The sequence below is a fragment of the Zingiber officinale genome, chromosome 5B (assembly GCF_018446385.1).
Source record: "Zingiber officinale cultivar Zhangliang chromosome 5B, Zo_v1.1, whole genome shotgun sequence".
In the NCBI taxonomy this organism is placed as follows: Eukaryota; Viridiplantae; Streptophyta; class Magnoliopsida; order Zingiberales; family Zingiberaceae; genus Zingiber; species Zingiber officinale.
In genome coordinates, this window is record NC_055995.1 from 133126922 (window position 1) to 133199010 (window position 72089).

Here is a 72089-nt window from a genome sequence, read left to right on the forward strand (position 1 = left end):
ATCAATAGACATTTATTGTGTTTGGTTGAAATTGTCTGATTTCAGTCTTTTATGTCATAGTTAGGTCATTTAACTATCTCTAACCTCTGAAGTGCTTGGGTAAGCATTTAAGGATAATTTTCTTGATGAAAATGAGAAAAAATGGTTAAAGGGACTAATTTGTAGTGAAGGAAGATGTTTAGATTCAACGTTGAATTTTTAACTTCATAACTTCAATGTTGGGATTTCCTAAAGTTTTAGGAACTCCAAATTATTTTTAGTATAATGATAGAAGTTGAAGCATGCTTTGATGAGGGGGAGTTTCAACTTAAAGGCATGATTTGAATAACAAAGGAGAAATTTTGAAAAATGCTCAAGGTTGAACATTTAAAAATAATAAAAAGTTGGGAATCTTCATTGTGTTAAGAGGAATGAATCTTGGGGAAAAAATTTTGATGTGCATCAAAGGGGAAGAATGTAAGTTTAAGTTAGGAAATCCTGATTTATGCTTTGGCATGGGATGAAGAAAGAAGTTGAGCTAATATAGGTTAGCCAAACTTAATTATATTTATGATCGGCGGACTAGCTAGAGGTGGGTGAATAGATGACCTGAAATTTAAAATTATGACTTCTCTTACTAACGAACTTAGCAAGGACACACACTAATAAAATAATAAAAATAACATACAAAAGACAGTAAGGAGATAGAAGATTTTACTTGGTTTACAACCTAGGTGGTTAATAATCTAAGACAAAATAAAGTGCAGTATCAAGCTCATTCTTCGACAATGTCAGAGGCGGAGTAGCTTCTTACAATGGTTGAGTACAAGAACAATAGATGCAGAATTTGGAAATTAAGAATGAGTGTGTAATCATAATTGAGAGGACAAGACCTCTATTTATAGAAGTCTGATAGAAATGACCATTTTGTTGACATGGCACATCGAAGGCGTCTCAGTTTCATCGGAGGAGCCTCAGTTGTGCTGAGGTAGATCCATGTGCAATGACTTGCTGCTAATCTGTCGGCATTGGATGCACCTCGATTCATCAAAGGCTCCTTAGTTCGATTGACGTGAAATCTACTACTTATCTCCGCGGCAACAACTCCAAGTCTTCGGAGGCACCTCAAACAATCTGAGGTGCCTCAAGTCCCATATGTGGAAACAACTTCTCTGGGCTTTTGAGGTGCCTTATATTGGGACCTTTAACACCGGCTAGAGGTGGGTGAATAAACGGTCACCCACTTGTATCACTTTCCTACATTTGTTAGCATAACAGAAATACAAACAATAAGTATAAATGAAAGTTAAACCTAAAGACTAAGAAGACACGAAGGAAAATAAAACCTAACACGTTTGTTTAACGTGGTTTAGAGATGATGCTCCTACTCCATGACGTGTCTGTAAGATGGATGATCCCTTAATCCGTCGATGGATCAATTCCCAGCAAACTCTGACTAGTGAACTACTCATCGGTGGAGAAATCTCATCACAATCTTAATCACAAGCCATCCATCCCAAGCTCCATTATATAGAACTTTAGGGAAAACATCCAAGCTGTTTTTTCGCTACTAGTCAACTTATAAAGTCATCAGTCGATTGGCCTCTGTGGAAATCAACCGTTACACCCCAACAATTGGATACCAGTCGACTGTTCCACTTCCATTGAGAGAACAGAAACATTCTATTTTCTCTCAGTCGACCAGTCGATTGATCACCTTGGCTAAGCAAACAAAAGCTCGATTGCTGAACTTGTTGTTTCTCAACCACCAGTCGACTAGGACATACACCAGTCAACTGGTAAATCTTAAACTTAGGGTTTTACCCTGAGTATAATCTCTCATCACTTGTCCTCGCCCGTACAATTTTGACCTTGTCTTCTAGCCTCCTCCATCAACTTTACGTCCCTTAGATATTTCCCCATCCTTCATGCTTTGCCTTCAAGAGATTCCTTTGGCCTTGTCTTTTATTGTCGAGTTTTTCATTGCCAAAGAGGCTCCTCACCTCTGGGACTTCAATCTTGCCAAGAGCTTCTCGCTCTGGGACTTCATCCTTGCCAAGAGCTTCTCGCTCCAGGACTTCATCCTTGTCAAGTCATACTTAGACTTACATTACCAAGACTACACACTTGGACTTACACTATCAAGACTCCCACTTGGACTTCTCTTTTGCCAAGATCACAGTTGAACTTTCCTTTGCCAAGATCACACTTGGACTTTTCCCTTGTACCTGCACACTCACAAGTGCATATCAAATACAACAACAACCTAACTTAAAGCTTTGTCCAAACATCAAAACCTAGGGTCACACTGATTACTCCAACACCTTAAGCCATTTGAGGCTCCTTGAGTCTTTAGATCATCAAGGTGCCTTCGTTCAATTAGAGGTTCCTTGAATGGTCAACTTTTAAGTTGGCCATTCTTTGAGTCTGCTCACTTGGGTGATGGTCCGACTATCTATAGTTGAGCTCATCCAAATCCAACTTCGGTCTTCTCCTCGAACAAACTTCCTCTCAACTTCTTGTCTCTCGGATGCACTGCACGCGTCCTTCTCACTCTACCAGTATACTCTTTCATAGCTCAACGTCCCTTGAATGTATTAAGCTTGTCAGCTCCCTTCTCATGCCATCCTTCTCACTACCGTCTCTTTCGCTTGACTTCTTGTGTTCCTAAGCCCCTGCACACTCAAGCATAAGGCATCAAACACAGAAGGTCCAACTTAACTAGGTTGATCAATATCAAAACTAACCTGGGGTACTTATAATCTCCCTTCTTTTGATATGCATCAACCCGAGTTAAGATTAGAGATTACAAACAATAAATTTTATTGAAAAACAATTATATAATAAAGAACAATCATAGTATCAAAATTTGCATTTAGGTCCCCCTTAATTTAACACCTATTAAATCTCCCCCTTAGATCACATCAAAATATGGGTAGAGAAAACAAAAATATTAGATAAAAAATTCAAAAAAATTTCTAGGGATGTATATATGTGATGCAAGTTTGTGTATTTTTACTATAATTATTTTATAAATAAAATAATGTTTAATAACTAAACCTCAGATTGGCTAAAAATAATTTAAAATTTATTTTTAATTGTCAGAAATTACTTTTTTTCAATATTAAACATAATCAATCTTATTATAGAAAAAGATTTCACAAGAAAACTATTGTTCTTATAATGAGAAAATATTTTTCATTATAAAAATAGGTATTTCTGAAAGATAATACTTAAAAATAAATTCCAATGTCAAATCAACTTGCTAATTTTTCTAAATATTCAAAACATAATGGTTATTTTTAGAAAATTCAAGTTTTTAATCTCTAAAAATTTATAATTTTAAAAATTCAATTTTTTAAAAAATCATAAAATATTATTTAAAAATAAAAAATTCTGAAGTTTTTTCTGCTAACCGATAACATTTTTTTTACCACAAACAATTTAATCCAAAAGAAAATCGAACAGAAACTTTATGAAAGAATAATTTTCATATAATATTAATAATTCAAATAGATTATTTTCTAGTATGCAAATAAAGATAATTTAATATGTTAGAACAGATTTTGAAATCCAAAATAAATTTCTACCTACTTGATTTATCAAGTATTCTCATGAAATATCATATTTCAACACTTTTGTAATTTGATCCCTATGACTTTGAACATACTAATTACGCCCTCCATAATATTTAGAGTTTCTTTCTAGAGCATATTAATTTGAACATACAGATTTATTTTCAAATTTTAATGTTTCTATTTATTTTTTTAATTTTGTATTTTCAATTTTAAGTTTATTAAATTCTGTTAGTGGACATGCATTTGCTAACTGAATTTTCAAATCAATGTTCATCTTTTTCAATATGTACTTGGTTTTCAATTTGTATAATGACCTTGACAACATTTTAATACTATCATACAATTGGTCAGAAGATAGAAGACGTACCTCACTTATCATGTTGGGCTCGTAGTTTGATGCTCCCCCTTAATTGATACTTTCATCTGAAGTGACTCTCCCTTCATCGATGCTCTCTTCCAAGAACTTTCGTCGTCTTTAGGTTGGTAGTTGGATGTTAGTGTAGTCCGATGTATTCTTCCATCTCAGATTCTTCTAATGATGATTCACTCCAAGTCCCTTGAGATTCTTGTGTTTGGACCTTTTGTCCTTATCTTTTTCCTTGTATTTAATTTTGGATAGTTGTCTTTGATATGCATGCTCTTCTTCATTGCAGTTATAACACCTTACTTGTCTTCTTCTCTATAAAAGCTTCTCAGCATGTGTCTTATCAAAATTGTTAGAATTATTTTTTTTTTAAAAAAAATTCTTACCATAAAGGTCTCCTCATCACTATTTGGTGAAGGGTCATATTTTGCTTCTAGTTCACTTTTCTTGGCTTTTAGTGCTAGGTTCTGAGCTGATTTCTCTTCATTTCTTGAGCCTGTATATCTTGACTTGTGTAATTCTAAAGTAGAAAATAATTATTCTAAATTACTTACCTTGAGGTCTTTGGAGATATAGGAGTCTACTATTGAAATTCACTCTTGAGTTCTTGGAAATGCATTTAGAGCATATCTAATTGAGTCTTGATTCATTACTAATTCATCAAAGTTGTTAAGTCCTGTGATTAACTCATTTAGCTTGGCATGTAGCTGAGCAACCGTTTCTCCCTTTTTAAGCTAGATGTTGCTGAGTTGACTTCTGATTAAATCTCTTATGACTAGTTTTGCTTTAGAGGCACCTTCATGTAATTCTAGAAATTTCTCCCAACGATCCTTGCAATTGGCAAAGTTGTTGGCACCAATTCTATTGAGTTCTTGAGTCAGCAGTATGCTCAGAAGATGGTATTTAGCTTTACTTTTGGCAATGAAGTCGATCTACTGCTTCTTGTTCCATTGGTACTCTGCCTTTTTTTCTCCGTTCTAATCCTTAGACACTTCAAAATCATATTTTGTAATTAACAATATATCAAAATCTATTTTGAAAAATATTTTTATTCAACATTTCCAAAGTGTGAACTCCCTTTCGAACTTTGGTGGATGGATGCTTGATCTGACCATCTTCTTTGTTGCTTTAGTCTGTGATTAGTCCTTCTAAGGAGGTTGGGCTATAATACCACTTGTTAGGATTGGTGGACTGGCTAGAGGAGGTGAATAGATGACCTTAAATTTAAAATTATGACTTCTCTTGCTAACAAACTTAGCAAAGACACACACTAATTAAATAATAATAATAATATACAAAAGAAAGTAAGAGCACAGAAGATTTTACTTGATTTACAACCTAGGTGAATGCTAATCCAAGATAAAATAAAGTGCAGTATCAAGCTCCTTCTTCGATAATGTCAGAGGCGGCGTAGCCCTTTGCAATGGTTGAATACAAGAATAACAAATGCAGAATTAGGAAATTAAAAATGAGTGTGTTATCATAATTAAGTGAAGGGCGCTGGAATTCCATTCTGTTTAAATTTCCCTGTACAAAAATTGTACAAATATAGAACTATTCCTAGCAAAGCAACCCGCATGTTCAATCAGTCATGTGTTTGATCAATCAAGCAAGTTCTTGACGGATCAAAACACACCTTGATCGAAGTACAAGTTCGCTAGCCTCTTGTGTTGGTATTCAAAATCGATACAAAGAAAACTCGACTAATTACGCAGCGGAATTAAAGAACTAGTTGTACCTTTTCTTTGTAGCTAGAGACCTCTTGATCTTTTGCCGTATTCCTCTCCTCTTCTTGGACGTCATGTGGGCGATGATCTACCAAGACAACACCATCCTCCTTCTCTTCTCGATTTCCAAACCGTCGGTTACAAAAAGAGGCTCTAGGATGGGGCACCTTCTAATCTTCTTCCTTCTCTTCTCTTCTTCCTCTTCTTCAAGCCGCCGCCCACAAGAAGGAAGGGGGGTGTCGGCCCTAGGCAAGGAGGAGAAAGGGGTGTCGACCCCTAAGCAAGGAGGAGGAGGAGGGGGATTGTGCCGCCGACCCTAAGCAAGGGAGAGAAGGGGCGTCGGCCACAAGGAGAGAAGGGGCTTGTGGAAAATTAGAAAATTAGATTTTAGGAGCCACCACTTACTCCTTTTTATAGGTGTGTCGTTGGTTATAAAGAAGGAAAAAATAACAGAATTCTGTTTAGAAAAAATCTCTCTTTCTATAATCGAATTCTGTTTAAAAAAAATCTCTCTTTCTATAACCAAGTTAAACCAAGTTAAGTTAAACCAAGTTAAGTTAAACCAAATCAAGTTAAGTTAAACTAAACCCAGTTAAACCAAACCAAGTTATGGATGAGTAGATGCGAGGCTTTATATAGAGGCTACAACATGGACCTAGAGGAGGAATTGGTTTAGGCCTCCTGATGGGCTTGGGCTTCCTGTGTTCGGCCCGAACACCCAACCCAAGTCCATCAATAATAATCCATACCACTAAAGGGTTATTATTGAACTACCACACCAATCCCATATTACAATATGTGCTCCTTTTTATCATGAGTGCGTTAATCTCCCCGTGTTTAAGATATCGTATGCCCGTTAATTAATTGAGTTACTGACAACCCAATTAATTAACATATAATTCCAAGAGTAGTACCACTTAACTTTATTATCATGCCGGACTAAATCCACCTGCAGGAGTTACATGATAATCCTTATGAGCTCCTCAAAGGGACATCACCAGCCTAAATAATTAGGACACAGATTCCTTCTATAATCAACAACACATCATATTAATAATGCTATCTCTCAACTCATCGGGCCTATTGATTTAACGAATAAATCTCACCCATTGATAAGTTAAAGAAAATAAATACTAAGTATACGTGCTTGTTATTATATAGGGATTAAGATGACGCACATCCATAATAACAGAGATTCTGTTCTTTTATGTAGTCAGTATAAATCAAACAATCTCATACGGTCCTGCCTAATACACACAAAGTGTACTAGTGTAATTTTATAGTCAAGATAGACTAATACCAAATTATACTACAACCGTTCCAATAGTTTGCCCCAATCCATCTTGGTTGTAAGCTACTATTTATAATTTATAAGGAACCGATAACATGATCTTCTGTGTGGCACCATATACCATGTTATCTATAATATAATTAAATGGACAACTGCATTAACATATATATAAATATAAAATGCAGATATTTGACCAAAATGATTCTCATTTCAAAATAGATGTTCATACAAAAACTAGGCTTATAGTATACATCCCAACACTAAGAGGAAAAATCCTCTATCTATAGCATTTTGGTTGAAATGATCATTTTACTGACGTGCCACATCAGAGATGCTTTAGTTCATCGGAGACATCTCAGTTCTATCGGAGGTACCTCAGTTGTGCTGAGGTTGATCCACGTGCAACAACTTTCTGTTGATCTGTCGATATTAGAGGCACCTCGGTTCATCGGAGGCACCTCAGTTTATCGGAGGTGCCTCAGTTCAGCTAACATGGAATCCACTAGTTATCTTTGCGGCAATGGCTCCAAGTCTTCGGAGGTGCCTTGAACAATCTAAAGAGCCTTAAGTCCCATATGTGGCAAAAACTTCTGGTCATCAGGGCACCTCGAACAATCTGAGGCGCCTCAAACAAGCCATCTTCCTTGAGTCTTCAAGTCATCAGGGCGCCTCTATTCAATCGAAGGCATCTTGAATGGTCAACTTTGGAGTTGATCATTTTGACTATGCTCGCTTGGGTGATGGTCCAACCATCTAGAGTTGAACTGACCCAAACTCAACTCTGACATTCTATTCGAGCAGACTTTCAACTTTTCATCCCTCGGATGCACTGCGCATCCTTCTTACTCCACTAGTGTACTTTGCCGCAGCTTAATGTCTCATGAATGTACCGAGCCTATCAACTCCCTTCCCGTGTTATTCTTCTCGCTTACTGAGTCTTCCTCTCAACTTCTTATGCTCTAAGTCCCTGCACACTCAGAATAAGACATCAAACACAGAACCTAACTTAATTCGATTGATCAACATCAAACTAATCTGAGATACTTACAATATTGTCAAACATAAAAAAAAGAAGATTATTAGTGCAATCATCTTCGGTCAATGTTAACTAGTTTGACTAAGCTTGAGTTTCGATGCTTAAAAATGTGCGAAAGAAAAGTCAAATAGATTAAGAGAGGATCATATACTTGACTGGGAAAGCCCTAATTGAAGGTTAGGTAATGGAAAGCTCTAATTGGAGTCCGTGCAATGGAAAATGCTAACGGGGCTAAGTAGTGGAAGTCCTAGTTGAAAACTAGGCAATGAAAGTTCTAGCGGGGCTGGATAGTGGAAGACATAGTTGGGAACTAGGCAATAAAAGTCCTAGCAGGGCTAGACAATGGAAGACCTAGTTAGAAAATATGCAATGGAAGTCCTAGCTGGGCTAGACAAGGGAAAAGTTAAAGTGAGTCACGGAAGATTGGATATTTGGAATGAGATCATAAGTCTAAGTGGGTCATGGAGGACTGAACATTTGGCATGAGACGGTAAGTCCAAATGGGTCATAGAGGATTAGACACTTGACACCAGATGAAAAGTGTAAGTGGATCAAAGGTTGATCAAACACTTGGTGAAAAGGACTTAACAGGTCAAGGTTGGCATGATGCTAGGTAACGGGAAGTCCCAATGAGTCATAGATGACTTTAGAATTGAGTAAAGAAACCTTAAACTCAGATTCAGAGTTTAAGGTTGGGCAATCGATTAGTGTAATTAATTAGCCCAAAACAATCGATTAGTGTAATCGATTGAGAGCTTTTTCATGGAGCGCAAAAGGTGCCAGAATCAATTTCGACACAACCAACTGATTAGGGCAATCGATTAGACGGTTTTTGTGAAGAAACAGAAAGATCTTGAATCGATTAGGGCAGTCGATTCAGCATAATCAATCAATTAGGAGGAGTGTTTTCTAGTGAAAATAGAAGGCTTCAAAATTAATTCACTCAATCAATTGGGAAGCTGCCAATCGATTGGTATGACTCATCAATCAATTGATTGGATAAAAAAAAGCTATTTTACAAGTTTGAATGGTTGGATCCTAAGTGGCAATTGATTGGGGTAAGGCCAATCGATTTAGAGGCATTGTCTAGCCCGAGAGAAACCTTAGAAAAGGGGGTTTCGTGATGTTTTAAAGTAGTCAGTTCTTGAGAAATTAGAAGCGAAGTACTGTTGCATTTCCAACTAATCAAGAGGTATTTTCAAACAACAAGATAGCAAGCTAAGCAAGATTCCATTAATTGTAAAATTATTTTTGACTTTCTTTGTATTTGTTTTTGCTTTTCTTGTTGTATCTTTGAGCTCAAGATTGGATGAGGTTTCTCCACCTCAGTAAGAATTTTGAGAAGGAGGTTTTCACCCTCAGGGCGTAGCACAGATGGCGGGCGTATGACAACTTTGGCGTAATGGCCAGGGGTCGATCCCCCGGGGTGATGGCCGACATGGTTGATCCCACCATGCGCTCAACGCCTGTGTACCTGCATGAACCTCGCTTCATATCCATGGGGTCGACTTTAGGGGGGCCATTAAAGTAGCGGATCTACCTTTGAGAAGGAGGTTTTCATAGTGGATACTGTGAGAGGGTCGGACTCTTGCATTAGTTATACCAAGTAAATCAAGGTGTTATCATTGTAAAGTGTTCGTTTCAAGTTTTCTGCTGCAACATCAAATTTGAAGAAGCAAAGCGAGCTATTCATCCCCTCTAGCTCATATGTATTCCAACAGACTGTATATCCAAAGATTAGTTGAGTTGTAAATCTGAATACTTAGTATAAAAAAATCAATAAATAAAATATTCACCTAACTTAAACTCTTTCTTCAAATATCAAAATCACTTGGTCGAACTCAACAACTTATGGTATGATTATAATAACAATCTCCACAATACTACCAACAAAATCTTCAGATATTTGACAATTCATTTAATTTACATTAACAAAAGTTCATTTTCTAAATGTGAAAAAATAGAAATCTTAACTTAAACTCTTTAATCTTTCCTACTTCATTCTTTCTAAGTTGTTTAGAAGAAAATAAAATATTTCTAATTTAAATCCTTAATTTCTCCCCTTTCCCTTTCCCTTTCCCTTTCCCTTTCGATGCACATAGAAAGAAACCATAAAAAAAAAATACAAATAGATAAGCAATTAGTATATCCCTTTCCCTTTCCCTTTCCCTTTCCCTTTCGATGCACATAGAAAGAAACCATAAAAAAAAAATACAAATAGATAAGCAATTGATTATACTAACTGTATATATCATTTTGAATGATACTAACCTCTCTAGGTGGGTTACCTCTTTGCCTTAGTTCATGCTTCTCCCTAAAATATTTTTCTTCCCCTTGATCATAGTTCTCCCCCTTAAAAGTCTTTTAAGCTCTAGCCTTAAAATTATAGTAGTTATTTTACACCAAAGATGTTCTAGAAGTAATGATTTTGGAATCTTGTGCAAGTGTTATAGAGGTAAACCAATCAAAAAATCTTTGACAAAATATTTCTAGAGTTTTTGACTAGACATTGGATTTAAATGTCAAATCAAATCAACTATAAGGAATTTAATCAATCGAGGGAGTTAGTTAAATTTAGAAGTTCACTGTAAACTTGACAAGTGTTTAAAAATGTGCATTTGGTCAAACATCATAAATGAAAATTTTATTTTTAAAATATGAATTTATGTTTGAAAACATGTTTTCAAAACTAGGACTTGCAAGATGATACTTGTGAAAGTTTTGGTTAGTTTTCATGCTGGTACCAAATTTAAAAATCATGATTAATTTTTATAAAAATTGTTTTTATGTGGTAGAAGTGTTTGATAAAATAATTTGTTATTGGAGATTTTTGAAGATTTAGTTGAATTTAAAATTATAGAATTTAAATTCAATTTACAATCGAGATGACCTGAGCGGATAATTTCAAGCTGCTAGTAGGGGTTGGTTTCTGCTATGTGCCGAAGAGCAGTTGATCGGACAATCGCCGAGTGGGCAGATATGCTGAGCAACAGGTCTGTATTTCCGAGCTGAGCAGTCAAGAGACAGGCAGACCGATCGAACAGATCAACAGTCCAACCAGAACGATCGAACAGTACGGTCGGACGGACAGAAAGGTCTGGTGAGAAGTAGGTCGGGCGAGCTGACAGGCAAACAAGCCGATCAGGCGGAGCAGTCAGGCCAAGCACGGACAAACCGGTCTAAGCAGACAGGTCGGGCGTTAGTCAAGCCGGTCGAAGCAGTCAGATCGATCGGGCGACGCAGATAGGCCGGGTGTAGCGGTAGGTCGAGTGTAGACTGGTCGACCGGGCGGATGAAGAGACTGACTCGGAAAATTGATCGAGGCCTGCGACTAAACAGATTCGTTCACTGTTTTACTCATTATCACTCAACCATTTTTTATTGTTCCCCTTGGATAAATTTTATCCCGATCAGTTAAGTCTTGCATATATCTTTATTATATTAATAAGTTGTGTAGGAATTCGGCAGGACAAGCATGGAGCGTGTGGAGCTCGTGATTTGACATAGGTGAGAGATTGTTGGATCATGAGAGACTAAAGAAGAGTTGAATAGCCTATCACAAGAAAAAACATTATAAATTGATATAGATATTTAGGTGATTCAGAACTCCACTTTTTACTTTACGGCTTGTGGCTCATCGTCGTTATAAAAATCTCTCTATTATTTCTCCTTTCAAATACTTTTCAAAGATGAAAAAACTATAAAAAAATGATTAAAAGACTAGAGCTTCTCTTAATAGGAGACAAGTGAATATATCTTAAGATCATGAAGATTTTTAAAATTTACATCTCTCAATTTAAGTCGTAAAATCTAGATATTAAGATATGGTTATACTTAAGAAGCTTCCAAGAGTGTAATGGTCCTAATTTGAAGTAATTCTAAGATTTCTAAGATTATTAATAAATTTTGATCAAAACTCATTAATGGTCCTACAGTGTTTAGAATTTCAAAATCTTCACATAGTCTAAGCCAAGAGAGTTTTAGAAATCCTTTAGTGGTGTTGGTGAATAAGAATGACAAACCTAGATCCTTTAATGAGTTTATGTCAAATTATCTTAAGATTGTGAAAATTTTAAAAATTTACATCTCTTAATTTAAACTGTTGAATCGAAGTCTGAAGTATGATTACACTTAGTAGGCTTCCAAGAGTGCAATAGTTATAGCTTGAAGTAATTATGAGATTTTTTATCAATATTATTCACTAATGACTTTACACATAGAAATACTTCAAACTAAATTTATTGTATTTTTTTTAACATCATCCTGAGTGTAATCATGCTTTCATATATGAATTTCATAGTCTAAATAGAAAATAATGTGTTTTTAAAATTAATACAATGAATTATGTAATGATCCTACTAGAGCACAGAAAATTTAATAATCATGAATTATGAGTAGTCGACTATTAATGACAAATTAACATAGCAGTTAAGAAATCGATTGATGCACTTTCTATCTAGAGTAGTTGATGAATGAGTAGTCAACTCAACTGCTCATAAAGGAAAGAACATAATGAGAATATGTTATATATTTTTAGAATTATGAAACTTAGCACGCGAAATGAATCCATGGATAATAAAGGAAAGAACATAGTAAGAATATGTTGTGTATTTTGAAATTATGAAAGTTAGATACACGAAATACATAATATAAAAATCTATCGATATAATAAAATGTCGAGACAAGTATGATACATAATGCCCAATTTTTTTAAAAAATAATTCAAGTGTCCCGTTCATACAATCCAACTAATTTTAGAGGTAACTTATAAGGTTTTACAAAAATTTCTTATTAGTTTCAAAGATAAATCATGAAAACACATCATCAAATCATCAAGTCATTGACAGTCGACCCCCATGATCTTCGCCGTCTCTATAAGATCATCCAACACCTATAAGAATATAAGATCATCCAACGATGAATCAAAACTTTGCTCTTGAAAATAAACTCATGGATTTTTTTTTCATGGATATTTCGGTCCAAATATAATTAATTAACAGTGATACCGCGTTCGTAGTCATTGATTCCGATCGATGAGTCAACTCATCAGCCCAGACAAGATGTTTCGATTTTCCAAATTTCTGACAAGGAGCCAGTCAATTTAATTAGTCCGCCCCTTGATTTTAATTTTATACGGATGCTTGACATTAACGAAACCAAATTAATGTCCTATTTAATACTTGTTGGGAATATTAAAATCAACAAGCCAACTACAATTACTAAGCGTATAAAGCAAGTATCCAGAAATTAAAAGCGTATAACGCCAATCTTAATAATACCTTCTCTCAACGTCAAGCAAGAAGCACTTTCTCATATATCAAAAAGCAACAGCCATTACTGACCGAACCCAATCATTCACAATGTCTGCAAAACTCCACTTTCTTCTCAACTTTACTTTATTTTTATTATTATTATTATTATTATTATTTATTTATTTTTATTTCAAGGCAAATGAGCATACTCAACCGCTTGATTATTTATTTATATATAATAATTGTTTTAGTTAGAGTAGTACCTGCTAGTACACTGGAATAGGAAAAGACTAAAACACCCTTGAGGTCTTTAAAATAAGGCCAAAGAATCACCTTACCGTCGTCCCTTCCTTCCTTCCTTCCTCCTTTGTCGTTTTCTTCGACGGATTCCGTTCCATGCCGCAAGTAAACGACCTCGAAGCCCTCGTCTTCGGTGGCGGCGACACCAAGGTCGCCTGCGAACCCCACATGGAGTCGGAGTCGGATGCCGTGCCGCCGCCGGCGCAAGACCCCGACCTGCCGCCTGAGTCCCACCTCGTGCGCATCGGGAGCGCCCGCGACCCCTTCTGGGCCGACGTGGCCGGAGCCTCCGTCTACGAGCGCGACGACTCCACCAAGGGGAGCACGAACCCTAAGGCCCAGGCCCAAGCGCACGCAAACTCTAACTCCAAGTACCGATCTAACTCGCAGAGGTTCTCCGCGCCCGCCGGCGGAGGCCTACAGGTAAAGCCCCCCATCATGGTGATCCCCGGTCAGATTCAGCATCACTCCGGCTATCTTGGCCGCAGCGGCCGCCGCCACGCTAGTACCCGGATCTTCCCCAAAAAGCTTCCTGCCGGGGGTGGCGGCGGGGGGCGCAAGTCCGCAGTGCCCGACGAAGAGCCGGGTTCCCCTAAGGTCTCCTGCATCGGGAAGGTCCTGTCCCAGAGGGAGCGGAACCGGTGCCGGCGACAGGCTCCCCGATCGCAGGGGGAAGGGGAGGCGGCCGTGGAGAAGTCCGCCGGGTGCTGGGCGAGCCTATCGGCGGTGCTCTGCTGTGGGGCCCGGTCGACTGGGAGCACAGAGGCGGAGGCGAGCGTGGCTGCTGCTGCTCATCCGGCTAAGGCGACAGCGGATAGGATGAGAGCCTTGAATCCAGCGATGGAGTCGTCAGGGTTGGGGGCGATGACACGGTTCGCGTCGGGACGGCGATCGGCATCCTGGTGCGGGAACGGTGACGACGAAGAGGTGGACTTCGACCTTGGCATGGTGGATCAGGGGTCGGCGGCGTGTAGCGGGCGGCGATCTGTGGGGTCGCTGGATGAGGCGGAGAGAGAGCGGGAAACCGACGGCTCCGCCTCGGTTTGATGCGAGAAACAGAAGATAGCCGGCCACCGCCAGTTTGTCCATAGTGGTATTGAATTAGTGGTAGAGTATACGGTACAGATACGTTCGTGTTTTATATGTTTCCTTTTGTCGTTTTCAATTGTATTGTGTGGTTTTGGCTTGCTTTTATTTTTATCATTATTATTATGTTCAGGATTAGGGTTGGAACTTGGAAGTTTCTAAATGAGTGTAAACTAGAGAATGTATGCTTTTTTTTAGGTTGGTAAGTAGAGTATTTGATAAGATAATCACATCGACTTTAATATGAATCAAAATCATTGAAATGGTTGTTAAGCAATTGAAATGGTCATTAAGTTTGACTTGATTTTTGTTTTTAAAAGTTTGAGTTTGATTAAGTTTGATACGAGTTTTTAAACTTGTTTGATTAGTTATTAAGTTTGATAATATAAGTTTATAGGTTCATTTTAAAAATTTATTTATCTATTATGTTGATAATAATTGATCATGTCCGAAAGTTTGGGGAGTGGATGTTGGGGACGTGGTGCCCCTGTTGACGTCTGAGGGACTTCGCTTCTGCCTGCAACACAAACAACGTCAGTGTTGAGCTAGGGAAGGGGTTCCCGGCGATGGTCATCCGACGCTCAAGTCAGTCTCCGGCCGGGCAAGAAGAAGCAACAAAAATTGTAGCGCAACGGTAGAGATCGCGAGAAAAGCATACCTCCGCCGATGCCTGGACCTCTCTTTATATAGGGCTCCTGTAGCGTGTGTGCACGCTTTTTAAAGTGGGCACACAATCTCAAAATTTTCCTGAAGAGACATGTCGGTAAAGTGTTCCTAACATAGTACCTTAATGGGTCGAACATATCTCTGAAGTGACAGTGGAAGCTTCCGCCGTACGATCTTCTGTTTGACCATGTCGTCTGTTGGCGGTATTAACTCCCAAAAGGATGTCAAAGGATATCCTAGAGTGTCTGTCGCTCAGCCGAACGGGATGGCCTCTCGCTTAAGAGTTCCCTGTCCCAATGTCGTCCGTTGTCGGGCCGAGCGGGATGGCCGCTTCTACGTTGTCTGGCTGATGAATCTACTACTTGACCGAGCAGGGTAGTCGCTCGACCGATACTTCCACTGTCCGATTGTTGTATGTGTACCTTGGCCGAGCGGGATAGCCGCTCGGCTGTATTAGCGTTGTTCGTATGTGGTCTGCTCGACTATGACGACTCTACTCTGCTGACATTCTGAGTGTTGATGTAAGACCGTGCGAGGTAGCCGCTCGGCCTGCTTCGGTAGACACTTGGCGTTCATTTATGTTTTGAGCATCTTAACTCAGCTGGTGGCCGAACTAGTGATGATGTTGGATCAGACCTTTCATATCTCGGTCGGGTGAATCACTCGCCCGCTCGACTAGTGATCGTGAGACGTTGACCATCTTGACTTTGACCTCCATTGCGGTGAAGGCCTTCTCAAGGTGGGCCCCTCCTTATCACCGCATCAATAATGTTATTAATGAATATGATTGTTCGTAAATATTATTCATAAATATTATTTATTTACCATCTTTGTTTATTATTATTATTATTTTTTATAATCTATGTATCTAGTTTTTTGAATTACTTATTCTGGATACGATCGACTCGATCTTACGAAAATTTTTCATCGGTCACTAGCATAAATAGAGAAATACTCATGGAGACTCATCAAAGCGGCTAACGAACACAAATGTATTCAATATTGTTCATTTAATTTAACGAATTATTTAAGTTTATTTATTTAATTATCTTGTATACGTTAACTAAAAAATCAAGTTAATTTTTTTCTTCTCCAATGAAAAATGTCACAATCTTGGTTGAGTGCTTGTGTCAAATGTGTTCCGTAATCACGATGACATCCTTTGGATAGTGAGGAGATCAATTATCAAGATATTCTTCATGGTTTACTACTTTTTCAAGTAGTTGTTGGCAAGTTCTTATCGGCTATTTATTTAATTTCTCTTTTCCGTTTTTCTATCTTAATTCTTGGTGACCTACCTCATGTTATTTTTCGTGGATATGTTGACAATTAGATCTTAGCTTCTCATTTCATATGCAATTGAGTTTACTTCGTTGTAAAATTCAGTTCGAGTAAACTAGAAGTGATCATAATTTATCATAATAAATTTTTTTTCTTCTTATTGATGCTTGTATGTCTAAAATGTAAAAACCACCCTACTAATTTGATTTATCATTTATTATGGTAGAAATAAAAGACTAATCATCTAGTGCATAACAAAAATCACGTCCTCTAACACAATAGATAAATGTTGAATATAGGGAATCAATATTTAGAATTCTAAAAGATCAACAAGGCAAGTTCTTATAACGAGTGGGGTCTATTGAAATCTCTATTGAAATCCTCAAAGTTGAAGAAATATATTGGCACAGTAGAAGTGCTTAATTAGACCAAATGGAACTATAGTGAGCCTCAAAGCACCTCGGTGTGTAACCCTCAACTAGAAACACCCTAATTAAGAAAACTATTGATCTAATCTTGCTACTAGATTAGAGAAATTACCCTGACGATGGATGCCCTAAGTGATTGCGTTTGATTATGAATTTTGATGTTTGCATAAAGGTTATAACTATAAGTTAGACCTTGCATCCATATTTGATAATTGTGTTAAGTTGTACACAAACTTTGCATGACACTCATGAAACTCACAAACCTCGTGACTCAATGAGCACTAGTGTATATGATGATTTGGCATGATCAGGCAACACTGTAACAAAAAGTGACTATATTTATCCCAGACGTCTTTCACAGTCCGTCTCCAGATTATATGAAGGAAGATAAATCATAAGATAAACTTATAGCCGACCGCCAAGTGATTATATGTCCGTTGGAAATTGACCCCTTGCCCTATTATAGTAAAGTTGTTACCCTTTAGTCAACTGTACACCCCTATGAGAACAAACATTTGGACTATTTCTCGATTTATGCATGTCATCCTTATGCAGGGACATGCTAATCTTTTCTCTATCATTTCAATTTTATTGGATGTCTCTAGAGACAAAAGTAATTAATTAGAAGAAGCTTGTAAGAGATATCTAAGGGATGAAAAAAATATATTAAAGTGGTGTTGCATTCTTATTTTCACAGTGTAATTAATATTATTCTCAAATTTAAAGATGGTTTAATTTTAGATTATACTATTTATTATAGTAAAAGAGGATTATGCTCATTTTACAAGGCCAACTTATAGTTACCGTCAAGTGACTAAGGGATAGGAAGAATTTTTTCTTGAGATCATGCGGTTATCGGATCGTTATTCTATTCTAACAAATCTACCCTTTTAATCAATGGAATACCATGTGTATTCACACCCACACAACTGTCACAAAGGTCCAACATTAATAATTCTCTTCAATGGTTTAGGTACACAAGGTTGACCTCTAGGAAGGCATCAGTTCTATCCACCATTTTAGAACTGGTTTCCACAAAGCCTTCCAGCAGTATAGTTCCTATGCAATATAGACATCTTATCATCTTTCTCAAAAGTGTAGTGCCTATTTTAATTAGGCACCTCCAAGAATTAATCCTTTAGCTCGTGCATGACACACTTGAGAATCTTTCTCTAAAGTTTTATTGCCGACTAGTCACACCGACTATCCGATATAAGCTCCCACTTATACCATGAGTGATAAGTACTTTGTTAATTATTATCTTATCTCTATCAGATTAGCAACATTCCGACACAAACATACATCCGACCCTTTTAGGGGATGAATTCACAAGCATCAAAGTATGTTAAAATGTTTGTATGAGATAAGTAATGATTCCAAAGTCTAAAGACTAGTTGCACACACTTGCGTAAGATCCCATAGACACTAGCTAGATAATATGCCAAATAGGTGTTGGAAATTGAATGGAAAAAGGTGGATGGAAGGAGGAGATCAGATTGTAGTTTTATATTGGGAATTTTATAGTTAGATGGTTGATTTATATTGTTACATAAGTATACATGTGGTGAATAAATACATGGGAAGAGACTTTTTCTTATGCGTGAGTGTGTAAGGGATATAAATCTAGGACCTAGATTGTACTAAACCAAGTTGATTTGTGTGCGAGCACGATCTGCGCATGTCAAATGCTTGTTAGGATAAATTTTATCCAAGTGGAACAACTAATATTTTGCCACATAAATACATTTTTGCAAAGAGAAGAAGCGAAAAGCAATAACAAAATCTCTGTCCACTTGTGTTCGCCCTTAAATATTTTTCCTCTACCGTGCAATTTTCATTCGGCATATTTCCCGTGTTAGCATTTGGGTATACATTCAGTTTGTAGTGACCACAAGTACTTGGTGGAGATTCGTGGTTTGCCATTGTATTTTGGGAAACAACCCACAACGACCTTGAAGCACGCGCGTTGGAGGAGGGGCGAATTTGTTTTAAGGATACTACATCAAACATAGACCTCGACTTCTGGTTCTCCGATTCGCTACTCAAGCAACCCATTTGGTGGTTTTGTTCCCGACTCAGCTTCCCTATTCTTGAGCACTCGGAAATCCCCTCGGGATTACTTTTCCGAGCACCTGATCCCACACTCAAGTACTTGGCACTCGAGCGATACTCGACAGTTTGGCAACTTCTCTCCTGACTCGGCGTTCGACGATCTACTCGACCATCGAGTTACTTTTCTCCTAACTCAGCGTTTGACGATCTACTCGATAGTCATACGATGTTTCTCCCAACTCGACACTCAAAGTATTTGGCGACTTAGCACTCAGAATACTCGATGACTCTTCACTTGAAGTACTCGACACTCAGAGTACTGGATTCACACGGTACTCGGGAAAACTCGACTACAACCAAAGGAGTCCCACTTGTACGAGGATAACCCAGTTGCTCAACCTAACATTTAAGATTGACAACTTGAGATTATTAGCTCAGACCACTCAATAGATAAGTTGAAATTGAATTTATGATTTCAATTCAGCACATTTTCTTCTATCTCCGGCAACAAAACTATCCAACAATAGGTTCATACGAGCCACACCTAGTGAGAGTTTTCTATCTACCACTTATATACTTGTTTAGACATCTTTATAACAAAGAAGTGTGAGATCGTCTACAACCTAAAAGAAACAAAGCTTATATTAGTCAGTATCCTTTTTCTTGAGATAACTCGGGCTAAGGATTGTTTGTTTATTAACATTACCTTATTCTTTATGATTGTCTCACATATATCTTGAATCTTGAACTATCACTAAAGTAGCAATGCCACAAGGATCTTTTATTACAATTGTTAGTTGCACAAACTCAATAAGATCATGGTCAAATAACTACGTTTATTAATAATATATACTGCAATTGAAAAATTATACAATGATTCCCATACAAGACGATTAATGTATCTAGAGCACTATATATCACTAACAATGTTACTTGACCTAACTATTGTGATAAGCTCGCTCAACCCATCCAACGTGTTCAACCTAATCAACTTGTCTAAGTGATCACTCGACTCACCCAACTTACTCAACCTGTTGTACCTTTGACTTGAATGACCAATTTGTCTTGCTTGGCCTAGCTAGTGTTATCGGCCTACTCTGCCTAATCAATTCGCCTACTCCAATTGGCATGTCTAGCTTTTCCAACATAATTGATCCCTCCATCATCCCACAACCTACCTCATCCTATTTGATTGAATCAACTTAACTAAATGACTTACAAGTCTAGTTCACTTGCGCGGCTTGACTTGCCCAACTAGTTTAATTGCGTTGGTATGCTTATTTAATCCTTCTTTACTTGATGATTTGTTTGGTTGGCCTAGCTAGTGGATACATTAGTTGTTTGGTTGGCTAAAAATATTGGTTAGGACTACTCAACTACTCCATTCTAATCAAGGATCTAGTCAACCAAATCCATTCGAACTTATAGTGTTTTTAATTCCCACTTTTCATATAAATACTTGGGGCATGAATCTTCAATTCTCCAACAATCGAGCCAATATCATTATGCTTAAGTTCATCTACCCCTTCAAGCCTCTATTATTAGTGTTTCTCATTTGGTTCTCCATCAAAATCGATATATCTATCTCCATGAGGATCTTAAGCCATAAGACATCGACTTTCACCACCAATGGTGTCCAAACCATAACATTCCTAATGAATGACATATTGGGTAGTGGTCAGAGTTCCTCGAAGCTACATTCGGGGAGTAACGATCTACTTCAACCGCCAAAGCCGATGAACATTCCAATTGAGAGCAAACCTCTTCAAACCTATCTAACTAACGGTTGGTTGCCAATCCTTGCAAGGTCACAAGCGTTGGAGGTAGGAAAGATGGCGATAATCAATGAGAAACTCATGGGCGATCTCAAGCTCGAACAACCTCAATTGGGGCAGGTGCAAGGATTATATGTGACTAGAATGGAGGGTGGTAATAATAACTTTATGGTGACCCTACGAGTCTCATTCACAAATGTTGAATCGGAGGAAAGTTTGAATCTCTTTGGAGCTTATCAACCAGCTCTACCGGAGTCGCACATTGCTGTAGTCGGCGGCACCGGGAGGTTTGAAGATGCAAATGGTGTAGCAATACTGAAGGCCGTAGAATTGACGGATAATATCGACAATAAAAGAATGCACTTTAGAGTTCTCGCTGTGGATGTGTATTTCATGTAATGCAATGCAAACATGTTTTTGGTTTTGAACAATCAAGATAAATATTTGAATAGAAAAAAAAAATTGGTTGTAAAAACTTCCTAACAATCAAACACACTAATAGTTGCATTAAACAGAGGCACTGTTGGTGATTAAAGTATCATCACCATTAAAGATACAATATTTTTAGCACTACTTAGTGATAAAACTACCATCATCACTAATACTATTTTACTTAGCTCCAATAACTGATAAACCAAAATTTTAAAATTTTAAAAATTAAAATCAATTAGAAATAGTTAACAACTTAGTGGCTGTACTGAATTCGGGACTCGTATGTCTTTTATACTGAATTGATGCCTTCTCCAACTTGTTCTTTACCTAACTAGTTTGACAAATAAGAATGAGTTTATCAAAGCTCCAGATTGTGTGCTTTCAGATGAGAATGAGTCTATCAAAGTTCAGATTGTATACTGAATTGATGCATTTGCAACTCTTGCTAGACTTCTGGACTTTTGAAGATAATTTGTAATCAATTTTAGCATTCATGTTATGCAATCGGGCTATTGCTGGTCAGGATAGATTATGGATTTTGATGTTTGGATAAAAAAATTAAGATTTATTTTAGATCTGATATGTATGAAGCTGTGCAGGCCTTGATGAATATATATATGACGATTTGGCATGGCCAAAGTCGACGGTGACATGATAGCTCAAGGGTTGGAAGAGATAGGAGAATGATAAAATGAAACATCTAATGGATCGCAAGACGAGGAGTATTAGAATGTAGCTATGCTAGTTGGAGGAGACCAACTACAAATACAAAGCGTGAAGGATAGGACGTGGAATGAGTCAAGGTCTCTCTAAGGACGGAAAACCTGATGAGAGAAAACATTATGATGAAAAGTTGAAAGGTAAACCTCCTATGTAGGTCAAGGTAATGGTGGGATGGTTAGAGGTGGGACGTATTTTTTAGATAACGAGAGTTTAAATCTCACTCAGGGTATATTATACTTTAAAAATAATTCTTAATAAAAATAACTGAGATTTAAAGAAAATTCTAAGAAAAAAAATCTATGATTTTTTCACAATAATTTCTAAGTCAAAATCGATTTTTTTTTTAATTTTTTTTAAAAATATTTGAAAAACTTTCAAAACATTATTTAATTCTTGTTTAATATATGCTTTTTCAGAAAGTTAATTAAACATTTTTTTTCAATATTTTAGCTTTCAGGTCGTAGCGAGGCACTAGACCTTCTTGGTTATTGGAGCAACAACCACTTCCTTAGACAAAGCTTCCATAAAGAATTTCAATGTTTAATTTTCTCACTGTGAGTTTTTAACTAAAATAGAAATTTAAACTAGCAAAGATTTTGGAACCCAATAAAGGTAGAATTTGAAAAACTTAAACCATCTGCTAAGATTTATCTGTATTTCTAGATTTATTTTGGTGGTCGATGAAAAATTTTCATAAGACTAAATTGATAATCTCCCAGATTAATTGAATAGTAAAAATTAGATACCGAGATTTTTTTTTTTAAAAAAATGAGAGATTGTACTTGGAAGAGGGCAATTCTCAACTTAGGTGAAACTTTGATCATCAAGATGATTGTAGTTGATGGTTTAAACAATCAAAGATGATTTTTAGTCAACTGTTGATTGGTTGAGTCAAATAAATAGTCGAAATGAATGAATCAATATAATGAATCAAATATATCTATTTAGGGACTATTGAGGTATTCCAATTGACTAATGGTGGTTGATCATCCACCAAGTAGCCGACTCAAGTTAATCGACCAATTAAATTTTTTTTATATTCATGGATAAGTCGATTAGAAAGTTCATTTATTTGAGATTAATCGATTAATATCAACATATAATCAGTAAATATAGGACAAGGTATAGTATGGATCCGGAGGTCGAAGAGTTCGACAATATTCTCAGACGAGTCTGCATATTTGGAACTAATCTAGGAAGGAATGTGGTGTGGTATGTATGGAATGGTTAGAGTCAGTTGGAGTTGTTAGTCTCTCCTTGAAGTAAAAGTATAGCATGGCTAATATTTGGAGACAATATTAGGAAGAGTTTTTAAATGAATTAAGAAAGATTTACAAGAAAGATTAGAATCATAAATGAATTAAATATTTATGAGAAAATTTGATATTGGACTTGATAGATTAAACATGGAGTTAGAATACTTCACGGAATCAACACCATCATTAGATTAATAAGAGAAGCACGTTTCTCCTAAATACTGGTCAAGCATTTGAATTAATTTTATCACTTACGGGATAAGGAAGGAAGGAAGGAAGGAAGGAAGGAAGGATTATTCAGCCATACTGAAAATCTGACAGCCGACTTCCACCACAAATCCTTGCAAGTCTGATAGGCCCCACGGAACACACAAGAAAAATGTGGTCGCAAACCAACCAACGGACATCGACTCCCAATGTTAATGTAGCCTCCTTTCGAATTCGTTCCATCGCCACTCTTCCTTCCATTTCCATTTATCTTCCCCTTCCAACCTCCCATTACGCCTCTTCACTCTATCTCCATGGCCGCAGCCCTCCTTCGACTCACTGTAGATCCCAACTCTAAGCTCCTGCTCGGCCCCGTCCGTGGCCTCAGGACACCTCCGCCCCACCTCCGCCTCCTCCGGTGGTCCTACGCCCAAGGCCCTCTCCGCCTCAATGCCATCGGGATCGACGCCGCCACTTCCGGCGAGTTCCACCAAGATTTGCAGATCAAGACGTCATCCTCGGTATTGCTCGAGGTCGGAGGGATGATGTGCGGTGGCTGCGCCGCCCGAGTCCGCTCATTGCTGTCCGCGGATGACCGGGTTGAGTCCGCCGTGGTCAATATGTTGACCGAGACGGCTGCGGTCCGGCTCAGGTCTGGTGGCGGAGAACCGGATCTGACCGCCGAGCATCTGGCCGGCATATTGACCCAGTGCGGTTTCCCGTCGAAACGGAGAAGGTTGGGGTTGGGGGTACGAGAGAACGTGGCCAAGTGGAAGGACATGTCGGAGAAGAAGGAGAAATTGCTTGCTGCGAGCCGCAATCGTGTTGTGTTCGCTTGGACGCTGGTGGCGCTGTGCTGTGGAAGTCACGCTTCGCATCTTTTGCACTCTTTTGGGATTCACGTGGCTCACGGTGAGGAATTCTTCGTAATTATGGAGGATTCACATCCTTTTTGCTTCGCATGTTGAATTTAGGAAGTTTGTTCATATATTTCAGCTGAAATACTACAATATGTGGCTTCCACTAGGATTGATCCGGGTTGGTTCAGCTCAAATTTTTTTAAAAAAATTGACCCGAGTTAGTTCATAAGAAGCCAAATTATTTAAAAACTCTACTAGTAGAATCAAATCTATAGCAAGACATCTACAATTTCTAGAAATTATACAATAACTATGTAATTAAATGCAAAACTCATGATTCACAATAATTTGAATTAACATGTTAAGGAGGAGGGTTTCTCGCTCGACTTGCTTCTAATGTGTAAGTCGATATCTAAGTTCATATCAAATCCTATGTCTGAACTTGAATCTGTGTATGAAAAATCCAACTCTGTTAATGAAAATGTGAGATTTGACATGACATATTTGAGAAGAAGATGGTTGTCACTGGACTAATGTGAGTCTAAAAATCCAAACCAAGAGAACGAGTTTGATTTCAAGAATGCATTTATGCACAGAAACTAGAGGAGAAAATTTATATGGAGGTCCCACCAAGATAAGATATGAAACTAATTTGGAAGCTCAAACTATGTGAAAGCCTTATAATTGCTTAAGCAATTACCACATGTATGATTTGTGAGAGTTATGATTGCCAAGGGGAATAGACAAAACCAAGGGGATCATACATTGTTTATTAAACATTCTTCTTTAGAGAGTCACAACACTCTTAGTATAACAGTGATAGACAAGCTAGCAAGTACTCCAATAGATCCAAATCTTAGACTTGGAATGGTAGAAAAAGATGCCTCAATAGATAAGGAAATGTATTAAAGGCGGGTAGGAAAATTTATTTATTTGTCTCATACATGATCATACATAGCATACTAGTAATTGTGATTAATTCATGCATAATCCAAAAAAAAGCTCATTTGCAAGTAGCTCACTGAGTATTAAAGTATAATAAGGCAACCTGGTACATAAAGATCCGACCAATACAGGGTCCGGGGGAAGAGTCTATTCTACGCAGCAACACTCTGTTTTGCAAGATGTTGTTTCTGAGACAGTGACCTACAGGTCATACGACAACAACTTTACCATTGCGCAAGACTCCTATTAAAGTATCTCAAAGGAATATCAAGAAAGGGCATTCTCTTTAGAATGAAGGTACAAGAAGCATATATAGATGCTTATGAAGTTGGGTCAATGGTTGATAGGAGGTCAAACCTTAGGATAGTGCGCCCTTCTTGGCGGTAACTTTATGATGTGGTGTAACAATGTGGCAAAAGGCTATTCGCTCGCCCCAGCGCCCCCACCAACCCGTCCCTAGGCCTAACATGTGTGTAACAAGAAACAACATGTAGTAGTGTGGTCTGGTGTAGAGGTAGAATTCCAAGTAATGGACTAACATGTGTGTGAACTACTTTGGTTAAAGATATCTTAGAAGACTTCAAGGTGAGATGACCCAAATGAGACTTTATTGTGATATTAAGTCGATGATTAAGTATAGCTCACAATCCGATACAATATGATTAAGCGAAGCATATTAAAATTGATAGACACATCATCAAGGAGAAACTAGAGAGGGGGTTAATTTATACCTCATAATATCTACACAGTGACAAATTACATATATACTTACTAAAATGTTAAGTAGCTCATTGTTTTAAAGTTTTATATCTAAGCTGGGATAAATAAACATTTATTCACCATCTTGAGGGGAGTGTGAGAAAACATGAATTTGTAATCATGTATAGGCTAAAAATATTTCATAAATTATAGGCTATGATTAGCTACTTTTCATAAAAGTCTATTTGGTCTTTTTTTGGATAACTCTCTTTAGAAAAATGAGTATTTAAACGTTTTATTAGAAAAATATATTATTTTATAAAGAATAAGTTGCACTATCTATCTATCTATAAAAAGAGGTTATTTTATAAGTTTTCAGTCAATACAATTTTTAATAAACAAAATTCAAAGAATTAGGTTTCTTATATTTAGTTTTACTGCAATTTCACAAAAATAAAATATAAAACAAAATTCATAAGCAACCAAATTATATAAAAATTTTACCAATAGAATCAAAATTATACAAAGACATTTACAATTAAAGAGTAGCATGATGCATGAAGCTTTCGTCAATTGTACGCAGCCTTACCTTGCATTGTAAGAGGTTGTTTCCGCAACTCAAACCCGTGACCACAAGGTCTCACAACAACAACAACAACAACTTTACCCGTGACCACAAAGACATCTACGATTCCTAGAAATTATACAAGAACTATGTAATTTAATGCAAAACTTATGATTCACAATAACTAGAATTAACATGAGTTAATTTTAACTCATTGAGAAATTAGTTAATAATTTTTCTAACTAAATATCAAGTATCCCTCATAGCTAAATAAAAGTGTTAATAATGTGAAATGCTCATTATGAGCTATTTACCAAAGGTTCTAACCATCCTATATGAAAGTTTTAAGAACATTGAAAGAGACAAGATACTGAATATAAACGAATATAAAAGAGAAACCAAATGCTGAGTGGATTTGTGTTGCAAAAGTGGAAGAAGGGATGACAAATGTGGGAACGAAAAAAGACAACAATATCATGTTATTTTATAAGGCAGTAGGGATGCTAGAAGAGATGAACACTTGCAACATTGTGGCAGAAAGAAGGTGGGTTATATGGGATGTCAGACGTGGAGAGGATGTCTAGTTATCAAGATAGAACAAGAAGAGAGATAGTAGAGGCAAGGACGAAATGCAAAAGATTGAGACAGGGAAGAATCAATCAATCTTATGAAATCATTGAATCATGGAAGGCAAAAAAAGAACTCAAAAGCCAAAGAGGAAGAAATGGATGTCATGGTTATCCAACTATTCAAAGATTAACTATATTACTATTGATTAATTATATTAGATTCATTAATACGGTATATATGATGGTAGTTTTTTTTAGTGTATACAAAATCCTAAAAATCATAGCTAAACCCAAAATAAAAAAAAATATTTGTTTAGTTTTTGATTCGGGTCAGATATATCAGTTTTTCCCGCCCCTACATGCCACTTTGAATTTTTTTTTGTATGTATATGAGAGAAAAGAAAGTGGATGAGCTGACATTTTTGGTTGAATTGATGATTTTTGAACTATGATTCTTGTCTGATGCAGGATCTTTTTGGGATTTACTGCACAATTCTTATGTGAAAGGTGGCATTGCATTGGGATCACTTCTTGGACCTGGTAGAGGTAATTATAATTAGTCCACATTAAGATCTATGTTATGTAAAATTTGGAAGACAAGAACAGTTTCCTATTGTTCTTGAAACCTTTCTTTTCTCTAACATAATCGATTGGATCTTGAATGCCAAGATGATATCATCCTGTTCACAGTAATGCAGTCAAGTGTGAATCTAATGCTGATTAGTATTTGATCAAGTGTCACACTTTTCTGTAGATTTTCTTTTGGATGGCTTCAGAGCATTTGCAAATGCATCACCAAATATGAATTCCCTTGTGGGTTTTGGATCTGTTGCTGCCTTTATGATCAGTGCAGTACGTATAGTTTTTCTTGATCTTGCAGTTGAGAGTAGAACCAATCCTCTTTTTTTTTTCTCATTTCATGTGTTCTTTATGGCTAATGCAGATGTCTGTGATCAACCCTGGGCTTGGATGGGAAGCAACTTTCTTCGACGAACCTGTTAGTTGTACTTTAAATCTTCATATGTGTTATGGAAGAAAACTGAGAAGAAAGATATATTTTGGTGTTGGATCACCTTCATTTCTCAATGAAACAATAGGACTGCTCTGACATCATAATTCATAAGTATAAATTTCAATTAGCAATCACCCCTATCCCCAGTTAGATTCTTTGAGATGTCCATATTCCTCTTTGCCTTTTAGTGAAACTACCATTCTGTTAAAATTTTAATAAGAAACACAGTGTACTCTCCTGAATCTTTCATGCCACCATGAACCTAAATGTTCTCAACTGGCTTAGTCCATAGATATATTTTCCATGTAATATGGATTTTCCATTGCGTGGCCTATAATGAGTATTTTGTTATCATGTTGGAAATAAATCATGATATCTGCTTCATGCTAAGGCAGTAGATACTCTTCCTGATTTTATTGAATTCATATTGCCAAAACATTGTGTTTTACTTATGTTGGGTGATTTCTGGATTTGAAACTACTTTTCATTTGATATAATTTAAAGGATCAGTTTCTGCATCTTCTGAGCTTTTGTTGTTCTTTATATTAGGTAAAGTGTTTGTGACCATCTTATCTTTATTCACATTATTCACTATATGCCATTGCTAAACACGTTAAGAGAATGCTAAAAGTAAGTACTTTGTGTGCATCTTTCACTCAAGAAGTTTTTCTTGTAGCATGCAGGTCATGCTTCTTGGTTTTGTACTTCTTGGGCGTTCTCTTGAAGAGAGGGCTAGACTTAAAGCATCTAGTGATATGAATGAACTGATGGTAAGCTTTACTATTTGATGACATACTTCTGTACTTTACAATAAGGTCTCATGTCCAATTCATTTGATATTTCTTTTAGTTATGCTTCTCTCAAGGTAAGTTGGAAAAAAAAAATCAATGAATCAGTCAATTGAACATTTGTCATAGTTTAACGCTGGTTGACAACCTAACAGCTTGGGACCGGCCATGACGGGATAATTCGTCATGGGCGGAGTTAATGAATCAGTTAATGTCTAAACTAAATTTAATTTTTTTTAAAACACAGACAATTGTTCTAAAAGTTGAAGGGGAAAACACAAATCTAATTTTGCAAAAGGTATTGTTGTTCTTAAACAAGTATCACTGATTTTCTTGCAGTCATTGGTATCTTCTCAGTCACGTTTGCTAATTACCTCAACTGAAGAAAATCCTTCATCTTCGGGCTTCCTAAGTGCAGATGCAATCAGCATTGAGATTCCAACTGATGATGTTCGCATTGGAGACACAGTACTTATTTTGCCTGGGGAAACAATCCCTGTTGATGTATGTTAAGTATGCATTTTTCAAGTTCTCAAATCTGCATTATTTTTGCAAGTTCTCATATCTCCATTATTTTTTCATGTTCTCATATCTGCATGTTTTGTCTATTCTTGTTTTACTTTCTGTTCACTTAAAAATCAAGAAATTTTAACAACTGTGGAATTTTTTTTGTCCACTTGAAATTTTTTTAATTACAGTATATCCTTTCCTACCACCTTCCTTTATGGACTACTGTTTCACTCATATCTGATGCTATCAGCAATTATCTTAAATGCTGATACGATTGTTTATAAAGTTGTAACTTAATTATGATGTCCAACTTAGGAGACTGTTTGCTTTTTTGATTAATTCATTTTGTCATTTAATCAGTGAAGAATGTTAATATTTATATAAGAGCATCTCTAAGAATCCTAGTGAAATGCATTGATGTGCTTTTTTTCAATCCTGTCACAGTTATAGTTTATTATCCTCATGTTGGAACTATATAAGGTATAGAATAATATGTTTTCCTTAAATATTGATTAACCACTGACCACATAAAACAGAAAGCATTCTTTTAGGAGAAAATTAGTTCAAATACCTACCTTGAGGTTACTTCTAATTTACGCCTCTAAATTGTAGATAATATTGTTTGTTTGAACCTGCTACGAGTACTTTAGAGCTTAGGTATAAGTACTTTCAATGAGATAAAACTGCAAAGCTTGCCATTCTTTCCCTATTAATCTGTTCAGCCTACTGCCTAGGGCTAGATGTTGAGGCTCAGTTCTCTCTCCAAGTATTTACTTGTAAGAAACACAGAATATATATTCTACTTACTAAAGCATTATTTTTTCCCGTTGACAATGATCAAATTGATTATAAAAAGTTGAAGATATTTGATTACACACGTGTCCAGAAACTTCGAGTGTAAGAAATAAAAAGACTGGACCTATGAACACAGGTGCATATATTATTTTGAAAGAAATAATGATTTTTGATTTAGCACTTCCAAGCCTTCATATGTCTCCATCTCTATTTTCTTCATTTGCCAACAAATTACTCATAGTTTGTTAGTTATATTATCTTTATTCTCTATGGTAGATGATACACTATGTATATCATGCAGAATGCTTGTAGGCCTATCTGGTACAATTCACTCAGAAAAAATGATTGAGAATCTCATTGCTTCTTTTGTAACCTTAAGCAAATCAAGATCTGTTGCTAATTGGTATTTGCTTTTTGAAATGTGTTCAAATGAAGGGGAAGGTTCTTGGAGGCAGAAGTGTTGTTGATGAATCCATGCTCACAGGTGAATCTCTTCCCGTACTGAAGGAGCAAGGTCACCTTGTTTCTGCAGGAACAGTAAACTGGGTATGCTCATTCTTGATATCTCTCTATCCATCTCCAGTTATCTATGGTTTTAACCTGAAATAAGAAAGATGATGTTTTATTAATGTTATGGGGGAAATTAGGGTTAATAATCCTAATCTCCTCTTTGTCTGTAATTGTAACCGATGCAAGAATTCCAAATAGATCCTTAATATAAATGGTATTTACATTTAGGTCTTGCGAAGCTAGATCAGATATATTATGGAAACCTAATTGCTTATAGTTATGCTCAATTTTAGAACCTTTTACAAATTTTGTCAACAAGTCAACAAAATTGATCATTAGACTTGATAATTGAGGTGACAATTTCATTAGTTTACATTTTCTCGTGACAATTGTTTTGATCTCTCATAGAAAATGGAATTAGAGGCTATATGCAGGGTTTCTTGATTGTTATTGTCGAGCTTAGGTGGCTCGACAGAAGGATGCCCTAACTACATAAGTTCACATCTATGTTGCATGGATACAGATACAGGTATCGTATCGAATACGATACGGATACGACGACATGGTAAAGTTTGAAAATATAAGATATCATACGGCTAGGATACAACAATCATTATATATATATTGAAAGATCATAAAAGATGATTGAAATCGAGAATGAGTGGCAATTGACACAATGGCATGTAAGATCATGAAAGATGATCAAAACCGAGACTCTTAGATACTGTTCATCAAAAAATTGAAAGCCAAAAAGGAGACTGAAAGATTAGGGCTTATATTCAAATTTCTAAATCAAATCTTTTTAACAAAATGATTAGGGTTTAAGCACTTAAAGGAGTGGAGTAGAAATCAGAAACAATAATTTAGGGCTTACATGGCGAATGGTGGCGGCGGCGGCAGAAAGGGAGGCGGTCGACATCAAAGAGGCGATGAGGCGATGAGGCGAGTTGGATGAGAGGCCAGCATTAAAAGATTAGGGTTTAGGGTTTCAAAGCCCACAACCCAATTCATTTTTTATTAATTATTTTCTAATTAGTCCTAGAAAATTTCAAGTTGTTTCAATTAACCCCTAAAATTTTTAAATATTTGCAATTTTGCCCAAATATATGCTAGTGGTATCCTTAGGGTTGTAAACAAGCCGATCTTTGGGGTGTTTAAGCTTGTTTGATAAGGTAACCGAACCGAGCCGAGCCGAGCTGAGCATGAACCAAGTCTTTGAAATGATTGATCAAGCTTGGCTTGGTTTATTTTTTATGAGCTTGAGCTTGTTTGAAGCTTGGCTTGAGCTTGGTTCGTTTAGATGTTATTGAGCTCTCAATTCAAGCTTGGCTTGAGCTTGGTTCGAGCTAGGTTCAAGCTTGGTTCGTTTAGATATTTTCGAACTCTCAATTCAAGCTTGGCTTGAGCTTGGTTCAAGCTAGGTTCGAGCTTGGTTCGTTTAGATATTTTCGAGCTCTCAATTCAAGCTTGTTTGATTGTTTGAAACTTGTACTTATTTGATTAGTTATTGAGCTTGATAATTCGAACTTATTTGTTTATTTTTTTTTATTTAGTATATTAATAAGAGTTTTATTAATGAACCTGTTTTGTGAACATTGTTCATGAACGTTGTTCATGAACATTAACGAGTTGAACACATATGTGTTCAAGCTTGTTTGTTTAGTTTAACGAGCCGTTCAAGCTTGTTTATTTAATTAATCTTGTGTATATTGAACGAACATAAAACAAACTCTTACCAAGCTGAATATCAAGCTTGTTCACGAACGTTTGGTTCATTTACAGCCCTATGTATCCTTGCCATGTCCAAAACGTACCCGCCTTGTCAAAACTCAAAAAAAATCCACGACACATTTTTGGCCGTTCGATACTTCAAAAAAAAAATCGGAGTATCCGTGCTACATAGGTTCACATGTTGCTAGGATCATCAGTTTATCACCTTGCACTCTACCTCTGCACTTGACTTAGCTACAATAATTTGTTTCTTTCTCTTCTATAAAATTATGTTGTCTCCCACAGGAATGAATAATATGAATAGTCATTCTTAAGAAAACTTGTATCAATGTGCCCTATAACCTAAAGATAATCTTGATCTTCAAATAAGAGATGTTTCCCTGGAACATTTTGAGGGACCTTAGGATTCTCAAAGTTTCTTCCTGATAATTATGGCATGGGATCTTTAAAAATTGACTAATCATGCTAACTTCAAATGAGATGTCAGTTTTATAATTGTGAGATAGTTCATTTCTCCTATCTGTGTTCCATACTTTAATAATTAGTTTGTAGCTCCACTTGTCTTTATTCCAATCCAACATTGTTAGTCAGTTTTTTCTTTATCCAGTTGATTGATTCTATAATTACATTAACCTTCTGTCAGGCAATAGATATTTCAGTCAACTCAATTCAGTTCTAGTAGACTTCATGTCTAGCAACAAATACTTCAGTCGACTCAATTCACTTCTAGTGGACTGAACCACTGTGTCATGTAAGCCATCTAAAAGCTGCAACCTACCTCTATTGGATCAATGATCTTTCTATCAGTGATCCAGTTGAATTCATCTTGCTCGCCTCCACTCTGAACATAAATATCCTGTTCATAAGCATATCAGCCCCAATCGACTCCTTAGTTGACTCACATGCTAGTCGACTGAAATCAACTTTCAGTCAACAAGATTATCAACTACGACCAATCTAAGGGTGAGTCTTCGCCTAAGTCAAGTTCTATCTGAATCTTAAAATAAAGAGGTTCACTTGATTCTCACAACTCACTAGAAGCTAACTGTCAAGAGGTCTTGCTACTGGAACTTCTTTGTCTTCTAAGAAACCTCGCTTCCAGTTCTTCTTTGCCAAGAGGACTCGCCTTGGGGCTTTCCTTATCTTCCGGTCATTGGGTCAACCTTGATTTGGATTCTCAATTGCCAACCACCTAATCACTTTTGATTCACTTTGACTTCCATCTGACAAGTATTTCAGTGCCTGACTTACTTGAACTTCTCTCAACTTTGACCTACTTGGGATTTATCCATTTGTACCTACAATAACCTACCTTGCCCTTACAAACTTTATTAGTAAACAATATTGTTAGGACCAAAAGGAATTTAGATATCTCCATAATGACATGATATTGTCAACTTTGAGCCTAAGCCCTCATGGTTTTACTCTTGGACTCTACTCAAAAGGCCTCATGCTAATGGAGATATCTTTCCCTTATAAATCTATGATCTTTTCCATGTATTTTCAATGTGGGACTTTATTTGCAACCTTATAACCCAACAATCCCCTCAAATGAAGGATCATATGCTTCCCGTGTCCGATCCTCGACCCACTAGGTCTTCCTGCACCTCGGTCCACTCGACCTGCTAGGACTTCCGTGTCTGATCCTCTTGATCTGGACACGGGAGCGCCCACTTCCTTTGTTCAAGGTCAATATTCTACTCACATGACTCAATTAGACCATAGCTTTTGTGCACAGTCGGCAGTTCAGGACCTTCTGGCAGTTCGGGCTCTGATACTAATTGTTATGATCAAAAGGAATTTAGATATCTCCACAATGACATAATATTGTCCACTTTGACCCTAAGCCCTTATGGTTTTACTCTTGGGCTCTACCCAAAAGTCCTCATGCGAATGGAGATATCTTTCCTTTATAAATCTATGATCTTTTCCATGTATTTTTAATGTGAGACTTTATTTGCAACCTTATAACCCAACAATCCCCCCCTCAAACGAAGGATCACAGGATGCGGTGTGGTTGAGGGTTCGCTTCATGCAATTGCGGCATGGTTCTCTTTTTCTCCATCTCGAGAGGGTCATTTTGCGGATTGTCTAATTTCTAAAACCAGTCGAGATGGTGAAGTTCACAGCCGAAGAACTCCGTCGCATCATGGACATGAAGCATAACATCCGCAACATATCTGTCATTGCACATGTCGATCATGGTATATCAACCCTCACTGATTCTCTTGTTGCTGCTTCTGGAATCATCGCACAAGAAGTCGCCGGAGATGTTAGGATGACTGATACTCGCCAAGACGAGGCTGAACGTGGTATTAGTATCAAATCCACTGGGATTTCCCTTTACTATGAGATGACAGAGGAATCGTTAAAAAACTACAAGGGCGAAAGGAGCAGAAATGAATATCTAATCAACCTCATCGATTCACCTGGGCACGTTGACTTTTCTTTTGAGGTCACCGCAGCTCTTAGAATCACTGATGGAGCATTAGTCGTCGTGGACTGTATCGAAGGCGTTTGTGTCCACACTGAAACTGTGCTCAGGCAAGCTTTGGGTGAAAGAATTAGACCTGTGTTGACTGTCAACAAGATGGATAGGTGTTTCTTGGAGCTTCAGGTTGAAGGGGAAGAAGCCTATCAAACATTCCAACGTGTCATCGAGAATGCCAATGTTATCATGGCAACCTATGAAGATGCTCTTCTTGGTGACGTCCAATTGTATCCAGAGAAGGGTACTGTGGCATTCTCTGCAGGTTTGCATGGTTGGGCTTTCACTCTGACCAATTTTGCCAAAATGTATGCTGCCAAATTTGGAGTCGATGAGTCAAAGATGATGGAGAGGCTCTGGGGTGAGAATTATTTTGATCCAGCTACCAAGAAGTGGACTACTAAGAATACAGGATCTGCTACCTGTAAGCGTGGCTTCGTCCAGTTCTGCTACGAACCAATCAAGCAGATTATTAAAACTTGCATGAATGATCAGAGAGACAAGTTGTGGCCGATGTTGCAGAAACTCGGCGTGACAATGAAATCCGAAGAGAAAGAGCTGATGGGCAAAGCTTTGATGAAGCGAGTCATACAGACTTGGCTTCTGGCGAGCACGGCTCTCCTTGAGATGATGATCTTCCATCTTCCGTCTCCTTCCAAGGCGCAGAGATACCGTGTGGAGAACTTGTATGAGGGTCCTCTCGATGATGTATACACTAATGCCATCAGAAATTGTGACCCTGAAGTCCCCCTCATGCTGTACGTTTCGAAGATGATTCTAGCTTCCGACAAGGGCAGGTTCTTTGCATTTGGCCGCGTGTTCTCCGGCAAGGTAGCTACCGGCATGAAGGTCCAGATCATGGGGCCGAACTACGTGCCCGGGCAGAAGAAAGACTTGTACATCAAGAGCGTCCAAAGAACTAATATAAATATAGGTGTAACTTAAAGTTTTACCCAAACACCAAAACCACTTGGCTGTATTTGATCACTTAGATGTGAGTAAACTTTCAGTGTCCCTAATATCAAATTGGCCGAACTCAACCACTTGGGGCTTGGCAAGTTGGGGCATGATTGCACCATCAAAAAGTTCAACCTCAGGTGAGCAAACATGAACAATCAGGCATATTAGATTGGGTAGGGAAAACCAGTCTGCATTTGCTTACCCTTGAAGAGAGAAATTCACTTCATTTGTATTCTTGTCTGAAATTGTCTTTGAGATTCCTTTTACTGAATTTTATTACTACATCGGTTTGTTTCTTATCACTGAAGAGCTTTCTGCATGTCAGCTGTAATTCTTTTGTAATACACCTAATATTTCGCAGGATGGACCTTTAAAAGTTAAAGCAGTGAAAACTGGTGCTATGTCAACTATTTCTAAAATAGTTCACATGGTAAGCATAGAATAATTCATTTGATTTCTTAAATGAAATGTTTCCATGTTAACTAAATGCAGTGAATTTCACAGGTTGAAGAAGCACAAGCCCAACAAGCGCCAATTCAAAGGTTGGCTGATTTGATTGCTGGACCTTTTGTGTACAGCGTTATGGGGTTATCTGCTGCAACTTTTGTTTTTTGGTGAGTTTTTATTTTATTTTAAATCATGTCTTTATTTATTTAGACACTGCTATAAAGAAAATAATAAATAAAACTGGTTAGTCCCTTGTCCAAGTTGAGTTTTCAGTAAAAGTATTTGCTAGCCTTTATCCTTTCTTCTTTGAGATGGATTAAGGTCAAAACTAATTAGTCAAACTAGTTCATCATCTTCTTTTCCTTTAAGAGAACCCTAAGAAGCAATTTATCCCTGAACTTATTTCAGGTATTATTTTGGGACACAAATCTTTCCAGATGTGTTACTTAATGACATTGCTGGTCCTGATGCTGAGCCATTGCTTTTGAGTTTGAAACTCGCTGTGGATGTGCTGGTAATTACTTATAAACAATAGGTTGTGTTGGTTTCTGTTAAAGTTAATTAACCAACCACTTATCACAAAAGCATCTCTAAGAAAAGAAACCAATTTATTATTTATATTTTTAATACTCCCCCTTCATGTGTGGTCTGTATTCTTCACTTGATTAGTCCAAACCCAACACATGAATTTATGAACTTTTTTATTTTATATTCATATAGGTTTTGAACCCTAAGCCTCGTTAAAGTTAATTGTTAACTATGTACCCCAAAATCATGAGAAAATAAACCGATTTCTTATTGAGGGGAAACTCATTCCTCAACATTAACATTATATTTGTATTATGAATAATAAAGAATATTACAAATAGGTCCTTGCTTCCTTACATATAACCCTTACATATATATGCATGAGCCCTCTACCAATAAAATTCCCACTTAAGCTGACTACATATCTATGCATTTTAGAAACTCAGCTTGTTGCATTCCACTTTAGGGCTCTTAACGATTTGTTCAATAAATTAGAAAATTATAGAACTAATAATCTCCTTAAATCGATTCTTTTTCTTTTTGATTAAATGACAATCTCTATATCTTTTGTCCTCGCATGGAAGACGAGATTCATTGGCTGTACAGGAGCATATCTTAGCTTGGTTTTCAAATGCTTAACCTAAATACGTTCACATGTTGCTAAGTACATGACTATATTTTGTCATTGTACTTGATCTTCCATTATTATTGGCTTCTTACTCTTTGATGAAATAAACTTCTCTTTTAAGAGAGCATAATAGCCAAATGTAGATATTGTCTATCAATAGGAGAGTCTGCCCTGAATCCCAGTACCTCACGACCTCAAGATGACCTCAATATGAAATCAGATACCTTTTCTTGAAGCACTTTTTAGGTTACATTGAATCCTTGTAACTGCTATCCAATGGTCAGGACACAGGCTCTCTAGAAATTAGCTTATCACCTTAACCGCAAATGAAATGGTGACTAGTAATTATGAGATAGTTTGATTTTCCTACTAGCCTTTTGTGTTTTGCTGATCAGTTAGTGACTCTCGCTGTGTTTGTACTAATCTAACACTGAGATAAATAGAAATACCTAAGGTTTAGTCTTATCATGTCTCCTTGAGCATATCCTACTTATGTTGTGAGATGTACATAGCTTATTCTAAGTGAGCAACCTAAGTATGTTGCCTAAGTATTTAGCTACAAGTGTTCCTAGAGGTAATCTTTCAAATTTGCAATCCTAATATAGTCATTGCTGGATGATAATATTATCTATATAATAGAGAATAAGGAAAATGTGTTCTAGATTGTGAAATGGGAATCATTGCTACTGATGATACTGTTATCTACTTAGAGAATAAGGAAAATGTGTTCTAGACTATGAAATGAGCTAAAACATACACTAATCTTTAATGCCCCTGGTTAAGCTAAAATTTTCTAAACCAAGCTCTTGAAGAACAAAGACTTCTTTAGTTGTTTGACCATTCTCAAAGGCATGGACCTCCTTCAAAAGATCACCATGAAGGAGAGCATTCTTGATGTCAAGATGATAAAGAGGTAAGTGAAAAACAACTAGTAAAATGAAGACATAAACTAAAGTGATCTTGACCATTAGAGAGAATGTATTAAGGTAACATCATAATGTACCCCTTTTTTATTAGAGGAACTTTAATGATCAACAAATACCATAGAGTGTAAGATTTTAGAGAAAATGCATCTACAACTCGTGGTGGACTTCCTTAGAGGAAGAGAATGTAGCTTCCATGTGTCCTTTGAGCGGAAAGAATATATTTCATTTCATCGATTGTAGCCTATCATTGTCACCACCTTGGATCTTAAATTCATTCTCAAACATTCATGGAATTGTCTATGAGGATAAAGAGGATACTGTTGAAATAAAGAGTTTTTAATATTCATCATATTTCAGGAGAATTACATATGCTTATATAGTCACACAACCCTAAGCATCAACTTATTAACAAAAGATAAAAAGATTTATCTACCCTTGCTTCTCACAACACTCCCCCTCAAGTTGAACATATATATCAAACATATTTAACTTGCTAAGAGAAGAGTCAAACACAACTTGGGGTATAGCTTTTGTAAACATATCAGCAAGTTGATCCTTAGACTTAACATAAGGCAGACATAGCTCTCCAGAATCAAGTCTCTCCCGAATAAAGTGACGATCAATCTCAATGTGTTTAGTCCGGTCATGTTGTACTGGATTATTTGCAATATTGATTGCTGCCTTGTTGTCGCAATACAACCTGAGAGGTAATTCAACCTTTAATCCTATGTTTGTCAACAGAAAACTCAACCACAATATCTCTGCAAGACTATGTGCCATGGCTCGATATTCAGCTTCAGCACTGGACCGTGCACAAATATTTTATTTCTTACTCCTCCAAGTTACCAAGTTTCCTCCCAAAAAAGTGCAATAGCCAGAAGTGGACCTTCTATCATCTCGAGAACCAGCCCAGTCTGCATCAGAATAGCATTCCACCTTCAGATCACCACCTCCTTTAAACAGCAAGCCTTTTCCAGGACATGATTTCAAGTACCTTAGAATCCTGTCAACAGCCTTCATGTGGATAGTTTTAGGAGCATGCATGTACTGGCTTACTACACTAACAGCATAGGTGATGTCAGGCCTAGTCATAGATAAATAGAGTAATTTTTCAACTAGCCTTTGATACGTTCCCTTTTCCAGACTTGTAAGATCTTCCCCACTAGAACTAGTAAGATCATGATTTACTTCTATAGGAGTAGACGCTGGCCGAGAACCCAGCTTCCCTGTCTCCTTGAGTAAGTCCAACACATATTTTCTCTGACATACATAGATTCCTTTCTTTGATCGAGCGACTTCAATACCCAGGAAGTACTTCAATGATCCAAGGTCTTTAATTTCAAATTCTGATGTTAACTTGGACTTAAGAGTCTGGATTTCTACCTCATCATCCCCTGTAACTATCATATCATCAACATAAACCAAAAGAATGGTAGTGCTGTCCTTTTTCCTTTTTATAAAGAGTGTATGATCAGCATTCCCTTGTTTAAAACCAAACAATATCATGACTTTGCAAAACCTATCAAACCATGCTCTGGGAGATTGTTTAGGCCCATACAAAGCTTTTCTTAGCTTGCAAACCTTTCCTTTTGTTTCAATTCCAGGCGGTGGCAACATGTATACTTCTTCATAAAGGTCACCATTCAAGAAGGCATTTTTAACATCTAACTGAACAGAGGCCAATCAATTGAAAGAGAAAGAGAACTAATTGAATTGAGTTTAGCTACGAGCGAAAGTTTCCAAGTAATCTACCCCATATGTTTGGTGAATCCCTTGGCAACAAGTCTGGCTTTATATCTAATCACTTCACCCTCTGAGTTATACTTGATAGCATAGACCCATTTAGAACCAACCAAGTTCTTCCCCTTTGGGGGATCAACTAATTCCCAAGTACCATTTCTGTTAAGAGCCTCCATTTCTTCGTTCATTGCTTCCTGCCACCTTGAATCCCTTACAGCTTCATAATAGGAAGAAGGTATAGCATGGTTTGATAATTGTGAAACAAATGCATGATATGAAGGAGACAAACGAGAATATGAAACATGGTTGGAGATAGGATGTTGAGTACATGACCTGACACCTTTTCTAACAGCAACCGGAAGGTTCAGCTCGTTCATATTTAGAGGTGCGGTTGGCTCAACTGATGAGGATAACTGCTTCACAGGATCAGGAGCCAGAGCATCCGATTCAACTAGCCGATCAATAGTAGGTTCTTGCTTGTGTCTTCGTCGTTTATACGTAATAATATCTGGTGAAGACTGTGCTCCCAGTGATGGAGCATCTTTTCTCAGTGATGGGGCATCTTTTCTATTTTCTATGACATCCAGTGGAATAGGAGAAGAAACCACTTGAGGAACTTGAGGAACGACCACTTGAGGCACAAAGGAAGAGGTAATATTCTCCCCCTGAGGATGAGACTGAGGAGAATAATAAGACTCAGACTCAAAGAAAGTAACATCCTTCAAGATATATCTCGTCCTAGTAATAGGATCAAAGCACTTGTAGCCTTTCTGGCAAGTGGAATACCCTATAAAAACTCCTCGTATAGAACGAGGATCAAGTTTAGAAGATTTGGGACCAAGAACATGTATAAAACAAAGTGAACCAAAAACCCGAGGTGTAAGGGAGAACAACTCTACGCTAGGATGAAGAATAGTGAGAGGACACTGGTTCCCGAGACCTTTAGATGACAATCGATTGATGAGATAAGCAGCGGCAAGAACAGCATCAGCCCAGAAATATTTGGGTAAGTGACGTTGAAATAATAGTGCACGGGCTGTTTCAAGAATATGACGATTCTTTCTCTCGGCCACTCTATTTTGTTGTGGTGTGTAGGGACAAGATGACTCATGAAGAATTCCTGAGTCTTCAAGAAAAGTATTTAGAGACTGTGCAAAGTACTCACTGGCATTGTCAGAACGAAGAATCTTCACCTTTGAGTTAAATTGGGTTTCAACCATTCTACAAAAATTTTGAATGAGACGAGGAACTTCTTCCCTGATTTTCATCAAATAAAGCCATGTACAGTGGGTGTAGTCATCAATAAAAGATAGAAAATATCGATAGCCATCCAAAGAAGTCACAGGAGAGGGCCCCCACACATCCAAATGAACAAGATCAAATGGAGACAAACTCTTCTTTAAAGACTCAGAAAAATGTGTTCTACAATGTTTGGATAACTGACAAATTTCACATTGGAATGATTGAGGAGAAACAGAAAGGAACAGACTAGGAAATAAAAATTTCAAAGACTGAAAAGACAAATGTCCCAACCGAGAATGCCATAAAAGAATTTCTTGATGCTTAGTTCCCAAACACTTGGTTGCAGATTTCAGAGCAGATGTTGTTTCAAGCTGATAATAATAAAGGCCCCCTACTTTACGGCCAGTCCCAATCGTCTGCTTGGTCTCGAGATCCTGGAAGACACAATGATCAGGGAAAAAGGTTACGGAGCACTGTAGTTGTTTAGTAATGCTACAAACAGAAAGTAAATTAATAGAGACGGAAGGAACGTGAAGTGCAGAGGATAGGAAAAAATGATCTGTAAGTTTTATGGAACCTTTGCCAGCAACAGTGGCTTTGGTTCCATCTGCAATGATCACTTTCTCCTGCCCAGAGGATAAAGAATAAGAAATAAAGGAGTTAGCAGCATTTGTCATGTGATCCGTAGCTCCTGAATCAATGACCCAGGGGCTGTAAAAATTGGGACCAGTAACACTTAATCCCAGGCCACGGATACCTGTGTGCGCTTGAAATGGAGTAGAGTCTGCAGGAGTAGAGGCCGAAGATGAAGCCTGAAGCCGAGAGAGAAGATGCTGGAGGTTAACAATATCAGTAGAAGACAATCCCGTGATAGAGGACACAGAGGAACCAATAGTCTCTTCACTTTCTAACTTTTGGATAGCAATATTACTACTATTAGGAACCTTCTTAGCATTGTGCTTAAATTTTTCAGGTTTCTTTTCTGGATATTTTTCCTAACAGAAATCTGAATCATGATTAGTTCTCTTGCAGTGCCGACAAAATCTGTCCCCTTGTCTTTTAGTTCCCCCAGGCCGAAACTTGTTTGCAGAACCAATAAAGACAGAGGTCTCTCCAATCGGAGGACCTCTAGTGGAAATCCCCTTGTTGTTCATGGTCCTTTTTCTACCTTCTTCACTTAGAATTTTGTAGTAAATCTGTTCTAGAGAAGGAGTAGGATCAAGACCAAGAATTTGTCCTTTTAAACTCTCAAACTCTGCAGTAAGTCCATCTAAAAATTTAATAATTCTGTCTTTTTCCAGAAGCTTTAAATATCTCTGATGATCATCAGTGGAACTCCAATTTTCCATCCGGTAGTAGTCAAACTCATCCCACAGTCCTTTCAGAGTAGCAAAATAGTTGGTGACTAACATAGAACCTTGTTCAAGTTTGAAAATTTGACTGCTGATCTGATAAGTACGCAGCATATCATGTCGACGTCCATACATCTGCTCCAGTGTCTTTCACATGTCGTACGCTGTTTTGTTATGAAGAATGACTTGTTTGATGCCAGAATTAACAGAGTTAAGCATCCAAGTCATTAATTGAATATTGTCACGCCGCCAAGTGCGAAAGCTAGGATCCTTTTCATCTGGTTTCACTTTAGTGCCATGAAGAATATCAAGTTTATCATGGCCTTCGACATAAAGTTCAACAGCAACTGCCCAAGATGCATAATTTGTCTCAGACAATTTTTCTGATACTATCTGAAGACCGGACCCTCCAGTGCCTGCCATTGTGAAAACCGGTTGTACCTGTCCTGAAGAAGACATAGGGTTCGCAGAAATCCCTGAGGTTTCGCTAGCGTTGTCCGCCATTAAAATTTTTCTGGAAGGGGCGGCGGCAATAGACTGGGCTGAAGAAAAAGAATTCGAGAGAAGGTGAAGTGCAGGAATTCACAGCAGTTTGAAGGAGCTGCTGCTCTCCGGTGACCAGCAGATCACTGCAGCTTTGCCGGTGAAGTTGGGGCGGTAGCAACCTTGTGGGCACCTTCGGGAAGAAGATCTGCACGTTGCAGAGAGAAGGGAAGAAAGCTTGATCGGCGCTAGGAGATCGCGATGAAGAAAGGAAGAGGAAGCTTGGTCGGCGCTAGGGCAAAGAGAAAGAAGATGCGCCGACGGCTAGGGTTAGGGTTAGGGATCGGAACTTCGCTCTGATACCATGTTGAAATAAAGAGTTTTTAATATTCATCATATTTCAGGAGAATTACATATGCTTATATAGCCATACAACCCTAAGCATCAACTTATTAACAAAAGATAAAAGACTTATCTACCCTTGCTTCTCACAACAGATACAAAGGTGAAGTAGTTGGGTGATAAAGATCTATAAGATATAAAATGAGAAAGTGGATGAGAAGTAGAATACTTAGGAGTACCTTTGTGAAAAGCAATGGGAATGTCCACATTATACAAGGGAGCTAAGATCGTGATTTAAAATCTCGAGCCATATCGGAGTGTCGGTTTATGGCTAGTACGATACGATTTTGGTATCGTATCATGCCATGTTGGTATGATTTTGATATTTTTAAAATATAAAATATATTAATTAAAAATAAAAATAATAATATAAATATTAAAAAATTTAAAATATAAAAAATAAAAAATATATTTTTAAAAAATACGGGATTACTACGTTTCCATATGGCAAATAAAATAAATAAAAAATTTATTATATATTTTCAAAATTAAAATAAATGATATATATTTACGAGCATCCATTTCCACGACTAAGATGATTTGAGCCGCCTAGAATCACTCGGGGTGCCTCGAGTGACTCTAGCGCCCTGAGTGATTCCAGGTGTCCCGAATCGTCTCAATCGCGGAAATGTGCACGGACGGTTAGTCGGGCACCATATATATATATATAGTAGGGGATAAAATCCAATGACATAGAAGGATCCATATAGTCGACTCCACCTAGTGAGATAAGGCTTGATTGTTGTTGTTGTTGTGTGTGTGTTTATAGTTTTGTTAGAATTTGATTAACCTTGTGTAGATAATACTATTTATATCTAGGAGTTGATTGAGATTATTAACCTAAAATTTAATTATGCACCTAAGTTTTCATTGCTATGGCATGCGTGGGCGTCCCCGCCGCGACCCGTTTTCTTGCAAACGTCCCCAACTTGACCCGTGTACCATGGGCGCCCCCAACTCGACTCGTGCGGGCGTCCCTGAAGCAACCTGTGCGCGTCTCGGCCACAATCTTGCAAGGTCGCCACAGGATCGCGACAGCCTTTGTGACCTTGCAAAGTTTGCCGCGGGATCGTGGTGCCTTTCACGATCCCGTGGTGGCCTGACACAGGATGAAATTTTAAACCACCTAAGATGGCAATTAGCCATCAGAGAGTGGGGAGTGTCTTTAAGGTGCGATTGTCAAATACACACTACAGGGAGGTTCTCACATCATAGGTTAGCAGTTCTAGGGGTGGATAGATGTCCACGAGTGGAGGTGGAAAAGATAATAAAGTAGGAATAAGAACATCATGCACTGACTCAGATAGACTTGGTGCGATTTAATACAATCAAATAAAGAATGATAATGACTAATGTGTCTAATCTTTGTATAGATGATCATAATTGAAGAAAATGCACTTAATGAACCTTAGAAATAACTTACCCAACTAAAGTCAACTAAAGGACATTAAGTGAACAAAGAAAGTACATCAAAGTTTGATGGTGGAAGAGAATATATTGCATACTATGGAAAGAGAATAGTGAAGAATATTTTTTTTGTGAGAAACAGAGGATGGCATGTGTTTGATGAGATGATTTGCATTGATAATAGCATCACTATAAAATTTGCATGCGTAGGAGAAAGTTTAGAAGCTTTTTAATAAGAATCAATTCGTCATTCTGCTAGGATATATGTCGAGTTGAGAACTAATGAAGAATAATACTATGACTCGAACCAAATAACTAAAAAAAGTGAGACAAGTGTTCTTTAATGTTTTGTAGACATAGACACTTGATAGAGATGCTAAATTAGAAAACACCATGTCTTTTTTATTTAAAAAATTTCTAAAGCCAAAGGTAAAGTTGACCTTCCTTGAACCCTAAACATATGCATAAACTAAAATAAAGGTTGCAAAAACATGTTTATGACCACTGTTGTTGAATGAGACCCTAATATGTTTACCTAATTGACACAATTCGCATTCAGTGGCTTGAAGATTGAATAGATTATGAAGCATCTATTTCAACTTTTTGAATGATGGGTGGACAAAACTATAGACGTGAAGGTGTAGCTAAGAGAAGTGAAGACAATAGAGGTATATCCAACTAATACAACCTACAAGACTCATGGCTGACACCAATTACCTTGTTTGATCTCAAATTCAGAGTAAAATTAGAAATAACATCAAATGTGATAGAAGATAATTTAATAATCTAGTAAATTAAATAAGATCTTCACTAGATGGGTTGACCCAAAAAGTTCTAGAGACAACATTGGGTATTTGGCAAGCAAGTGATGATCGTGCACAAATTCAACTCTATAGAGGGGTGAAGGGGCACGAGAGTCACATAGGACGACACTAGAAAAGAGTCAGTTGTTGCTAGAGAGGGCCATCAGAGAAGACTCGGTTGCTAGGGAAGGTCATTGGAGTAGGAAGACACATGCCTATAGAAACTTAATGTGGATGTGGATAGACACATAGAAGCTTAGGTATAAACATGCAGGCATACAAGCAATCGACTGATGAAGAAGGCAGTTGGAGTTGAGAGATGCATGTGCATGGAGATTCGACATGGACGATAGGGACATACGTGTGAGAGCTTTGGCGTGGATATATAGTTAACATTGGTGAGGCAGGTACCTAGGAGCTTTGGTGCGGATAATGTAGATAGGTGCATAGAAGAAGGCACATTTACAAAAGAATTTGATATGATGTTTGACACTTGAGAGATCAGCTGATTATGCTGTAACGTCGGAAGGAAATAAAGGTGAGGATCAAGATGGCTCTAATAACTTCTTGAGGGTAAATTAGTATTGGGTTTGAAATCTTGAGCTCTGCCGGTGTTTCAGTCTTAATTGGAATGATACTATTTTGATATTGTGCCGATGATTTGTGATGTATAGTGTTGGCGATAAATTGAAGGTGGAAGGAGGAAAGAGATGAAGTAGAAGAAAATGATCAGACAACTATATGGTTAAGCTTTACTTTCCATTTGGAATGTTATGATTTGGACATTTTCTTGTATGGAAACAAACTGTAAAAACAAATAATATTATCTCAATTTTAACATGCTATGGATGCTAAGTGTTAAACATGAAATAATACTCGTCAATATGATTGACATAATGACACGAGAGTCTCAATACTTAATATCTTTCTGTAATTTATTAGAACGATACCTTTGGACCATTTCGACCAACATAGTATGAGATTTCAAACCATTAGTTATTATTGATCATGAAATCTAGGTAGCCCTTATTGACATTTATATATGTATTATAATGAATAAGAAATATTATAATATCCTTTACCCTTATATATTTACACATGGGCCTCTGCCCATAACAATTCTCGTTTTATCTTCATTGTAAATTTAAATTATCATTTAACTTGTTCTAATTGTGTATTATGATGTGTATAGTATACATGTATTTGCTTTGCTAATGTCCTGTAGTTTTCCAGGTGGTTTCATGCCCTTGTGCGCTAGGACTAGCTACGCCAACTGCCATCTTAGTAGGCACTTCTTTGGGTAATATATTAAGCTTCTATGATTGAGTATATTTTTCTCAAGGATAAACTATAGATATTAAGAAACTGGTTGTCTTATTTAAAGTTTTGGTGGGTTTTATCATAAGATTGACAGAACTAATGTTTGTTCAGCGTATGCAATTTTCAAGCACTTGGTTGAGCATGAATTGATATATGCATGTATGTTATTGCATTGTAACTTTGCGCTATCACCTCTTTTCAAATTATGGCATGATGAAAAACATTGGTATTATCCCAATATATAAGCTAAAGTCTTCCATCTACTTATGTTCATTCACACACAATTTAAACATGTTAATGCAAATGCTGTTGTAATCACTGATTCTGTTATTTCCATAAGTAAACAATTTAAAAGGGAATACCTGAATCTGGCTAGTCAAAGGTATTACTGAATTCCAGCGAAAGTTCAATATTTCAATCATAGCAGGTCTTTATAACTCTTGCACAGTGTGAACTTTATAACTTTATACTCATCTAAATTATCTACTTACCCTTCACGAATACAAGTAGAACTCTCATTCCTTTATTTTAAACAAAAAATAAAAGAAAAAAATGTGGACTTTGTGAATTTTTGAACATATGTTAACCTTAATATCAATTTTATGAGCAGGGGCTAGAAAAGGACTTCTCATCAGAGGTGGTGATGTTTTGGAAAGGTTGTCTGATATCAGTGTCATTGCATTTGACAAGGTACTTTCATGGTTCATCTTTCTTTTGTCCTTGGACATAATTCACTGAAACATTTGGCTTTCTGGTTTTGCAGAATTGTATCTTCTAGTGACTAATATTCATTTCTTTGTAACATTTTAAAATATACAGACTGGAACACTCACAGATGGAAAGCCTGTTGTTACTGCTATTGCTTCCTTGACTAATGAAGACTCTGAGATCCTTCGGTTAGCTGCTGCTGTGGAGAACACAGCATCACATCCAATTGCTAAGGCTATTTTGGATAAAGCCGAGTTGCTTAATTTAGGAATCCCTAGCACCAGTGGCCAACTCACAGAACCTGGTTTTGGTTCCTTAGCAGAAGTAGATGGTTCTCTAGTTGCAGTTGGTAGGCTTGATTGGGTACATGAACGTTTCCAGCAAAAAACATCTGAATCTGAATTATTGGATCTTGATAAGTATGTTGAATGTCTTTCATTGAACATGGGAATATCATCAAATCAGTCAAAAACAGTTGTTTATGTTGGGAAGGAAGGAGAAGGCATAATTGGGGCAATAGTAGTAGCTGATGTTCTGCGTCAAGATGCAAATATTACAGTTGGCAGGTATGTGTCCTCAACTTTTGACTGACATCGCAAGATGCATATTCACAACTTTTGTTTGGTCTTTCTTGTTATACTTGTTGAGTCCTATCTCCTATGTATATATGTATTTATCCCTTTAGAATAATATGAAAATATTTATTAGTTAGATTTAATTTGGTATTAGAAGATTCATTTAAGGGTTTAGGGTTATAAAATTTTGTTGCTGATTAAGGGGAGAAACTACATGGGGAATTTTACAAAAAGAACATAAACATTTGGAGGATAAAATGAAAATTTTTCATTGAAGTGTGATGACAAAGGTCTCCCCTCATGATACTATTCCTCTTTCTCAATCAAGGAAAAAAGCCAGTACGTCCTCTACACATTTTCAAATTCCAACTGCATGATGTGAGATAAGTCCACTTCTATCCATGAGTTATTATAACCAAAGCTTCTCTCTAATATTTGCAAAATCGCAAGAAGTGAACTTTCCTGTTAGCAAGGGCTGATGTGAAATTTCACGAGCTCCTCTATGCAAGATCTAATATGATGTGCTTCTTCCCTGGGCAACAGAAGCTCTCCTCCTCTCTCTCTCATTATCACGCAACAATTTTCATCCTGATTCCTTAATGATTTCTGTTTGATTTGTTGCCATCTCCTCCACGTTGTCCTTTCTTTGTGATGTATCTTGTTGTCATTCCATTGCCATTCTTGTTTTAGCCGAGGGCTAGGTCCAATCAACATAGATTTGACTAGATCTTCCATTACCTTCTCTTGAACTTCATCCTCTTCTACCTTGACCACCTTAGGTTGCTTCTAGAATCTCCAAACTTTGTTTTTGCTCTTTCTTCTTTCCTACATCCTCTTCTATGAGTGAAGAAATCAAATATTTCACTCCCAATTTTCTACTTCTAGCAAAGGATTGAGCTGTGCTTTCCATCTACAATGAAGATCTAAATAGGGAAACCATCTTTTTCTAGGTTTGCTACTTTCTACAAAGAGTTGAGTTGAGATATCCATCTTTCCTCTAGTTCCCTCAAGTGCTTTTCACTTCCCCCAATCTATCGTATGTTGTTCTAAGTTCGGCGGAAATTAAATACTACAAATTTTGAAAACACAATGGAAAACACACCATAAACTATCTTAGGGCTTTAGTTAATTGTGTTTTCATTTTTGTGGCCATGTCATAGTTTATGCTTTTCTTGTAAGAACTTTTTTACTTTATGCAACAAAGTAGAGATAATGCATATATATGCTCCAACTTGAGTGAGTGATAGATAGGTATGCTAGGTCAATAAAGTTGTAAGTGCAGTGAATTTAGTTCCACATTAACAATTTAGGTTTAGGATGTCCATGTGCGTGTAATATTCCTTTTTAAAACTTAACATTTCAAAAAAAAATTTCTGTTTCCACTTTTTTGCCTACATTTTGACTTCCTGAGGCTGAAGGCCTTTTATTACTTTTTAACAGTCTCGAAATAATTTATATTATGTAACATTCTCTTTCTTGCACTCATTATAATTAACTCTGATCACCACTTAGTCATTTGTGATCCTCTTGCAACTCCTTTGAAGGTATTATTCTTTTAGATTTTAAAATTATTCTGTGTGATCAAAGGCTGCAGGAAATGGGAATAAGGTCAGTCCTTGTATCTGGGGACAGGGAAGAGGCAGTGAGGAGCGTTGGCAAGATGGTCGGAATTGAAAACACACATGCAAGCTTGACTCCCCAGCAGAAATCTAACATTATATCTAATTTGAAAGCTGAAGGACATCGTGTTGCTATGGTAAAATTCAAAATAGCATCTTAATACTCTGTAATCTGAATTGATTCGATGACGATAATGAGACTAATCAGGACACAGATTCATGTTCCTCCACAGCTGATATGTTTTGCTTTATTTAGAGAATGATTAATCTTTAACTAATGTCATGAATTTAGGTTGGTGATGGTATAAATGATGCACCATCTTTAGCGCTGGCTGATGTGGGAGTTGCATTGCAAATTGAAGCTAAAGACAACGCCGCGTCTAATGCTGCATCAGTTATTCTTTTAGGCAACAGGCTTTCACAGGTATAAGATCTACCAATGCTATTCATTAATCATCCATTTGCGAAAGCGTTTGAGCCCTAAACTCATATGATTTATTTCTAAATGACAGATCAGATAACACAAAAGAGCATTACTTGATTCACTCTTGCTGTGGTCTGATCCACTACATATTCCAATAAGCAAAAAATAGTTTTCCTCTATCCTTGAATAGACCACATATATAATGATCCGGATGATTGTGGATTACCTTAGGTAAGTTCTATAAAACAGCAGTTAGACCTGCTATGTTATATAGAGCTGAATGTTGGGCTATGACTCGAGCACATGAGCAGAAGATGAGAGTTGCAGAGATGAGGATGTTAAGGTGGATGTGTGGACATACGAGGATGGACAAAATAAGAAATGAGAGCATTAGAGAGAAAGTAGGAGTTGCATCTATTGAGGAAAAACTCAGAGAGACACGTTTAAGATGGTACGGACATGTACTTAGACGACCAATAAATGCTCCAGTTAGGCGATGTGAAACTATGATAAACATGCATATAAAACGAGGAAGAGGAAGACCAAAAAAGACTTGGTTAGCAACAATAAAATAAGATAAAATTTATTTAAATATAGATGATGATATAATAGGAGATAGAGCTCAATGGCGTAAAAGGATTCATACAGCCGACCCCACCTAGTGGGAAAATGCTTGGTTGTTGTTGTTGTTGTTGTTGTTGTTGTATGATTGTGGATTACCTTAGGTTTGGACCGCCGGTGTCAAATGTGTAAATCAAAATAATTGGGAGTAACATGCCTAGATAATAATGAGTTATCATGTTTGTTAACTTTCTATTTGTGGCTGTAAATCCATCCTACTGATAGAACTCTGATGATATTTGATAGATAGTTGACGCTATATCACTAGCCAAAGCAACAATGGCAAAAGTTCACCAGAATTTGGCATGGGCAGTGGCATACAATGTAGTCGCCATCCCCATTGCTGCAGGGGTTTTGCTTCCGAAATATGATTTTGCCATGACACCTTCTCTGTCTGGTAAGTCACGTTCATAGATTGAATAGTACTCCAGGTTCCATCAAAAATCATAAATGATGTCAATTTTCTTTTTAAAAACAATATTACAGGGGGATTGATGGCATTGAGCTCAATTTTCGTTGTTAGCAATTCGTTGCTGCTGCAGCTACATGGATCATCCTCTAAGAAAGACAATTGCTAGAGGAAATATCGGAAAATATTCTTCTCAGTGCACATAATATTTACAACAGATTTTTGTCTGGGTCCAATCATAGAGGATATCTAACGGAGTTGCTAAGTACTTCTATTGCGGGTGATTGATTGGTGGGGTTGTGCAGGAATCAGCTTATAACATTATAAACTTTACTGTTCAAAGTATCTGTTGTACTATGGAATTCATCATGTATTTCTAATTGCTATGTAACCTTCTTGTGGAGTTCATGTATGTGGTAATGTCATATTCTCTGTAAATAAATGTTGTTCCAAGATTACTGAGACAAATTACAGACAAAGATATTGATTAACATAAGTGATAATGACCAAGTATCACTTATTTATTCTAATCACAACTTATAGATATAAAGAAAAACCCATATGTATTCTAAATATAATGCAAAAGAAGTTTTCTACTTCTAAAAATAATGGTTGTATTCAGCTATTGATTGTGTATTTGGAAGGAAGGTAAATTATCATGATCGAGCGGCATCTCTTTAGGTGGAAGAGATTTTATTCTCTAATAGATTGTTCCCTTGGGAATTCGATCACTACTTTCTTGTGGTAATCTATCATTCGAGTATCAACTCGACTATATAGATGATATTTTATTTAGGGGAGCGATTCTTACCGCGACAACCCACTGCGACCCAATTGGTAGCCCACGTGGCCAACTCCACCTCAGCCCTCTCTTTTCGCTTCATTCGCGATTCAAGTTCTCGGCGTGCCCTAACTCTCTTCTCCTCCCCCTCGCGAAGCAGCAGCGACCGCCCCTTTCCCCTTGCGTCAAAATCCTCGGCGTGCCCTAACTCTCTTCTCCTCCCCCTCGCGAAGCAACATCGACCCCTTCTTCCCCCTTGGAATTTCTCCTCCTCCCCTCTCGCGAAGCAGCAGCCTCCATCCTCATCTCTCCGCGACGAAGCAAGCAGCTCCGTGAAAGACGAGTGAGTTTTTGCCTAACCTAATCTTGGGTGCTGCTAATTTCTGAATCTTGGCTTGTAGTTGTGCATTGCAACCCTCATCTCTGTTCTATGTTTCATTTCTGGTTTATGTTATGGGGTTAACTTTTTAGGGCATGTTCTCTATTTTTTTTATGGTTTATGTTATTAACTTTTCTCTTAATAAATGTAGGTGAAGAAACTATCATGGAAGAAGGAAAATTTGATTCAAATGAGATGAATGATAACACCAATCATGCGGATCAAGAACTATCTCCATCTACCGTCGAAAAAGTCAAGCTACCTGAGATTGGAATGATATTTTCCTCTGAAGAAGAAATTCGTACGTTTTATAATTCCTATGCTACTAGTGTTGGTTTTGGTATTTCGAAGTTAGATAGTAGGAATGGAGATGATGTAAAACAAAAATATTTTTCTATTGGATGTGCCAAAAATTGTAAAAAAGTATCTCAAGCAAAAAAGGCTTTACACCCTCGACCTTCTACTAAGACAAATTGCAAAGCTAAGATTAATGTAGCTGCTTGAAATGATGAGAACTTTGTGATAACTAGTGTAGACCTTGAACATAATCATCTCTTGAGCCCTAGAAAGTCGCGACATTTTAGATGTAATAAAGTATTGGATTCAGCTACAAATAGAAAATTAGAATTAAATGATCAAGCTGAAATAACTTTAAGCAAAAGTTTTCACTTTTGTGTAGTTGAGGCTGGAGGTTATGAGAATTTATCATTTGATGAGAGAAAATGTAGAAATTATATTTCAGAAGCTAGAAGGTTGAGGTTAGGGGAAGGAGATGCTGAAGCTTTGAGTAATTATTTTTGCCGCATGCAAAGTAGGAACCCAAACTTTTTTTATGTGCTGGATTTAGATGGTGAATATCAAATAAAGAATATTTTTTGGGTAGATGCAAGATGTAGGGATGCGTATGATTACTTTTGTGATGTCGTGACTTTTGATACAACTTATTTGACTAATAGTTATGACATGCCTTTTGCTCCATTTGTTGGGGTGAATCATCATGGGCAATCTATTCTGTTGGGATGTGGATTAATATCAAGTGAAAACTCAGCAACATTCACATGGTTGTTCAACTCGTGGTTTGACATGTATGCACGGATGTGCTCCAAAGGCTATCATCACAGACCAATGTCATGCAATGTCAATCGTAATTGAAGAGGTATTTCCGAATTCTCATCATCGTCTATGTCTTTGGCATATTATGAAAAAACTACCAATGAAGTTAGGTGGTCATGCTCAATACAAAATGATAAAGAAACAATTGAAGACCATTGTTTATAACTCTCTTACAGTTGATGAATGTGATGAGAATTGGTTAAAAATGATTGAGGAGTTTAAGCTAGAGAACAATGATTGGTTGAAATCTTTATATGATGAACGGAATAGATGGATACCTGTGTATGTTAAAGATCACTTTTGGGCTGGTATGTCCACAACTCAAAGAAGTGAAAGTATGAATGCATTTTTTGATGACTATGTTCATTCTAAAACATCTTTGAAGCAATTTGTTGAGCAGTATGATAGTGCATTGAAGAAGAATATTGAGAATGAAAAAAAAAATGGATTTTGTTTCTTTTAATTCTATCATGCCAGTTATTCTTGGTCATTCTATTGAAAGATAATTCCAAAATGCCTACACTAACAATATATTTAAGTTGTTCCAAGATGAAATAAGAGGGTTGATGTTTTGCGATGCCTCTTTGTTGAGGGAAGAAGGGACAACTTTAATATTTGAAGTAGTAGAAAATATGTTGGGAAATAATGGACAACCTAGAAGAGAAGTTTCCTTTAGGGTACATTATACCGAGTTAGATTGCCAATTGAAGTGTGTGTACCATCTATTTGAGTTCCGGGGAATTTTATGTAGGCATGTGATCAAAGTGTTTATGAGAATGAAGGTTATTGAGGTTCCTATGAGTTATATTATGGACCGATGGCGTAAAGATATTAAGCGTGGGTATCAAAGCATCAGTAACATATATGATGAATATGGTTGTAGTGAAAAAAGACTCCGGTATAATATTCTCACCCCATTGATGCAAGAGGTTCAACAAATTAGAGCCGAAAGTGACGAGCTTTGTTATGTTTTGGTGGAAATCATGAAAAACACTAAGGAAAAACTTATTATTGCTATGGAGAACGACAATCAAGGGCTGGACAACTTGAAGAAGCATCTACATCTGGGGCAAAAGTGATACACTCTCCATTGAAAGTAAGAACCAAAGGTCGTCCACCCACAAAGAGGAAACAATCTAAGGTTGAACAAATTATGAATAAATCAATTGCAAAGGGCCGAAAGAAGGTATGTGATGCATATAATAGATACCTAAAGTAATTGTGTGTTATTGTTTTGTACAAGTATATTTTTATTGTTTTAGCTAGTTTAAAGTTTGTTTATAATCTATCTTGCAGTTATGAGTACAGCTTTTCTTTTGGTACTGTTTTTTGGTTCAAGATGGAATGAAAATTCAGGTTAGTTAATGCAAATGCTTGATATCATTGTTATTGTTTTTTGTTTTTTGTTTTCCATTTCCACGCAAGTAGAATTTTATAAGGCTTTGGTGCAGGGAGAATTTTATAAGGCAGTTTTAGCTATCATTGGCTTTGATATCATTGCTCTCTGCAGGTAGTTTTCAGTGCAAGGAAGAACATGGAATTTTGTTAAGTGCTGGTTTGGAAGAACATGGATTCTGCTTCTAAAGTTGCAGTTTCTTTTTGATATTTGAATTTATCCTATGTTAGCTGGGAGTTTTGTAGGTTTGTGAAGCAAGAAACCAATTGTTGATGTACCGTTGATTTTGTATCCAAGTTATCAAACTGGACTTGATTAATATATGTTGTCTGTAAACTGTGACACTAAAGGTTTTGATTTTGTATCTAGGCTTCTAAAGTTTGATATATTTTTGTTGATTAATAAATGATAACTAGAGGATACCATCCTGTTGGGAAAGGGGGAACTGGCTCTAGAAATCCTACTGGAGCCATGCCTACTTAATTGTGTTAAACTATTGGATTTCTTGTCTCTAGAAGCTTAAAATTGGACAGCAAATTGAACAATTCATATACAGATTTCATTCATCTCGTTTAGGAGATGAATATGTTTTCGGGACATAAAAAAGATGGCTTGGATGTAAGAGTATTTAATCTGACTCAGATTTGTCAATTGTTTTACTGCACTCTAATTTGTGCATTCTACCTGTAATGCAGGCAAAAGCTGGTGTAGGCTCTGCAACATTGTCAATGGTTGGACTCCATGCCTTTCATCAAAATGTGTTTTTGTTAAGTTCCTTGCTTGTTTGAGGGGGTTACGAGGTGATGCGAGCATATTGGAATGTTTATTTGTGGCTTGTCAGGTCTCTTCCTTCTGATTCTATTCTACACTCCATACATTTTCAATGTCTTTGAGGATCTGAATTTTGTGTGTTATTTTCCTTTGTATAGGTTACAGAACTACCTTTCTTTGCATCAAAGGTTCGATTAGGTCGTAGTGGAGTGGAGGAGGGTCTTCCTCTTGGACCGTTATATGAGTTTGAAAGGTCTGCATCTTTGTTCCAGAATCTTCATTCTGCTGTTGTGCAACAGCATTTACTTTATGATTATTCACATTGTGCTCACAGTCACATTGAGAATCATCTCTCGTACATAAGCTTTAGGAAGCTATTGTTTTGTCAAATACCATCTCATTAATCTGCGGTCGAGATACATGGCAATATGACTATTCTCAGAAGAATGATAATGCTATTTCCTAATTTTTCATATAGTAAAAACATGAGTTAGTCTTTTTCATGAATACCTTTTGTGACATCATGACCCTATGAATTGTTTAGAAACACGGAACAATAGAGGCTGAATTTGCGCAGATTGGTACTGCCACGATTCTGAAAAAGTTCTTGACCTAACACACTCCGGCAGCCATAATGGTACCTAAGGAGAAAGGATTTCAAGGTTCCCCTGAAACTCCAATCAGCTTGCCTTCATGGCTCACAGAAGAAGATATAAACTACTTCGCTAGTAAATTCGAAAAGTCAGGATTTACCGGAGGATTGAACTATTATCGGTGCATGAACTTGTAAGTTTATTTAGATAGTTTTACCCAAAACAGTGGTGGCTTGTACCCATCAACAAATTTTGCAGATTTGGGTTAATTTTTTTATTATTATTTGATCATTTCTACGTTTATTAAAATGCAGGAGTTGAGAACTAACAACACCTTGGGTTGGGGTCCAAGTAAAAGTGCCTACCAAATTCATTATGGGTGATCTTGACCTAGCATATCATTCTCCAGGCATCCAAGACTACATACACAAAGGTGGATTCAAAAATGTTGTTCCGTTGCTCGAGGACATCGTGGTGATGGAAGGGGTTGGGCACTTCATCAACCATGAGAAGTCCCATGACATATCTGACCTCATATATGATTTCATTAGCAAGTTTTAAAAGTTCACTCCTATTAGATGTTGTATAAGATCCAGATTAGAGGATAATGCTGGGATATCTATCCAATGTTGATATTAATAGCTTATGGACCATGGGACATATACCATAACTTTCATGAAAATTGGTAACAAGCGACTATGTCTTTGGTTGCTGGTAGATTGTTCTATGCAAAATTATCCAATTGCTTTTATCCTTGGTTGCCGGTGAATGAGTTTGTCACTCAAGCCAGTCTTTTTTAATACCTCAAACAGTCTATTGCAATCAGAGATGTGAAACTCCTGGCCCTTGGATTTCTTCTATCTGTTTTTGTGCAGCATATGAATGCAGGAGAGCAGTGCATGCTTCATATGACTTAAAACTTGAGGGTAACCCTTCAAAGAACTCTTCAGCAGCAATGAGACCAAAAGCCTTTGTAAGCAAATCAATGCGTGTTGCATAGTCTTTATCTGATAACTTAGACTCCTGATGAACTTTCATCCACTCTGATATCTGCAAGTGCATAATGATTACAAGAAGAATGAAGAAACAACATACAGATATCCATCATAAGGCTCAATTGCACCATGTCATCAGTACAGATAGGCTGCAAATCGACTGAATATTAATATTAAATAGGATTCACATGATGAAAGAATTTATCATCAAAACGAAGAGAACTTGCAGCTCGGGCACCTGTTGTTGTGTCCACACTGCAAGCTATATGCGGATTAACAAGATGAATTAACAAAATGAATTCAATAATAATATTTAATCAATAATAAAAGGGGAACGATAATTTCAACACTAACATTATGTCTCCAAATCCAAACGTACAGCAGTTACATTACAACATCAACACAATTTAAAACAACCTATCTAGATAAACTAACACCAAAATCAGAATTGTGGCTAAGAGAATCAAGTTCAAGCCCACTAATATCCAGATGATTTTCGGTACATTGATTATCCACAGATGTCCATGAGCAGCAATGCATTCAATTTCACTTTTGTCAGCTAAACTATTATCGGTTGGCACCCACTGTTGTCATCCATGTTGCACACATCTGTAATACTGTCTCCCAGGATTCTTAGTTGATTTAGAAACACACACCAATGTATTTCGTCCGCAGTCTCTACATGTTACAGGTTGAAATCTCGTATTGTTGATGCTATTAAAACTTGATGATGCCATGAAAAAAACCAGAAATCAGACCCTGAAAAAGACAGATAACAGAGCCTTTGAAATAAACAAGAAAAGGGATAAGAACTGAAACAATCTGAGCAAAAATAAAACAAAAAATAGAGGAGAAAAAAATACAGAACAAAAATAGAACAAAACATATAACAGGGTCGGAAATTAGACAAAAAACATAGACATATTAAAAAAACATGAAAAATCCTACATTTACTAGGCAATTTGAATCAACACTCTTGTAGGGAGCTGGGAGGTAAATTATATGAATCAACACTCTTGTAGGGAGCTGGGAGCTAAATTATATGAATTAACACTCTTATAACTAGGCAATTTGAATTATAAAGGAAAAAGTAGGTATCAAGAAAGGGAAAAACAAACTCCTCAATTTAATCACTTAAAGAGATCCTTCCACCAAGAAGCAACGGATCCAAAAGCATAGACAAGATAGTAATTGTAAACAAGCATTGACCAAATACTAGTATATTGTTTCAGAACACAAACAAACAAGTAGGTCAAAGAAAAAAAATTCCTCCACGACATAATGTAGGCAGTAAGAGCAGTTCATAGCATGAGAGAATCTAGAATTGAGTTCCCAAAATGACAGCTTTGTAAAAAGTTTCCAATGCCATCATCTGGCAAAATGTTTCCAATGCCATTAAAATTCAATATTTAGTATGTAATGAATTTTTCATATCCATTCTTATATGATTTCACTCAACCTAAAGATCCTACATGCCTACTTGCTCCAAGAGACAACTCAAAGACGGGGCACATTAAACACAAACATAGGAAACTTTCATCGGCTAAACTGTAACCCAATACTATGGCTCTCACCTGGTCTATCATGCCCTAAAAAGTTAACCTCATAACATAAACCAGAAATGAGACATAGAACAGAGATGAGGGTTGCAATGCACAACTATAAGCCAAGATTCAGAAATTAGCAGCACCCAAGATTAGGTTAGGCAAAAACTCACTCGTCTTTCACAGAGCTGCTTGCTTCGTCGCGGAGAGATGAGGATGGAGGTTACTGCTTGCTTCGTCGCGGAGAGATGAGGATGGAGGTTGCTGCTTCGCGAGAGGGGAGGAGGAGAAATTCCAAGGGGGAAGAAGGGGTCGCTGTTGCTTCGCGAGGGGGAGGAGAAGAGAGTTAGGGCACGCCGAGGATTTTGACGCGAGGGGAAAGGGGTGGTCGTTGCTGTAGGACCGTTGCGGCCGGCTAGGAGGGGTTGTTGGATAGTCCTGTAAAATAAAAACAAACAACCCTTCTCGAACTCTTTAAGCTAACACTTGCATAATAAACAGAGCAAATAAATAAAACATTAAAAGATGAGGCACAAGATATTTACTTGGTTACAACCGATGTGGTTGTTAATCCAATGAAGATTAAGCACTAAAAACTCCTTCAGGCGGAGAAGCCTCTTACAGCGTTGAAGCACGGAAAGACAGAAGCTCAACTACAACTAGAAGTGCACAAGCGTTGGAATTACAAGTAATGAGTTCGTTTTAAAGCTTCTGGACCAAGGCTATATTTATAGCCTTGGTCGGGGCGCCCCGAAGGGTTCCAGGCGCCCTGGGGGGATAAACTTTATCCCCCAACGATCAGATCGAGTCAAATCTGGATCCTGGTCAAAAGTCGGGTCCGGGCGCCCGGAATGGTTCCGGGCGCCCCGGAGCAAAAAGTCAATAGTAGTTGACTTTTTGTTCGGGACCTCTTCTCTAGTTCAGTCCCGCCTCGGTCCGGGTCTTCTGCTCCGGATCCGCTCGTTTGGGTGATCTTTGTCATCCGGAAAAGGGCTCACCCGAACCCAATTTCTGGTCTTCTCGAGCAGTCTTCCGCTTCGGCTTCTCGTCCCTCGGAATCGCCGCGTGCTTCCTTCTCGTCCACCAGCATACTCATCCGCAGTCTTCGTCCCTCGGTCGCACCCCGTGCAGACCTTCTCGCTAGCTGCGTCTCTTGCTCCCCGAGCAATCTTCCGCTCCGGCTTTCGTCCCTCGGAACCACCGCACGCTTTCTTCTCGTCCACCGGGGTACTCTTCCGCAACGCCTCGTCCTTCGGGCGCACCACGTGTCGTCCTTCTCGCTAGCTGCGTCTTCCGCTCGAGTACCTGTGCTCCTGCACACTTAGACACAAGGTTAAAACAACACAGGACCTAACTTAACTTGTTGATCACACCAAAACAACCTTGGGGTTCCAACAATCTCCCCCTTTTTGATGTAATCAACCCAAGTTAAGCTAGGGTAAAAAATATACATGAAAATGAAATAATTTATATTGCAATAACATGCAACAAGATAGAAAAAATTAAATTTTAAAAATTCCAATTTTCAATTTCTACCCCCCTAGACTTATACTTTTTCTTCTCCCCCTTTGATCACATAAAAAATTGGGGTTGTAAAAAAAAATCTAAGGGTTGACACTTAGAAAAAATTGTGGAAATCTATTGCAATGATTTTCTGAAAAACATTTCTAAGTCAAGGAAAATTTCTAAGTTCAAAATAACTTTTTGGAAAATTTCTAAGTTTTCGTGATCAAAATTAAGTACTTTCTTAAGCCGAAAACTTTATGCAAGAAAATTTAAGAGAATTGATAACATTTAGAAAATTTTCTATGCATTTATTTATTTTATTCTAATACTTTTATCAGAAAGTTTTAAATTTCTATTTTAATTTATCATAACTTCTTAAATCACACTTTTTCAGATTTAAAGCAACCAATATTAAACATACAAAAAATTGTATCATGTTAAATTCACAAAAGTATTTTGATAAGATAAGTTCTAACATGATAAAGTTTTTCGATAACATTTCTAATTTGCAAAATTTGTTCGACAAAATATTTTGTAATTTGCAAAAATATTTTGACAACATAAATTTTAATTTGCAAAAATCGGTTGATAATGGATTTTCTAATCTGAAAAACTCTTTCGATAATATCTCTAATTTGCAAAATTCGTTCGAGAAAATATTTCGTAATTTGCAAAATTTATTCGATAGAGGATTTTCTAATCCGAGAAACTCTTTCGATAGTATCTCTAATTTGCAAAATTCGTTCGAAAAAATATTTTGTAATTTGCAAAAATCTTTCGAGAAAGTAATTTGTAATTCGAAACAATATTCGAAGAAAGTTTTCGACAATATTTCTAATTTGCATAATTCTTTCAAAAAAATGTTTTGTAATTCACAAAAGTCTTTCGACAAAATTTCTAACTTACAAAGTTCTTTTGTCAAAATATTTTGTAATTTGAAAATTCTTTCAAAATGATTGGTAAACCGAAACACTCTTTTGATAATTCAATTTTTAAATCGCAAGAATCTTCAGGCAACTTTTCTATTGAATTAACCAGTTGTTCAGAGGGTAGAGGTCATACCTTACTTACCTCGTCGGTCGTTGGTTCTCCCCCTGTTGAATCACTTACTTCCGAAGACTCTCCCCCTTCATCGATGCTCATCTGGGATGAACATTCTGTGGCTTTGGGATGGACTTCGGCTGTTTGGCCAGTTTCTTCATTCTCGGACTCTTCTGGCGATGAATCGGTGTTAGATTCATCAACTTTGATTTGTTCTTCGTAGAGTTTTAAGAACTTTTCCCAAAGTTCTTTTGCGCTTTTATATTCGCCAACTCTATTGAGATCTTCATTTGGTATTACGGTTAGAATGTGAAATTTTGCCCGACCGTTTGCCATTGACTCGTCACGTTGCTTCTTGTTCCAGAGGCGCATATCGAGTTCTTCTCCATTTGTGTTCTTTGGTTCTTCATAACCAAGTTTCATTATTGAAAAAAATACCAGAATCAGAGTTTAGATATACCTCCATTTGTTGCTTCCATAAGGAGAACTCCCCCTTGAATGCTGGTGGGTAGTCCCTAGCTCCGGCCATCGTTTTGATGCTTCAGACGGCGGTTAGTCCTTCTGAGGCGTACTCGGCTCTGATACCACTTGTAGGACCGTTGCGGCCGGCTAGGAGAGGGTTGTTGGATAGTCCTGTAAAATAAAAACAAACAACCCTTCTCGAACTCTTTTAAGTTAACACTTGCATAATAAACAGAGCAAATAAATAAAACATTAAAAGACGAGGCACAAGATATTTACTTGGTTACAACCGATGTGGTTGTTAATCCAATGAAGATTAAGCACTAAAAACTCCTTCAGGCGGAGAAGCCTCTTACAGCGTTGAAGCACGGAAAGACAGAAGCTCAACTACAACTAGAAGTGCACAAGCGTTGGAATTACAAGTAATGAGTTCGTTTTAAAGCTTCTGGACCAAGGTTATATTTATAGCCTTGGTCGGGGCGCCCCGAAGGGTTCCGGGCGTCCTTGGGGGGGGGTAAACTTTATCCCCCAACGATCAGATCGAGTCAAATCTCGATCCTGGTCAAAAGTCGGGTCCGGGCGCCCCGGAGCAAAAATTCAACAGCAGTTGACTTTTTGTCCGGGACCTCTTCTCCAGTTCAGTCCCGCCTCGGTTCGGGTCTTCTGCTCCGGATCCGCTCGCTTGGGTGATCTTTGTCATCCGGAAAAGGGCTCACCTGAACCCAACTTCTGGTCTTCTCGAGCAGTCTTCCGCTTCGGCTTCTCGTCCCTCGGAATCACCGCGTGCTTCCTTCTCGTCCACCAGAGTACTCATCCGCAGTCTTCGTCCCTTGGTCGCACCCGGTGCCGACCTTCCCGCTAGCTGCGTCTCTTGCTCCCCGAGCAATCTTCTGCTCCGGCTTTCGTCCCTCGGAACCACCGCACGCTTCCTTCTCGTCCACCGGGGTACTCTTCCGCAGCGCCTCGTCCCTCGGACGCACCACGTGCCGTCCTTCTCGCTAGCTGCTTCTTCTGCTCGAGTACCTGTGCTCCTAAGCTCCTGCACACTTAGACACAAAGTTAAAACAACACAGGACCTAACTTAACTTATTGATCACACCAAAATAACCTTGGGGTTCCAACAGTTGCTGCTTCGCGAAGGGGAGGAGAAGAGAGTTAGGTCACGCTGAGGACTTGAATCGCGAATGAAGCGGAGAGAGAGGGCTGAGGTGGAGTTGGCCACGTGGGCTGCCAATTGGGTCGCGGTGGGTTGTCGCGGCAAGAATCGTTCCCCTTTTATTTATTGCGGTTGACATTCTAAAGTTGAAGTTTAGAAATCGCTCTCAATGAAATTCCTTACAAAGGATCTATGATAAGGTTGGCATTAAAATGATTTAGTATGAAAGAATCTAAGAGTAGATTTCTTCCAATGTTGCATAGAATTTGTATCCCAGTGCATGTTCCCGTTCTAAAGAACACTATAAGAGAGAAAGGATGAGTCTAATTCCATATGCTTTGACTATTTTGGATAGATATGTATGATGATTAATATCTCATATGCATTCAGGATATGAAATCTAGTAATGGTCATTAAGTTACAGTCCTAAAGTATCTGAGAAGGACTAAGTCTCTATTCTCGATGTATGGAGATGAAAATAGAGAACTCATCCTGAAATATTTCCAAATGTGAGTTTCTAAATCAACCATGATCATATGCATTCAGAATTAAGATATGCTTTCTATCTCAATAGAGGTGCAATGACTAGGAATAATTCTAAACAATAAATATGCCAAACTCAATGATGCAAGTTTGGTACGTTGCAATCTCAGAGGCAACAAAAGAATCATTTGGATCTACAAGTTTATTATTGAACTTGGTGTAGTTTTGAGTATTATTGATCTAATCTTAGTGTATTATGATAAAAAATGATGTCATTGCTCAAGAAATGAACCATAGTCTCATCAACGATCCAAGCTTGTAATCTGATAGCTCTACGTGATAAGAGATTTTATCAAGCATGAAGATATCATGATAAAGAGCATATCTACCGGAGACTATGTTCAATTGGCTCTAGTGCAAGCGTGAGATTATTAGTGATTTTGCTCAAATCAATCTAATTATAATCAAGAATATTGTGCATAACTTATAGAATGTATTTAATAAAAAAAATGTTTCTTATAGCATTTCTTTTTTAATGAAGGATTAAGAAATATGATCGATTTTTCTAAAGCTATATATGATGGTCTTAGTGATTTTGGGATGGAATATATCTGGTTCACACTAAGATTAGTACATGGCTAGTTTCTACTGAGATAACAACAAGTGATCTCACACTTGTAGACGTGGTGATATCTAAACATGGATGGATGCAGGTATGTTGTCACCATGAGGTCTGGGGTTCAAATCTCAATAAAATCGAGGTAAATATCTCCTTATGTGCTAGTCACTATTTCAAATGCTAGTAGCCGTCCATGATTTATCAGCAGGGGGTTAAATTTAAAATAAATCATCATTTTTTCATATGAAAAAATTTTATTCATAAAAAATTAATATATCATATTATATAACAAGTCTTTCATATCATAATGATAATATTTTAATAAAATATAAATAAATAATTCAAAAAATAAAAATAGATTAAAAGAGTATAAAGAGAATAATTATACAAGGCACCAAAAATATAATAAATTAAGTTCATTGATACTATATTTTACTCTATGAGACTTCTCATCAAACTCATTTATTACGGATTCAACATCTGGGCTAGTTAGAAAATATTTGGATTTTTAGAATTTGGGTTAAATTTGAAGTCTTGGATATAGAGAAGAGGACATATTAAGCTAGTTAGAAAATTTATAATGAGCTTTAATATTTGGACTAAATAACATAACCCTATAAGGAGAGGGCTAGCCCCCTCTTATGTTTCACCTCTACTTGTTAGACATAATTTGAATGAATTTTTTTTTCTTTGAAAGGGTACCATGTCAATTGTGGTTGGGTATTTTACTAATGTTATAGTGATAAGGGAGTAATGCTTCTAGACAAGATTAACTATAGTCTAAGATTTTGATATTTGAGTAGGATACTTGATAGTGAAAGGTCCAAATGGATTGAGGTTGAGTAGACATTTGATATTGTTTGAAGAGGGCAGGTGTTGGTAAAAGTCAGAAGTCTAATAAAGAATTGAAAAAGAAAATCTAAATAAATCATACTTGATTGATGAGAAATTTAGGTGGATCAGGTAGATTAGACATTTGGCATTGAAAAGTCTAATTGGTGCTAGTGATAGAAGTCTAATAGATCATCAAGGATTGATGTTAGCTTAATTATAACTTTTACTAACTTGAGATAATATAATCATTTTAGTTCAGCGATTACATCACTTTCGAGAAAATTACATTTTCAGTCCTGTAACGTACCTCTTTTTCAATTTTAGTCCTGTTATGAGTTAATTTACGTTCTTAGTCCTGTAACTTGTAATATTTTTCAATTTCAGTCTTTTTTCCTCCAAAATTGAAATTTTTCAACGAAAAATATCTAGTTTGTGGTTGAAATATAAAAAACACATCGGTCATACAAAATCAAAACCCCCAAATTCAATTTACAACTCATCATTTTCCGTTGAAAATTTTCAATTTTAGAGGAAAAAGGACTGAAATTGGAAAATATTACAAGTTACAGGACTAAAAATGTAAATTGACTCATAACAGGACTAAAATTAAAAAAAATGTAAGTTACAGGACTAAAAACGTCATTGTCTCCATCACTTTCGCCACACATTTTGTTTTAAAGTGACATCCTTAATTTTGATGAGCTTGGTGGTTCATTTTACATTAGTATAGTCTATAGTCTATGCACCTAAGAGCGCGTTTGGTGGGGGTTATCATTGATAACTTTAGTAAGTTATTAAGGATAACTTTATTTAGTTTAAATAATTAGTGATTTCCGCTAATGCAACATCCCCGCCACGTCAGTAATCAGAACCGGCCCTGATGCGGTCAACATGGGGCTGACGCACAGGGCTCCACTTCTTAGAGGGCCCACTTTAACTTATGTAAAAAATTTAATTAAAAGGATCTACTTATAAATTATAAATTATTATGGACTTTTTTTTGTAAAAGTGCCAAAAAATAACCACTGCTATGCATCTACGCTAAACCTAAAAGTGCCGCCTTTTCTACTTTTGCTGTTCGCCGAAGGCTCGTTGTTCGCCGAAGGCTCGCATAATTCGCCCAAGGCAGGTAGTATTATTGGTTAAATAAAGTTAATTATTTATTTACTGTTTACATGTTCGGATGACATGCAATTAACTTGTACAATCATACAAATATGTGATTTTCATGCAAATATTTGATTTTCTTCCACTTGTGCAATTATCAAAACCCTAGAAATTGTTCTTGGATTTTGCTGGTGTGAATCTAATTAGCCCTGTTCAGTCTGTGACTTCACACTCACCTGAGAAAATTAATTCTATTCTTATTATTAGTCAGTTAATTAATTAATTATAGAAATCAATTTTCTAACAGAAATTGATGAGAATTCACACAGACAGCAAGCTTCCATATGCTAGTGGACAAAGTGTGCTATTTTTTTTTTTTGGTTGCTGTAAAAATAATTTTTCTTTATTGCATACAGATTCAACTTGCAACTTCGAGATCAATGCGTAGCAGTAATGATCCATTAGTTAATGTATCATCTAAACTAGTAATTTGAAGTCCATTAATTTGTTCACATTTTACTACAATAATTAGATTTGAAGGTGCAACTTTCATTTCAATGTAAATAATTATTATATACAAAGACTATTTGATAGTACACTTATCTTCATATGAATAATATTTTTCCTTTTCATATGTTTTACTTAGTAATTAGCATGTTGTTTTATTCCATGATAAATGTTAATATGTTATCTACAAAGTTACTTCTCATTTTTAGAAAATGAAGTCCCTATTGTAAGATTTCTAATTGTACAAATGTGAAATGCAAGATATCAAACTCTTAACTTGTAACTTATCAGCTTGTAGAATTTTACCTATCTACCTTACATTCATGTGCATATATGATTGAGTTATTCATACTAACTTGTGATTGTGTTTCTCAATAGCTTCATGGAGTAGAGATTCATTTTCATAGGAAATTACTTCATATGAAATTGAGTTGCAAAATGAACATTTTATAATAAATGCTTGTCTAATATCTATAATAAGTGGTTGTTTGAGAGTTTGATTTTTTTTTTTTTTGTAGAAAATTAGAATGTCTGATACTAGGAAGTATCTATCAGGACATGATAAGCGAAAAAAAAGAAAAAGAGTTGAAGAATTTATTGAGTCTCAAAGAGGAGCAATTGACAGATTTATTGTCAAAGAATCGAAAAATTCATCACTTGAAGATTTGGTTAATGAAGAAAAACAAGAAAACAATGGTAATGAATTACATGAAGGCTTAGCCATTGAAAATGATATAGAGGGAGACGTGAATGAGATTGAAGACAATGAAAGTGGTGATGACTTAGACTTTAAAAATAATTATTCTGAAAGTGATGATGATGCTATTAATGAAGTGAATGAAGAACCAAGTTCATCAATTCCACTTGACATTTTTGATCCTAAAAATTGGGAGAATTTAGATCCCAAGTGGAAGGATCAATTAGTGGAAAAGGGCCCTATAAGAGATGTATTAACAGGGAAAGGTCCCAAAGATAGATCAAATAGACGATTTTCTTCAGATTTCTATACTCGGATTTTGCCAAATGGTCAAAAGCACCATAGAGATTGGTTGGTCTACTCACAAGCACTTGATAAAGCATTTTGTTTTTGTTGCAAGTTGTTCAAAAGGGCGCCTCAACCAAGTCAACTAGCAAATGAGGGATACTGTGATTGGGGGCATCTTAGTAGTAGACTTAAAGAACATGAGACAAGTATTGAGCATATCAATTATTATGTTAGTTGGTCTGAGTTGCGTATCAGGTTAATGAAGGGTACAACAATTGATCATGCTATTCAAGATCAAATCAAGAAGGCAAAAGAGCATTGGAGGAAGGTATTACACCGATTAATTTCACTTGTGAAATTTTTGGCTAAACAAAATATAGCATTTCGTGGTAGTAATGAGAAACTTTATGATGATAACAATGGAAATTTTATGGTTGTTGTTGAGATGATTGCTGAGTGGGACTCAGTGATGAGGGAACATATTGAAAGAAATACACATCATCATTATCTTAGCCACAAAATTCAGAATGAATTGATATGCTTGTTAGCTTCTCAAATAAAGAGTTCTATTCTTGAAATCATTAAAAAAGCTAAGTTCTTTTCTGTAATACTTGATTGCACTCCTGATGTTAGTAACCAAGAGCAAATGACTTTAGTTATAAGATGTGTTGATGTTTCTACAAGCCCAATGAAAGTAGAAGAATACTTTTTGGGATTTTTAAAAGTGGATGATACAACAGGACAAGGCTTGTTTGAAGAACTGCAAAATGTGTTGAAGAGTTTTGATCTTGATATTGATAATGTGAGAGGGCAGGGATATGATAATGGAGCAAATATGAAAGGGAGGCACCAAGGCGTACAAAAAAAATTGTTGGATATAAATCCTAGAGCATTGTATACTCCATGTGGTTGTCATTGTTTGAATTTAACACTTTGTGATATTGCAAATTCCTGTGGAAAAGCGAAAGACTTTTTTGGAGTAGTACAACGGATTTATACAATATTTTCTCATTCTACAAAGAGGTGGAAGATTTTGATAGATCATGTAACGGTAAAAGGTTTAACTCTCAAGCCATTGTCAATCACTCGATGGGAAAGTCGTACTGAAAGTGTAAAAGCAGTGGTACTTCAAGCTCAACAAATCAGAGAAGCTTTACTTCAAGTTGCAGAAGAAAAAGGCACTGACTCTAAAATAAGAAGTGAAGCTAAGTCTTTAGCAACATTTGAACTTGGAAATTTTGAGTTTTTAGTGGGTATGATTATTTGGTATGAGATATTGGGTAAAGTTAATATTGTTAGCAAAAGCTTACAATCTGAAAACATGCTTATTGACGTTGCTATGACCAAGATTAAGGGGTTAATTGCTTCTTTTGAAGAGTATAGAGAATCTGGATTTGGACAAGCTATCAATACAGCAAAAGAACTTGCTTCAACAATGGAGATTGATCCTGTTTTTCTTGAAAAAAGACAAATATATAGAAAAAGGCATTTTGATGAGGTTACATATGAGTCTTCGAAAGTACCTCAAGAATCTGCTGAGGAAGCTTTTAGAGTTCATTATTTCTTGTTCATAGTAGATCAAACAATTGGGTCATTGAAGAAAAGGTTTGAGCAATATGAGGAATATGAAGATCTTTTTGGATTTCTTTTCACAGCTGAAAAGTTGAGTTCATTGATTGATGAGGACTTGAAAGCTCGTTGTAAGAATCTTGAAAGGAAACTACAAAGAAAAAATGGTACAAGACAAGATGTTTCAGATTTGGATGGAGATGACTTATATCAAGAACTGAAAATCATACAACATATTCTGCCAAAGGAAACAAAAACAGCAAGTGAAATACTAATTTTTTTGCAAAGAATGAATTGTTTCCCGAATTCATTTATTGCATACAGGATATTATTAACTATTCCGGTGACTGTCGCATCTGCAGAAAGAAGTTTTTCTAAATTGAAGTTGTTGAAATCTTGTTTGAGATCAACCATGACCCAAACAAGATTGAATGCATTAGCTATGATTTCGATTGAGAGTGAGTTTTTAGAAAAACTCAATTATGAAAAATTGATCGATGACTTTGCAAATAAAACTGCAAGAAGATCAGTTTTTCATAGTTAATTGTAATAATTCTTTTTCATTTTCTAATACTGAGAACAATATTGAATATAATGTTTTCATTATTATGGATTTTAGTTTATGTGTTCTATTGATGAATTATTATATAGTATCGATTTTATTATTTTTATCTGAATTTAAAGGGCCCATTTTTTTTTTTTTTGCACCGGACCCTTCAAAGTCTAGGACCGGCCCTGTCAGTAATCAGGGAATATAACTTGAAATCGGAAAACCTTGGAAGCCTTAGGTTTTCCACGATTCCGGGGTTAACAACAATTTTCTTCCAAAATTATCCTCCAAACGAGCAAGCGACGATGGCGAACAAGCGGCCATTGCAAGTAAGAGGCTACTACAACGAGGAGGCCATTGCAGAGCAACGACGATCGAGGCAGACCATTGCTAGGACGGAGGAACAACGACGGTTCGCGGAGGAGGGAGCAGCGGTCATAGGCACACGATTCGCCTCTGAACAATTCGCGAAGGAGGGAGCAGCGACCCAAGGCGCACGGTATTGGCGGTTCACGGAGGAGGCATCAGTGGTTCATGGAGGAGGGAAGACGGAGACAGCAGTTCGCGGAGGAGGCGACACACCGGCGGAGGGAGTAGTGACCCAAGGCCCATAGTGCCGGCGGTTCGCGGAGGAGGGAGTAGTGGCCCAAGGCGCACGGTGTCGATGGTTCACGGAGGAGGCACCAACGGTTGGCGAAGGAGGGAGACGGTGCCAGCGGTTCGCGGAGAAGGAAGCACGCCGACTAAGGGAGCAGCAGCCCAAGGTGCGCAGTGCCAGTGGTTCGCGAAGGGCGGACCAAGGTGGTGCCAGTGGTTTGCGGAGGAGGCGGCATGCCGACAGCTTGCAGAGGAGGCGACACACCGACGACTTACAGAGGAGACGGTGCTAGCGATGGGGAGAAGCATAGTGAGGAAGAATTAAATTTTTAATCAAATATCTAAATTTATTTAAATTTTTAAAATTATAAATCAATTATATTTATTTATTACATATATATTGTCAACTTATTAATTAATAATATTATTATTTTATTTTATTTTAATTTAAAATTTTAATTAAATATCAAATTGAATGAATGGTAATATAGTAAATGTTAAATTAGATTATAGTATTATAACTCAAACTAAATGCACCCTAAAAGTCATCAAGATCTTTCCTTTCTAATATTAGAAAAATTGTAAAAAAAAAAAAAACATAGGATATTAGTTAGCATTATAATGTCAGATATACAAGTAAACTATATTTAAAATTTATATAAAATTTTATAAATAACTATATAAATTATACATTCCGAACTGTTTCTAGGTGTAGAAAAGTTTATTATTTGATTTCATTTATTGCGACAAGGAAATCATAATAAATACAAACAATAGTTATTACCTCAAAAAGTCCTCAAAAGATATGATGTGCTCCATATTTATTTAAAATGAAACGAATATCTTAAAGATCTAAATTGTGCTCCATATTTATTTAATAGACAAGCTAGAACAAAAGAGTAAGCTTGCATACATGAATTATTAAAAATAATAATAATTAATACTTCACAAAACTTCAGCTTTGTTCATATGTTGGACGCAATTGAGAATTACACGACTACAAATCTAATTACCATTTCCATTCAATCCTTACCAAGACCAAATCCATGCTTACTTCTTATTCCCGTTCAAAATCACCTAAAAAATAAAAGACCGATGGGCACGGCTACGTTTGTCTTGATTCCCCTGTGAAGTAGAGAATTAAATCTACAACAAGCGGACGGTGTAGGTACGCAGGCACCACGACACCACACGAAAGGGCGTCAGAATGAAGACTTTGGACCACCCAATAAGAAGTTGAGGATAATTTTGTTAAACTTCTTGGGGTCCTCCGCTTGTGGCGTGTGCCCTGTCTTCCCCAATACTTCTAACCTTGCATTCTCTCCCAAGTGCCTGCACACATATATTATATTATATTATATATATAAAAGAATTTGTCCGGAAAGTGTTGCCAATGTAAGATCCCAGAAAGAGTCACATTGGGTCTATTGTACACAACCTTATCCTGTATTGCAAGAGGTGGTTTCCACGACTTGAATGTGGTCATGACAACAACTTTATCGTTGTGCCAACGCTCCCCTCATTTGTATATCACATAAATAAATCAACCAGGATATTACTTTGGAAGGTTTGGCAGTGACTTACTTTTGCATTTGAAAGGCT

General features: G+C 36.9%; 6 protein-coding genes and 1 non-coding gene across 7 annotated transcripts in view; 5 read left to right on the top strand and 2 right to left on the bottom strand.

Moving 5' to 3' along the window:
• The first annotated feature begins 13555 nt into the window (after nt 1–13555).
• LOC121986087 lies at nt 13556–14861 on the top strand. Its single transcript, XM_042539891.1, has one exon. The coding sequence runs from the start codon at nt 13624–13626 to the stop codon at nt 14572–14574; it is 951 nt and encodes a 316-aa protein (XP_042395825.1). The 5' UTR covers nt 13556–13623; the 3' UTR covers nt 14575–14861.
• A 2636-nt stretch (nt 14862–17497) lies between these two features.
• LOC121988026 lies at nt 17498–17597 on the bottom strand. Its single transcript, XR_006113787.1, has one exon. It is a non-coding gene; the product is annotated as a U6 spliceosomal RNA (small nuclear RNA).
• Nucleotides 17598–20530: 2933 nt separating this feature from the next.
• LOC121987896 (dirigent protein 24-like) lies at nt 20531–21258 on the top strand. The gene has a single exon (XM_042541599.1). The coding sequence runs from the start codon at nt 20546–20548 to the stop codon at nt 21212–21214; it is 669 nt and encodes a 222-aa protein (XP_042397533.1). The 5' UTR covers nt 20531–20545; the 3' UTR covers nt 21215–21258.
• A 2374-nt stretch (nt 21259–23632) lies between these two features.
• Nucleotides 23633–51911, top strand: LOC121986088 (copper-transporting ATPase PAA2, chloroplastic-like). Its single transcript, XM_042539892.1, has 17 exons — nt 23633–24345; nt 27540–27617; nt 27826–27923; nt 28015–28068; nt 28767–28853; nt 29211–29375; nt 30612–30722; nt 36227–36295; nt 36370–36479; nt 36721–36826; nt 47057–47123; nt 47754–47833; nt 47963–48417; nt 50014–50182; nt 50338–50469; nt 51337–51487; nt 51577–51911. Exons 1-17 carry the CDS (start codon nt 23748–23750, stop codon nt 51666–51668), a joined length of 2622 nt encoding a protein of 873 aa, XP_042395826.1. The 5' UTR covers nt 23633–23747; the 3' UTR covers nt 51669–51911.
• Nucleotides 34415–36012, top strand: LOC121986089 (elongation factor 2-like). The gene has a single exon (XM_042539893.1). The coding sequence runs from the start codon at nt 34531–34533 to the stop codon at nt 35848–35850; it is 1320 nt and encodes a 439-aa protein (XP_042395827.1). The 5' UTR covers nt 34415–34530; the 3' UTR covers nt 35851–36012.
• A 15402-nt stretch (nt 51912–67313) lies between the features above and the next one.
• LOC121987061 (zinc finger MYM-type protein 1-like) lies at nt 67314–69884 on the top strand. Its single transcript, XM_042540967.1, has one exon. The coding sequence runs from the start codon at nt 67314–67316 to the stop codon at nt 69882–69884; it is 2571 nt and encodes an 856-aa protein (XP_042396901.1).
• Nucleotides 69885–71331: 1447 nt separating this feature from the next.
• LOC121986090 (2-hydroxy-6-oxononadienedioate/2-hydroxy-6-oxononatrienedioate hydrolase-like) overlaps nt 71332–72089 on the bottom strand; it is a 2965-nt gene continuing 2207 nt past the window's right edge. Inside the window, exons 3-4 of the mRNA XM_042539894.1 lie at nt 72072–72089; nt 71332–71819 (exon numbers count right to left, since the gene is read on the bottom strand). The exon at nt 72072–72089 is cut by the window's right edge and continues 50 nt beyond it. Coding sequence (XP_042395828.1) covers nt 71690–71819; nt 72072–72089 — 148 coding nt within the window. The 3' untranslated portion in view covers nt 71332–71689. The remainder of the gene's footprint in view (nt 71820–72071) is intronic.

Coding starts and splice junctions, on each gene's coding strand:
- LOC121987061 (XM_042540967.1), top strand. CDS start 67,314: ATGTCTGATACTAGGAAGTATCTATCAGGACATGATAAGCGAAAAAAA.
- LOC121986089 (XM_042539893.1), top strand. CDS start 34,531: ATGGTGAAGTTCACAGCCGAAGAACTCCGTCGCATCATGGACATGAAG.
- LOC121986088 (XM_042539892.1), top strand. CDS start 23,748: ATGGCCGCAGCCCTCCTTCGACTCACTGTAGATCCCAACTCTAAGCTC. Junction 28,854..29,210: donor GTGATATGAATGAACTGATG/GTAAGCTTTACT, acceptor ATTTTCTTGCAG/TCATTGGTATCTTCTCAGTC. Junction 47,834..47,962: donor GTGTCATTGCATTTGACAAG/GTACTTTCATGG, acceptor TAAAATATACAG/ACTGGAACACTCACAGATGG.
- LOC121986087 (XM_042539891.1), top strand. CDS start 13,624: ATGCCGCAAGTAAACGACCTCGAAGCCCTCGTCTTCGGTGGCGGCGAC.
- LOC121987896 (XM_042541599.1), top strand. CDS start 20,546: ATGCTTAAGTTCATCTACCCCTTCAAGCCTCTATTATTAGTGTTTCTC.